Genomic DNA, 54492 nt, shown 5'->3' on the forward strand with positions numbered 1-54492 from the left:
CACTGGTCCTTTACTTTGAAAACCTTTTCAGTGAAGGTAATTTGCTCAGCAAATATGTCAATGAGCTGAGGGTCAAATGTCTCTAGTACCTGTGACTGTCTAACTAGAGGTTTGGACACTTTTTATGGTCAAAACATTCCCTAATGTGAGTAGTAGAACTTTTTGTTAGTTCTTTTTTGTCTACGTTTTCTTTTTATCTTCGAATTTCTGTGCTCTAAATGTGTTTTGACCATTAAATTACATTAAGTGAACGTTTTTGAAGGCATGATTGTAGGACTTACTCTCTCAAGAGGGTAACAGGTGTCTTGGTTGGATTTACTATTATTTATCTTAAAGGTATTTTTGATCACCATACCTGTTAAATCTTAGATATTTTGATGTTTTAGTTTCAAATTCTGTGTTATTCCATTCCACCAAAACTCCCTATTCACATCATTTTGGATCTACATACTGATGCTCTCATGCCTGTACACGTAAATGAACATATGTATATATGTATATATATATATATATATATATATATATATATATGCATGTGTGTGTGTGTGTGTGTGAGAGAGAGAGAGAGAGAGAGAGCAACATATCTTAAGCTCACCAAGGCTGCATTTTTTATCATAAATACAATAAAAACATTAATATTGTGAACTATTATTACAATTTAAAAATATTATTTTGTATTTTAATATATTTCAAATATAATTTATCTCCTGTGATGGTAAAACTGGATTTTCAGCATTATTCCACACTTCAGTGTCACATGATCCTATTACCTTAATATCTTAAGATATTATCAATATTGAAAAATCATCAGGGTCACATTTGAGCTGTTTAATGCATCTTGCTAAATAAAAATAATAATTTATTTAAAAAATAAATTGTATAAAAGATATTCATATTATTGGTGATATGGGTGAAATTAGAACTAACATGGTTTATGCTATGGGTAATTGTTTTTTATTTAAGAAATTGCATCTTAATGTATAAGTAATTTCCAATGGCCAGAAGAAAGCAGCAAATTAATGTTGACACAGTTAGCAGTGACAGTTCACATAAAATTTTTTTTTAAATATTTTGTATTAACCCACACAAGACATGCTCTTGCATGGCTATTTTCCCTTTTTATTGGTTAATTAATTGTGTCAGCTGTCAACTGTGAAACAAAGAAGCTTTAAAACCACTCCTTATCTCAGTCCCAACACGTTTCCCTTCTTAATCTCTGAAACACGGCCCTTTTATTGGGTCATTTTTGATGTGGAGACATCTGCTCAACTGCATTATTTATTTATTCCAAAAATAAGATTAGGATTGTCCAATCATTTTAATTGTACACATTAAACACTAAATGCAGAAGTATGTATGTCACTATCCATAGTGTTTTGACCTTCAATTTCAAAATACTCTAATTTATTACAAACAAACCAGTGAGGATGCCAAGGAATGCTGCAGAGTGCAAGATTAGGCCTGCCCCCCTCTGACCTCGCCATCTTATCCTCATTGATCTACCCTACCCAACACAGCCGTTGTTTGAAACGCAAGGGACACCGCAAATTCCAGCATTAACAGGGTCCAGCGCTTCCCAAAGCAGCGGCTCCAGTCACAGGACTCCCACACCCATTGTTTCCCAGTTCCGGCAGGAGCAATTCCCAGTGTGTGGGAACAAGCTGTGCACACATGAGCAGACAAGCAAAAGTGCTAGACAGTGCTGGGCCACTGTGCCATGAGGACCCTCATAAATTTCTATGGTGGTGCCTTAATTTTCAGGGCCACAGACTGATTCAAATGCTTATAGTTGGCATACAATGAAGTCAGTGGACCTGTGTTTGGACAAGGTGTAATACAGAGCTGTGCTAGGATGGGGATTTAAAGCACTTCTTCTAAACACCAGCTATATTATCATCAGGGGAAGCAAGAGATGCACAGCCTACCTAAGATTTTGAGGAGAAAAATGTGAGAAGAACCATTTAATGTCAATAAAATTCCTAGTTAGTCATTTCACATCTCAGAATGTGTATTACATTTTTTGAATTTCACCATTGTAAGACCATAAAATATTACTGAAGTCAGAACCACTGCTGCTCTTTCCCATGAACATGTTGATTCTATCAATATGATTACAACCTTTCGGAAAACTATGCTAAAGGAAATCTGAGGGAGAGAAAGAGAGGGGGAGGCAAATCCATACCCAGAGACGTATATATCAGAAAAAATAAATCGCAGAGGAGGCTAGACTCCCTTTGCATATGAACCAATCAACGCAGAGACATAAATTACATGATTATAGTTTTAACTGCTCCCGCTGATAATCTACTACATTAATTATGGAGGGTAGAGATAACATATATTTAATCGCCATTAAATTTACCAAGCTGTCATTCAAGCAGCAGCTACAAATTAAAAATAAAGGAAGATCCTACGCCTAAGCTGGACATTGTAGGCTACATCTTCCCTAATTGGCAGAAAGTTAACACAGACATTTAAATAGACAGCAGGATATTTCTTTCCTTTTCTTTTGTCATTTTCTTATTTTTGTGTCTAAAAGTGACAAAAAAAATCAATGTTGGCTTTAGTTGCATATTATAAAGATACTTTAATGAACATGAAATAAAAGTGCACCTCAAGGGAACCATACATTTATACAGCAATAAATGAAAATTAAGTTAGAGTTATGTGCCTTTTATTTCATCCTTGTCAGTTTGAAGTAATTTATACGTTAGTATTCTTCTAAACATTGACAAAATTCACTATTAGCTGATATACACATGTACAATTTCTCTTCAGGGCAAAGGTATCGATGACCCATCCTGATTTTTTAATTTTTTTTTCAGTCAAATGCTCTCAATAATGAAAATGTCTCTCCCTCAGTTGTACCTGCACATGACAAGCAAGCAAATAATGATTCATGCCTGTGATGTATCTAAAGCCTATTGGCTTGACAAGTGTCAAGTGAGTTCATGTTTCTTTCTCTTTCTTTCTTTCTTTTAATGTGTCATCTTAAATGTGTAGCAAAAAGAAAAATAGAAAAAAGAAACAAATCTTTTGGTAAAGGTAACTGGTAAAGGTCAGTAATTTCTTATAATAAAGGCATTAAACAAATCCTACATAAAGCTGCTTTCATTTGAAAAGAGCTCTGGAGGACAAAGCACAGAGAGTTTAAATAAGGACACAGATTCTTGGTATGTGTGGGCCGAAAGAGGGAAAATGTAAAAAGATGTAAACGGTCATGTAGAACAAAAGCATGAAAGTTACAGTCAGCTTCTGAAACTCTTTGGGACTAATCCTAAGTATGTCAAAAGTCCTACTGAGGAAATCAAATGCCTTCTAAGTAAGATTATATCAGTTGTGGTTGAACTTTTAAAGCAGCTCCAGACGCCTGGCTGATGATGTTAGAACTTCTCCAATTAAGTAATGTGTTTAGTAACGTCAAAGCAACGGTGACCCCTGCTAATCCTTTTAAAACCAGTCTTAACTTTGACCTTTTATTACTAGAGCAATCAAAGCATTCAGGGAAGCAGAATAAGACTGTTCATGAGCAAAGAGAAGTCAAATAAGTAGGCAAAGGAACTGGTCACTGCCAAGTATATGACTGACACACCTTTTGTTGGTAATTTACAATGATTTGGAATTACTATGCCTTCTGCATGTGCAATTGTTTGGCCATTTTCACCATTAATTTGGTATAATTATTTATTATTATTTATGTTTTATTCAGTAGCAAACAAAAGCAAAATTCTTTTTTTCCCCCCTGGAAAACAACCCCAGCAATCAAATGTGCATTGTCAGGTATTTTCACATTGAATTATTCAATAGTGTCATGGCTAATTAGGTTATCATTCACAAACCCTCAGCCCTGAGCCTATTCAAACTAGACCTTTAGTGTTAACACTGAATGCGTTTGACAGTGCATGTTTAGCCTGCTACTTAAAGTAGTATTTGAGAAGATCACAAAATTAAATGCAACCATTTGACAGCGGTGAATGGAACACAATGACTCAAGTGGGACTTGCATTCCACAGCATTAGAAGAGCACTCACTGAACTTGAGGACTAAAACCCCCTATGGAGAAGAACCCTCCAACAGAATTAACATCTCCCAAAAGCAGCTCACTTCGCATAGGGTGAATTCAGGTAAATTGTTCCACTTTGACAGTCATCCCAATTAACCCAATCCCAATCAGAGAGGCCCAAATAACCATAAATCAGCCCGTAGTCTATGTGTTTATTTCTTTTAAAATTTTTATTTATTGTTTTTATTTATATTTATATTTCATTTTATTTATATTTATTATATTTGTAACCGTTTAAATTGAGTTTGCAGCAAAACACTTCATTGTCAACAGGTTGTAGGCTATTAAATTTGTATTTTATTAAACACAGGAATTTAGGTTTGCAATTCTTAATAAAATAATTAGTCACATGAGCTACTTTTATGTTGCTTTTGCATCAATTTTTGAAGCCTGAATGCCCCTGTTCCCGTTCCTTTGTATGAAAAACAAAAAAGCACCAGCATATTCTCCAAAAAAACATGAGGTAAGTAATAATGACACAATTTTCATTTTGGGATGAACTATTCCATTAAGCACTGACCTTTCACCTTACACACACACACACACACACACACACACAAAACTGCAACTGTAGAGCTTCATTCAGTGCGCTCGTGTGTGTTCGCAATGAGTTTGACGTGCTGTAGTCGACACCTGAGAAAGCGCGCGTGCCATGACTCATATTCCTCGCTTGATGTCTCGGAATTTGTCTAACAGCGACCGGAGAGGCAGGCTGGGAAAAAACGGAGAGGGGGAGGAGAATGATCCAAAGTAACATCCTGAAATTGCATAAAACATGCAATTGAGCGCTCCGCGCACTTCCACACTGTTCTCTCTCCGCGCGGAGTGGATGTTCACAGCCGCATGTGAAGGGACGAGCTCACAGTGCATTCCATGGACCAGTATCGAAGTGCCTTCTTAAAATGTTGGATATATACATGGGTGTTATTTTAGTGTAAGGACAGAGTTTTCTCGAAACCTGCTACTGAAAGCTGAAAAAAGGAACTTTCAACAGACTCTGCTCAGAGTGTTTTTTTTTTTTTTTTTACTTCTAAAATGCACTTATTTGGAATTTCTGTCTTCTGTCTTGCATTGTTCTATGCAAACCTTGCTTTGGAGTCAAGCCACGACTATGATAATGATTATGACCAAGATCAAGGGGATGCCATGGTAAGCACCCACAAGCTCATTTCCATGTCATATTAAAAGTAGAGAAATTGGTTTAATGCATCATTTATTGGTAGTGATTTGTTGCCCTGAAGTTAGCATGAAGGAAACTCATAATACATATTTCTAAAGTTATTTTAAAACTTAGTAGTACTGCTTGGAGACAACATAGCAGTCAACATCACTGGCGCTGGTGTTGTAGTACTTTTATTAAGGTACCTGTGCAGAAACATATGAATGGAATTTGTATAATTCAATAAGGTATTTCAAACTCTGAAGCATGGACAGATCTTTAAAAGTCTTTCTTTTAACCATTTAGGTTATGATGTTACATTCAAACAACCATGGTGCTTACCTTTGACCTTACTCATCATTATATATGACTGCTCTCTTTTTTTTGTCTTTGTGTTCAAATTCAACATGGTTGTTGAAAACACCATGTACCTTTGGAATATTCACAATTTTCATATATTTATCATATGGGCATCAATGTGGGAGAAAGGATAGAAAATTCTTCACATTTTGATAATCATATTATCATAATAATTTATAAAAAGGGAAATAATTCGAGAGCATGTTACAATGCCATAAAAAGTGGAAACAGGTGTCACTGGGTCAGCAACTAAAGAAGTAGTCTCTTTCTCTCTGTTTCTTCTGTCTCCCCACTGAGAAAGAAAGAAGAGAGAAAGAGCTATGTAAACATTTTAATTTGATCATGTATATCATGATCAATATACTTATATGGCGCAATAAATTTTTATATCTCTTCTTACCTCAGGAGCTGTGTGACCTGTCTGCACACAGGAGAGGAGATGTCTGTTAGTTTAGTCTCTGTTCTGCTTTTGGCTCACACAGCCATTATACATGATTACTTTGACACAACATTTTATCTTTTCATATACAGCAGCAGTAGATTCTTTGGAATTGTATGTGCAGTGTATAAATGATACCACATGCTACACGCAGCAACGTGGACATCTTGACAAGATCTTAAAATGATTCCCATCGGTAATGTGCGACATGGGTCGTACACTAACCATGATTGCCTAAAATTAGACTTGCTTTGTTTTCACTGCTCTCGCTCTCGAGCTCCTTTGGGTCGCTGTAAAATTCAATTGTTATTAAGATTCATTTAGCTGGAATTCACAGAGAGTAAGGGACAGCAACAACATAAAAAAGCTGCTGAATTTCTAATGGTTTATTTTCAGTCCACTTGGGGGATATTTGTCTTGCGCTTATGCCTTGGAATTGAATAATTGTTCCGTAATTGCACATATGTGGCTGTACGCTATATGAATGTATAGGATGGCTGACTTAATAATTCATTGGGCATCAGTCAGCGCTCGGCTAATATACTGACCTTATTTCTCTTCCTTGGACTTTTCCATCGTGGCCATCTCTCATCTGTTTGGCAAAGCTGTCCTGTAAATCATGAGTAATTGTGATTCTAAATGTAAATCATGAGGGTTGTGCATGTAGAGAGAGTTATTGTCAAGTAAGACTATCTTTCTGAAGGGGTCACCTGGGAAATGTGGGTAATTTGGGAGTACACATGAGGTGCTGGGACTACTGATTTGTAGTCTTAATAGCTCCGCTGCAGTCTTGACCTCATTCATTGGGACTGATGTTCGGTTTTGCCATGTGGCTTTACAGAAACTCCATCATTTTTAACAGGGATGTTGACTGCTTTGGGAATGCCTATTTTATATTATTAGCTGCTATGTTGCAAGTCTCTTGAGACACTCTGGTTTAAATAAGCATTATATTTCAGCCTGTATGAGTGTCTTATGGTTAGTGATGAATGCCTGAGAATAACCACCCATGATAAAGCACCTCCAGCTGGAAGGAAAATAACTTTTCACTCTTCCAAACAATGCTTATTTATTTCTGCCCTTTGGTGATAACTAAGGGATTCCCCAGGGATGTCTTCTGCTGTGTGAGCGTGTGGTCATGTGTACTTCCCAGGTAGGAAAGTTAGCACAGGTGGAACAGATTACTTACATCTGCCTCTCTTATCTTTTCCACTCTAATAGCCGATCCACCTGCCAGATCCACTCATCCTTTAACTTCAGATTTAGCAAAACCACCTTTCAACACTTTCACAACTTTAGAGGAGCTTTCACTTGGAGGGAGGGATAGTCAAATAGTCAAACGTCATGATGACATAAGCAAGAAGACGTCAGGTCCTTGGGGAGGTCAGAAGTTCAACCATTCTTTGAATTAGGCAACTACTGCAACTTGGGGCTGTTACTTCTAAAAACCTATTTTCATTGTGCAATGTACATTAGTAATGCGCAAGTGTTTTTGGGAAGTGCAGCATATGTTCTTGAATAAAAAATGGAGTGGGTGATTTGAAGTGATGTTTAGTTCAGTTCTCTTTAGATGAGGCTGCTCTGGCAAAAGTTACTGTAAATGGGTAGAAAATGGTTAATAGAGTTTTGTGTTTTCAAAGTCAGTTAAGTGTCATATTTGCGTTAGTTTGTTTCATTGTTAGTTAGACTTTTCATCCCTTAAACAGCACCACAAACTGTTCCTGAAAACCTGACCTGTGAACTTTGCTTGGTCAATGTGCCCGTTTGTTGTCTAATTGGTTCATGTAGGCTTACGAGATTTCTTAATGGATCCAATGTTGACTGAAAATATGAAAGTCAGCTTTTGTACCTTTTTTTTCTGAGAGTATAGCTCTTGTGTTTGTACTATTTTGTTAATAATTGGTTAACGCTATCCTTGGTATAGAATCAAATCAAATGTCCTTTCTCATAAAGTCACTCACTCTCATGGGCAGATAAGCGAGCACACAGATGCTTTTTGGTTTGTATATCTGTAAAGTTCTGTAGTGATTGTACATTCAAATTGAGTAGATGCAACTTTGAGGTTACAGTTTTTCTCTTTATTTCTGCGCTGTCTCTACACTGGCTGTAGATCTCAGTCTCTTCAGCAGAGGAATTCAGCTCTGACTGTGGCCCAGCAGTGTGCCTGAAGCAGCTGGGGGACAAAATTATTTTGTGTTTGACACTTTTTTTGCAGATCTGAGACTGCTTTTGCAGTTTCCACTGCAAGGAAAAGCACTGGAATCTGTGATAGAGCAGAATATTCCAGGTCACTAAAAATGAGTAAACCTTCTCTACCTACCTTTTTTCTAAGAAATGTATTATCACTCAAATTATTGTGTGGGCCACTTTTAGTGTGTAAACTGTTAAAGTATGGAGGCTAGGCCCATGGTGGTAAACTGTAAAGTAGTATTTCCCAACTTTTTTTGTCTTGTACCCTCAGAGCACTATACCTAAGTACTCCATTAAATCAGAAACGTGTTTCTTTTTACTCATTATACAGGATATCATTTAGCATTATCATTAGTATTGTAAAAATTGGCCACCATTACAATGACACATTTTTAAGGTACAAACAGTAGATAATGTAGGTCAGGGGTGTCCAGACCTGTTCCTGGAGAGCCACTGTCCTGCAGAGTTGAGCTCCAGCCCTTATTAATCACACACGAACCAGCTAATCAAAGTCTTTAGACTAGAAACTTCCAGGCAAGTGATTTGAAGCTAAACTCTGCAGGACGTTGGCCCTTCAGGAGCAGGATTGGACACCCCTCATGTAGATGAAATAAAAAACCTCACCATGCTTTCTCTCCCTTTAATGAAATAGCTTGTTTGAATGTTCAGTGGGCAATCATGCAGAAACTTTCCTTAAGACCAAATGGCTGATTTATTTATAAATAAAATTTAGATTGGACATTTGGCCAAAAAACTTAAGCCATTAACACTCTTTGAAATACCATAGAAGCAAGAAATATCATTACAAGTGGATATGTAATCATTCGTACTAGTCTTAATGAGAAGTCAAGACATTCAGTGTAGCAAAGTCTTACAGATTAACACAGAATTAGAGAATTACAAAGGAAGTGGTAATCTTTCTAAACCCTTGGGGTCACTGCTCTAAAGGATAAAATAGGTTTTGTGTACTGACCCGTTCAGTCAGAGTGAGACAGAGCTGGAATAGGCCTGAATCATAATTTTAAGAAATGTACAGTATCATTATGGTGACATATGATAGAACTGGCACTAAGTCTGTTCTAAAAGCAAATATGTCAACATAATGAATGAACATGTATTATCACGTATGTAAATGGAGTCAAGAGAGTAGTGCATTAGTTTACAGTACTACATGAACACATTTAGTCCTTATTATTTGGCATTGTTTTGTAAGTCACTCTTAAATAGGTTGTCTTCCCAGGTACCAAAATGTCCTAATATTTGTGTAGTAGTGCCTCGTATTTAATAAAAGAAAATTGTCATCACTTACCCTTATGTCATTCCGAACATGTATGTGGAACACAAAAATAATATTTTAGCTGAATGCCCAAGCTGCTCTTTTCCATTCAGTGAAAGTGTGTTAAGAGCAGAAACCAGTAGTAAGGAAAAGAGCAGCTTGGAATTTCAGCTAATTAATTGCTTTTGCTTTCTACACAGGAAACTCAGTCATACAGGTTTGGAACAAAATGATGGTGAGTAAATGATGACAGAGTATTTGTGTTTAGACAAAGCTTTCTTAAAAGGTTAGTTCACTTCCAGAATATAAATTTCCTGATTATTTACTCACCCCCATGTCATCCAAGCAGTATCATTATGGTGACATATGATAGAACTGGCACTAAGTCTGTATTAAAAGCAAATATGTCAACATAATGAATGTCATCACTTACCCTTATGTCATTCCGAACATGTATGTGGAACACAAAAATAATATTTTAGCTGAATGCCCAAGCTGCTCTTTTCCATTCAGTGAAAGTGTGTTAAGAGCAGAAACCAGTAGTAAGGAAAAGAGCAGCTTGGAATTTCAGCTAATTAATTGCTTTTGCTTTCTACACAGGAAACTCAGTCATACAGGTTTGGAACAAAATGATGGTGAGTAAATGATGACAGAGTATTTGTGTTTAGACAAAGCTTTCTTAAAAGGTTAGTTCACTTCCAGAATATAAATTTCCTGATTATTTACTCACCCCCATGTCATCCAAGATGTTTGTGTCTTTCTTTCTTCAGTCGCAAAGAAATTAAGGTTTTTGAGGAAAACATTCCAGGATTTTTCTACGTATGATGGACTTCAATGGTGGCCAACGGGCTGAAGGTCCAAATTGCAGTTTCAATGCAACTTCAAAGGGGCTCTACACGATCCCAGCCTGAGGAATAAGTCATTTTCTTAAAAAAATAAAAATTTACATAATTTTAACCAAATGCTCGTCTTGCACTAGCTCAACTTTACGCATTACGTAATCACATTGGAAAGGTCACTCATGACATAGGCGGAAGTACCAACCCAGTTGTTACAAAGCGAATGTGCAAAGAAAGTCAAACGCCCTTTACAAAAAAAAAAAAAAAAAGGAAAAACAACGATGTTGGAGGAGAAAATGAAAGAGTTTTTCACCTTTGAAGCGGCATTGAAACTGCAATTTGGACCTTCAACCCGTTGGCCACCATTTAAGTGGAGAAAAATCCTGGATTGTTTTCCTCAAAAACCTTAATTTCTTTGTGACTGGATACAAAAAGACATGAACATCTTGGATGACATGGGGGTGAGTAAATTATCAGGATTTTTTTTATTCTAGAAGTGAACTCTTCCAGTTCACTCCTTTAATACTACGTAAGAGATGTGCAATCCACATGCCAAGATGTATGAATACGCATAGAATGGATGCTGCTTAAACTTTAATAATGTCACTCTTGACAGTTTCTGTACAGGCAGGATATTTGCTTCATATAATTTTTTTAAGTATGCCAAAACAAGAACCCCTTCCTCCCTGCCCTCACTGTGTAGCTTTTTTTTTTGTGCCTACAGGGAGTTTCATTGGGATTTCGTGTAGAGCTCTATTATGTTTTGGAGAGCTTAAGAATTGGGTTACAGAACATTAGACCTAATATCCCTGTGGTCTTATTGAGTAGTGGACAACCCTCCAGGCTAATAACTTTATTGCACCACAGAAACCTTAACCAATACGCGTCAGAAGTGCACAGTAATTGCATCCTGACACATGCCCGCCTCTACACGTGAAACGGATCAGACCAAGAAAGCAACTCTTTCTAAAAAAGGAAGAGAGGTTCTTATGGGACTCAGACCAATTTCTTGATTATTTCTTAAAATCAACATGAAATCAAAATTGACCCTGTTTACTTTCCTAATGCACATTCCTGGTCTTATTGTTTTTGATCCATCAGTGCATGTTGTTCCAAAGTCTCCATAATCTTTTATTGAAATGTAATGGCTTGCTCTGCCTCTGAAATGACTTTCCATTTTGGCTTCATAGTCAAGTGAATGTGAAAACTGATATCATTTCAATCAAAAACAACTCCCTTTTTTCCGTTCTAGTGTTGGCATAGTTAGCAATAGCGCAAAACAAAGTGTAAACAGTGCAATGTTATTCCACTGGAGCTTATTAGCTGTTAATATTGAAAATTGTACTTAGAAAACATTGTTTTTGAATGTATTGATTCAGAAGACATCGATAGAGTCCTGTATTATTAGCCGCTCTGTGTTGTATCCAGTGCTGCTAGGTCATTTTAATGGATGTAGCAGATACTAGGCTTAAGACTGGAAAAATAATTTCCATGTGGATGGTCTGATCTCAAGAGACTATGCAGCGGTCCAGCGGTTAGTTTAAAATCATATGAGAGGTCGTAATATAGCATTCATGAGCTTACAGTGGAGTTCTCTACCTTGGGGAACATCTCAATTGCTTCAGGAAAACGGGACCGATTAGGATTGTTTGTCTGAAATGTGGGAAGCTTGGATGTCGTTGAGGGTCTCGGTTACTCATCAGACTTGTGGCCACAGACTTATTCTCCAAGGAACTGGTTCTCCCCTAGGTCAAAGGCTCAAAGCTCGCAGTCAGTTCTTGGGTTTCTAAGAGATCATTATAGGGTTAATGATATCTCTGATCCTCTTCCTCTCTTTCTGAGTGTCGGCAAATGTAGCCCCAAACATGCCCTCAGCAGACTTCAACAACATCCTTCAAGTTCAGCGAGCAGAGAGTGCCATTCCCAAGCCTGTTCTCTGGAGTCCAATACTGAAGATGAAAGGTATGTCTGGAACAGATGCAACGTGTTCTTGTGCATATGTACCACTGCTGTAGTGTCCACGACGGGGGCCATGTTCCACCTGAGTTCACTGAGCATCTGTGATGCACTGTGTTGATGTCTGTAATGCTCCTCAGTGACAGTATTTTTATTTATTTTTTTCCCCAAAGTAGTTGAAAGTAGAAATTAGTACTATAATGACTTTGACTTTGCCTTGTAGCATCAAAAAGGCTTGTTTTATTTTATTACTGACTGGTTAGGTATGAAATGAATTAATCTGTGTAAGAAATCAGAAATCATGAAATGAAATTGTCAGTTTTGTTGCTGAAACACATGTAACACATCTGATTACATAATGGGCATTGGGCAGCCAGCTATGTCTTTACCTAACGAGTATATGAAAATGTGAACTCATAAAAAAGTGAAATTGTGAAGGCTGACATTGTGATTAGGTTTTAGCGTAGGAGTATGGGGTGACTGTAATGGAAATGAAACTGTATAAACCTGGCCTAAATATGAAGCATTTTGACTCAGACTAAAGGAATTTATTCAGTGAGGGTGCCTTCCAGAAACCTCATCCAAAATAGTTCCGGATGCTGGTATCAGCTAAGGGAATAAACGCTAACCTCATTGCCAAAAAAGGATCTAGTTGTTTTTGTCATTGTGTTAGTTTTGTGGTTTGCTTCAGGAAACACTAGGCTGTCGAGAGATTGCGTGCTGCTTTGGGGTGTCTGAAATGATCCTTCTGTCTAATGATTTTTTTTATAATTGGCAACACACTGTTGACTCACATTTGAACTTTAAAATAATGACAGTCATGATGGGGTCACCGTCATTATTGGGATCCCTTGCGTGCATGGCATCAAATCTTGTTTTTGTTACAGTGGACATGGCATCCTGTGTTAAGTGTTAAACCCAGCTGCTTTCTATTGTGATTCATTCAATGAGACTTTCTAGCATTAGAGGTGAAGGATTTTTATTGGTTAACAGCACAATGTGTCTCATGTCTGACCACTGATGATGACTTGATGATAGGTGCATACAACAATTTATCACTTCCCATGAATCACTGTCCTTCAGAACTAAATGCACTCCCTTATTGTGGCCATTCTCACTTTAACTTGTCCTTAAAATGTCAAGACTTTTTTTCTGTAGTAAAATAGCTGCAAGCTGTTGGATGCAATCTGCGTTTAATCTTTATATGAAATTAATTGTGATTAACATGATTTTTAATGTTTAGACTGGCAGGCAAATGTGGATAACATAATAATAATAATTAAATAATGCATTTTAATAAATTTATAATTTAATAATTTAGTAAATAATAATTTATTCTTATTGTTATTAATTATTATTAATAATAATAATAAATGGATGTTCCTTTTGTAATAATTAAGCAATCCCTAATATTATGAATTAGATCACAATAGTGAAACAATTAATGCATTTCTGGGTCATGTGCCCTCAGACTTCATGGTTCCCATTTGTATCATTCTCCCATCAGTCTCTTTTTTTAGTTGCCACTGAAACATAAAAATAGGGCATTGTATCTGTGTTTTTACAATTACCAAACCTGAAGTTTAGGACTGACTCACGTGTGAATGTGTCTGTATGCTGAACACCACACATCATTTTCTCAGTCTCCATTGTTTCTGGTAGGAAACAGACCAGTTTGTTATCTCAGGAATCACTGTAAACAAAGGCATGGAAGAGGCCACATACAATAGTCTTGTTCATACTCTTTTTGTGGTATTTGCGTTTCCTGAATAAACAGAAGGGAGTCAATGCAGGGAGAAGCAGTCATTTCCTAGAAGGATTATATTTTTCCTCTTACCACGATTAGTGCTATTTTCCTTGGTGTGCGCGAAAGTTGCTCAGTAGAAATGGGAGAAACCAAAATAATCATTACAGGGGGGACCAATAGTATCATTAACAATTTCAAAGTCCCACCTGTAATGAGTGTTTTGGTTTCTCCCATTTCTACTGAGCAACTGATTATATCTACACCTGTGACTAATTTTGTACTTGACACACTCTGAGGAAGGCTGGATGGCCGAAATGCATCAGTGTGCAGTGTTCTAGTCATTTTTAATGTTTCTAGAGTGAGCCATGTTTGAATAAAGGCTTTTTAACATTTTGGAACTGGAAGAAGTGCCTTGGATCTGTAGTTTCTATAGATATAATTTTGAACCCTACCAAAGAGCACCTTCTGGGACTATTAAACGGAGGTCCTTTCAGCAAGTAGCACTCCAAGATGTTTTCTTTGAGCTGTAAAGCTCTTGTTTGTTCTGAGGATCTCCTTTGAAAATGAGATAAGTAGGGAGGCCTAGAAAATCATTGCTTGTACTTATCCAGCCAAAAAATGTTTTATTGTATGTAAATAATGGGTTTTGCAACAAAAAATGTAAGAGTAAGGGAAGCTCATTTCCTACCATTTGAGATAAATTCTCTGCTGTAAACTTGGTGATCTGCCTAATTTCAACAACAAAAGAGATAAAGTGATAGAGACTGGGCCAATACCAAGACCATCCTCCTTAAAGAGGGATGAGGAATTCTGCTGAAGCTCAATTTAAGTTGTGTTTTTTCACTTTTTTAACACCTCCACAACTGGGTGAGGGTACACTTTTTTTTATCGACGCCATGATCAGCCATGTGGGTAAACTGGGCATGTTTCCTGGAATGTCCCAGACAGCAGTATCATTTTCCATCAGGGACTTTGGGCTGTTTTCAGACGCTGTTGGTGTTTTCACACTCCTTACAAACTCATTCTGCTGCGGATTACGGGGAGGTCATGACTTGGGTTTGATTGCATGGGCTGGGGTGTCTCTTGCTGAAGACAGACACAGCTCCATCTTCACCCTGGATCACACCCATCAGCTTACTGAGTAAGCAGTACTGTCAATTGCCTGGGTCGCGAGAGACCACTGAGGACTGACCATTCCATCAATTAAGGCATGATTTGTGTTTCTCAGTTTCACACTTCATTTTCACACATTGTGATATGGAATCCTTTACCTGTATCTGATGCACATGATTATGTAGCTGTTCATTTTAAGACCCCATCTGATGAGGAAATAGTGTTTTGTAGTGTCAGCTTGATTAAACACAACATAAAATGCTACTGGTGGTATATGGTTAAATTAATCTTTTGATAGCTTTTTGTTGTAATTTAGTAAGAAAACATCTGCTGAGAATATGTACAAACAGGTCCAACGGCATAACCTAAGTGGTGCTGTTCTAACTGTCTGATGATAAAACAATGGAAAAGTTAATCATAAAAAGATGTTTATGATCGCTGATTAGATTTTCAAATATTGATTCAGTGAGTAAAGTCCCAAACCATCGTTTCTAAGCCAATGAGAGATTGAAACATGCAATAAAAACAACTGATATTTCTCTTAGTCACTCTGGGATATATCCAATACGGCATGCTTAACTGTTGTAGTGGAAAGGGAATGTTCCATTCCAGCACACCGATGAAGTGTAAATCTAGTGTTGCTGATGAAATGAAAATACTGTCATCATTTACTCACCCTCATGTCATTCCAAAACTGACTTTCTTTCTTCTTTGGAACATAAAAGAAGATATTTTGAGGAATGTCTCAGTTTTTTTTTTTTTTTTTTCAGAATTCTAATTTTTGGCCGAACTATCCCTTTAAGTGTTACTGTGGTTCAGCTCTCTTAAGGAAGAGTGATTTTCTTATTTGTGACACCTGTGACATCATTCCATAGGAAAAAGTTAACAGAACTGTGACAAAGTAAATATGAACATGAATTGCATAACGGAACAGTTCCCTGTAGCATAAGCTGACAGGCTGCTTTTTATCCTGTTTCTCTGTCTTATAAGGAGCATTCAGAGCCAGACCTGGTGGAGCAATTGCGTTCAGCGGGTAGTGTGGATGAGCTTATGAGGATAGTTTACCCCAGCTACTGGAGCATGCTGAAGTGTCGTTCCAAGATGGGATCGCGCTTACCTCACAGAGATCACAGCTCCACAGAAACAAGGTCGGAGGAGGCCTCCTATGCGGCTGCTTTCATCAATCTTGATATTTTTACAAGTGAGTGATTTAATTTAGGATTGGCACAGGCTGTGCTGGCGTTTTTTTTTTTGTCATTATTGTCATTGTCATTATATGACAAACTTTCTTTAGGATGCCAAGAATGTGTCAGACCGTTATCTGCAATAATTGGAGGGTTACACTTTATTTTGATAGTCCACTTTAGACATTCTACTAACTATAAGTAACTTTGTAACTACATGTCAACTACATGTCAACTAATTCTAATTAATTTGCAACTACATGTCTGCTAACTCTCAGAGTAGACTGTTAGGGTAGGTTTAGGGTTAGTAGAATAAGTTGACATATACTTGCAAAGTTTTTGATAGTCAGTATGTTGTATGTTGTTGACCCATCAAAATAAAATGTTAGAAGATATTAAGCAGACAGTCTACTAATACTCTAATGACTGCTAGTTGACATGTAGTTGCAAAGTTACTTACTGTTAGTAGAATGTCTAAAGTGGACTATCGAAATAAAGTGTTACCAATTGGAGTGCATACAAATCCATGCATTTCACTGTTGACCTTTTTTAATGTGTCTGTTCTTCCTGTCTTGCTGCGCTTCCTCCAGGTATTCAGACAGAGTGGAGAAACACCCTGTGCATGCCACGCCAAGTTTGTTTAGATGTGGGGAAAGAGTTTGGGGCAGCTACAAACACCTTCTATAAACCACCCTGCGTGTCTGTCTACAGATGTGGGGGCTGCTGTAACAGTGAGGAGCAAGTGTGCAAGAACATGAGCACTTCATTCGTCAGTAAGACGGTGAGTTTTGGTTTCAGCTTGTGTCTACATCCACAGATCTGTTTGTGTGAAGGAGGGATGGAACCAAGGGTGAGCAGTATTGATATTAATTTTTAAGCTTCATTTTACATCACTCATTTTACATTAATTTTTACATCACTTTCTCCACACTGAGACAGCATTTTGTACTGCAAAAACTGAGCTTATTGAAGATACTCTCCCAAGTGGATACATTTGAAAACATTGTTTTTGCATTCTAGTGTGGACTGTGAAAGCGGAAGTATTCAAATATCATGCACGTTTGAAAATTTATTTGAAAATAAAGCATGTTTATCCATGTGACGCATATTGTACTGGTAGATATCTGTTTATACCGGTATTGTGCCTGTTATGTGCAATTCACTTACATACTGTTGCTAAAGATATGTTACTTTGTACACTCTTCATATCACGGTCCTGCAAAGATGATAAAAAATTTGAAGAATGGCGTGAGAACTTTGAGTCCGTTAGATTTGTATAATCTCAGTGATCTTTTTTTTTCTGATGTTTCAGTGTAGAAGATAAACTTTTAGAAACGCTTGAAATCGCTAATGTGGACAGAGAGCGTTTTGAAACGAAGATGCTGTTTTCAAATGTATCCGGATTAATGTAGATGTAGCCTTAGGTTCAGCACACTTTTGGTTTAAGCCTCGCTCACATCTGGTTCTATCTGAATACAGATGCAGATTATTTTCCATTGCATCAAATACAGATACATATACAGGTCATTTCTTCATTGCATACCCTTAACTAACACCTTATATATACATTCATTCCTCTATGTAATAACATAGTAAACTTGAATAATCTTCAATCAAAATGTTTATTACTGCTTTGAATAAAAGCGTCTGCTTTTGTTTTAAAGCCTACTCCCAGTGTAGACAGAACTCAGATGATCAGTTAAGCTTTGATTTAAAGAGTTGTGGACGAAGCAGGGGTTTGGTTGGGAGGTCATGGCTGTGAATTATTTGCAAGAAGTCCTACTTTAATTGCCTACTTATTTTGCGTGGGCTGACCTTAGCAGGCAATGGGTTCTCCTCATGTGATTTAAACCATGATGCCCTCCCACTAGTTGAGCCGCCTGAGCAGGTCAAGGTCTCCATGTCCACGCTACTGCGCCAGAGACGTAAAACTCCCATTCTGGGCACAAAGCCTGAACAGCAGATGCAATGTGAAGATATTTCAAAATATCTTAGTAAGATTTGGATTATGAAATTATAAGCTCCAGGTTTCATTGACGAAATGACTGGTTCAAGAGTAAAATATGCATTAGATGAACATGGTTGCAATTTAAATGACTGGTATTAGCATTGATAAGCTATTTACATTAAGCACAATGTAATGTAATGACAACATAGCTTTTAAAAATACCTACAAGAGTGAAATATCCAATTGTATATATGTGAAGTAACTGTGACTAGTGTACCTGTTAGCTTGTCATCAGTCTCAGAGAGAGAGAGAAAACATTAAATGGATTTCTGGTTTCGTCTGACCCTTGTTTCACCTGCACCTACGTAATACTCAGTTAATAACTAAATTATAGAGTTCTGCGAACATCAAAGAGAAAGAGTGTGTATTTACCAAAATGTTGACCCTATTACATTTTTACCAATTCAGTCTATGCTGAGAAGAGATGGGTTGTTAATTTTCCATTGTTCTTGATTAATATTATGTGTTAATGGCCCTTTCAAAGATAGTTTTCTTATATTGACACTGTGGATTTGTATTGTCCGTGCAGTCTGGAATTGAGCTCATCCAATACAGTACATTTTCACAGATTTTGAATGCTAAAGCAGTTCTTTAGATGTACAGTACCTATGCAATTAGAAAGTGGCTACATGACTTTGTGTAATTAAAAAGCATAGAAGAAGGGAGCGGTAGAGCGGAAACTCTGCCAAGTGAGCCAACCAGTGGGGTTGGAGAGAGACCATAACATCTCATAATTCTCTTTCTCATCAAACACAATTCATTTATGTCTGTCTTGAGAGTGGTTTGTTAAGCCAACAGGAGCTGACGTGGGAGGTTTAACATTTCAGAGGTTTTGGAAACGTGTTTGTTTGTTTGTCCTGCTAAAATAATTTACTGCCTTGGTTCTGAACATGAAGTATAGACAATAGAGACAAAAAAATGAAATTTATTTCATCTGTGACTCAGCCTCGTGTTGTTCCAGGCCTGTGTGGCTTTCTTTCCATGTTCTTTTCCATGCAATTACAATTACGTCAACTGAAGCCTTCAAACTTAAAAAAAGATACATTATCACCATAAAAGTATTATCATCATGAAAGTGGTGAGTTAACAGTCATAGCACAGAAGGGAAAGTTTAGCAGTGAATGTATGATGCTGTCAGGCATTAAAACACATAGAATATAGAAGACAACTGACCCTTTGCAGGGAGTTTGATTGACAGGGGATCTGACCAATCATAAGAAAGTAAGAAAGTCATATGCATTTGGAGCAACATAAGGGTGAGTAAATGATGACAAAAAATTTGATTTCTGGGTAAACTGTCATTTTAAGGAATTTGTTGAATCATGTAGATTAGTCAGAAGCCATGATGCTTTTAGGCATAGCTGTTCTTAGAAAGCACACCTTCTTGCCTAATGTGCTCTCAATCTAACAGGCAGTTAAAAAAAGTCATACTCATAAAAAAAAAAATCAACATTGTTCCTCATTGTCATTAATGATATATACCTTAAAAAATTGAAATAAAACTATATGTATTAGACCATTTTATAAGCACATTTCCGTTACTACCGCTTATAATTGCACATTCAACATAAATTCCTTGGAATGTTTCCCCATAGCAGGAGGAAGTTTTGATTTATTGGTCTAACAGTATTTGCCTGCCTTGCAAATTGTCTTGCACGAGTTCCCCATTACCCATTTCCCCTTACCAGTTTGTTTGATCAGACTGTAGTTGTGGTTGTATACTGATTTCGCAGAAAGGCTCTGTGCAATCACAGTTGCAAAACTCCTTTAGACATAAATCCATTCATTAATGAAAATAAATTTAATTGACTGCCCACATTTCATTTTGAACATCCAGCATACTCCTAAAAGTTTAAGTAACCCTTCTTGCAGTTTTTCATCTTACCTCAAGCTTGATTTCATTGAAAATATGACCTTTCTTCCATTTTCATTCTGCAGTTGTTTGAAATCACAGTTCCTATGAAGTATGGGGCCAAGCCAGTCACCATAAGCTTCGCCAACCACACTTCCTGCAGCTGTTTGTCAAAACAGGATTTGTACCGACAGCAGCACTCAATAATTCGAAGGGCTTTACCAGAGTAAGTGTTCACACTCCTTCACATCTCCCTAAGTGCTATTTTTGAAGTGTGATGATGATTTCTGATGATTTGATGGAAGGTTTTCATTTCTCTTTTGCTTTGAATATTTGAGAGTTTAGAATTGAATGTCAGTGTAGACTAACACAGTCACATTGCATCATGCTGAAACAGCTAGATGCGGTCTACACTGTTCCAAATCCATTTGTACTGTTGTCGGAAGTAGTGCAAGTGTGTGGAGTACATCACATCTTGCCCCACTTCACATGCCTGGTTTAGACATGGTTAAGAGTGACATTGTGAATATCAATATAAAAACTACATTGATGAAGTTAGCATGTTGCTAAAGATGCGGCCACATTTACCATTGTCAAATTTTCTCAGACAAAATCCCGTCATTTCAATGGAATCCATGAGATAGGGAATTTCAAGTGAGGGCGAAAGATTTTCTCATGCAGATTTCTCATTGTGTTCAAGTTGGTTATGTGGTTGCCAACAGAAAGTATTGACCAACAAAAAGCTGCTTGGTTTGAAAGTGACTTCTGTGTGAGCTGTGCTTCATACATCGCTACACTATTGACAATAGACCTAATTTGCCATTAAAACTGAGGTAATGTGACCGCACCTTAAGCTAATGGCGCAATAATCTAATAAATATAAAGACATATACAAATATTGGGAAAAATAATTAATTCTGAATCCCACTGAACTTTAACACTTACCGATACAGTATTGAATTAAAAACATTACTTGCAATCATCAATTCTCTTGTACACAATCTTGGATTTTTGTTTTCTGCTGAGCCTGTCACAATTCGTTCTGGGATTGCCTTTTCCTCATGGCAAAAACGTGTGAATGTCACTTTGGATAAAAGTGTCTGTCAAATGCATAAATGTAAAGGCAGAGGCAGTTCACTAAGTTGTGGAACAGAGCGACAGTTTTCTAAAAACTATTACTCAGCCTTAATAGAAATCTTGAACAAAGTGCTGAAGTGTAAAAATGTACTCTGATGTAGTGGGAGCAAATGATGATAGGGTAACTTATATAAGAGATAAACTATCACACCAAGACATTTAATATACTGACTTTACTGTATTCCCTGTTTGTTTTGGCCCTGTGTAGCGTCTCATCAGCGGATATGTGGCTACACTGATGTGTGTATTTTGGATGTAGTTGCACACCCAATGACGTACAGTAGCTCATCAAATTGATTTTCATATTGGTGGTGTGGTGTGGCGACCCATTGTTAAGACTGATAGAGAACTTCCTGTTAATCTTTTGTTTTAGGAATTTTGTCAGGCAGGAAAATCCCAGTAGGGAATCTTAATGAATTTACCATGCAGTGTGCAGATTTGATTAACTAATCAGCACCGACAAGTGAGCTACAAAGCACATGTATTTTTTGTGGCCTGATGCAGAAGGCCTATATTTATGTTGTTTGTAATAGATGTTCAAATTATTATTTTTTAAATTAATTTTGGCCTGTGGTATCTAACTGTCAGTGCTGGAAGTATACAATTCATGGGACTGATTCCAGCATATTTTTGGAAAATCCATAGGAACGTGGAATGACAGAGGGTGGGAAGGGAGGGACAGGAGCCTGACTGGAGGTGCCTCTAGATGCAGGAACTGGCCTAACTGGTCTTGGCTTCCAGCTGGGCATAGTGACAGGGGCAGTCTTGGGAGCGTTCCTTTGAACTGTGGAGATGTCCTCCTTAGCTTCACGGACGGACACAGGACTTGACTTTAGAATGCCCTTGGGGGCTGGTACCTGCCCTGGGCTGAACTCAGGGGTGGGATTTGACACTGCGACTGCTCTCTCAGGAGCGGACTCAGGGGGCTCCAGGACTAACACAGGAGCGGGCTCTGGTGCTGGAGCCGACACTGGGGCGGGCTCTGGGGCTGGAGCCGTCACTGGGGCGGGCTCTGGGCTGAACTCGGGGGCTGGAGCCCTCACTGGGCTGAACTCGGGGGCTGGAGCCCACACGGGAGTGGGCTTGAGAACTGCTCTCTCTGGAGCAGTTCTCTCAGCAGCGGGCTCAGTAGGCTCACCTTCAGGAATCTCATACTTGGTGGCCACGGCAAGGGTGGCGAGAATCTCCCTTGTGGACTTGATTAGGTTGGCAAGAGATTCAGAAAAGGCCTCAGCGGCCGTGACAACGGGCTGCTTGGGAACGGCCTCCATGGCTGTGACTGGGAGTGCGGGGTGCTCGGAGATGGCCTCCGTGGCCATAACAGGCTGAATGAGAGCCTCTGGAATGACCTCCATGGCCAAAACACTGGGAACGGCCTCCCTGGCTGTGACTGGGAGAGCGGGGTGCTCGGAGCTGGCCTCCATGGCCATAACGGGCTGAATGAAAGCCTCTGGATTGGCCTCCATGGCCAAAATATTAAGAGCAAGCCGCTCAGGAACAGCCTCTGGGGTCACAACAGGAAGAGCAGGAAACTCAGAGATGGCCTCCTTGAGCATAACGGGCTGAATGTGAGCCGCTGGAATAGCCTTCGTGGCCAACACAGTGATAGTAGGCTGTTCTGAAATGGCCTCTGTGGACATGACGTGACTAGCAGGAACATTCTTAGTCTCGACATGACTGGCGGAAATCTCATCCGTGGATGCAACTGGGAAAGCAGGCGGCTTGGAATTGGCTTTTGTGGCTGGAACAGGCTAAATTAAAGCCTCTTCCTTAGCTTCCGAGGCCACGACAGAAGAAGCGGCTAGCTTAGGAAGCGCCTCGGTGGACATGACAGGCCGGAACACATTCAGTGGACAAGACAGGATTCATAAACGTGGCTTCAGTGGATCTAACAGGAAGGGCATTAGATTGCACAGCACGGGCCGTTTTCTTCCTCTTCCGACGGATAGAAACAGCATAATTGACCACCTCTGTAGTATCTGTAGCCAACTCGGCCATCTCTGGCGGAGAGGTAGTGATCTTGGTCGTCTCAGTTGAGACAGGAATTGGCTCGGCAGAATGAGACAAGTCGGGAACAGACCCTATAGACCAGTGATCCTCAAATCTGGCTCGCGAGATCCACTTTCCTGCAGAGTTTAGCTCCAACCCTATAAATCAAACAAACCTACCTGTGATTTTCTAATGATCCTGAAGACATTGATTCGCAAACTCCGGTGTGTTTGATTAGGGTAGAGCTAAACTCTGCAAGAAAGTGGATCTCGCGAGCCAGATTTGAGGATCACTGCTATAGACTGAGGGGCAACACTAGACTTGACTGATTCTTGAATAACAGGAGTGCACTTGGATGACTCTGGGAAGACAGAAGTTGACTTGATAGACTCAGAGCTGTCTGGTACAAACCTCATTGACTGAGTGATGACTGTGGTAGACACAACTTGTTCCTGGATTACGGTAGTGAAGGTGACTGATTCAGGGATGCCTGAAGTTGACTCTGGCTTAGGATTGACTGGATAGGTGACAACTTGGCCATCTTGGGATGACTCTGGCTTAGAATTGACTGGAACTGACTGGATAGCTGCCAACTTGGCCATCTTGGAAATGACGGGGGCAGGGTTGACTGGCTCAGGAATGACTGGAGTGGGCTTGACTGGATCTGGAGTGGGTTTGACTGGCTCCGGAGTGACTGGAGTGGGTTTAACTGGGTCAAGAACGACTGGATCAGGCTCGACTGGCTCTAGAGTGACTGGAACAGGCTTGACTGGCTCCAGAGTGACTGGATCAGGCTCGACTGGCTCTAGAGTGACTGGAGTAGGCTTGACTGGAATAGAGATGTCAGCAGTGCTCCTGACTGGGAAGGCTGAAGTTGATTCTACAGACTCAGAAACAACTGGGACGGACTTGTGTGTCTGAAAGATGACATCATTTGGCTTCACTGTTTCAGGGGAAACATGAGCAACCTCAGTAGACTCAGGGGTGACCGGGAAGGTGTCAGAGTCATAAATGGATGCAGCAGACTGAAGAGCCCTCTTCCTTCTTGCCCTTCGCTTCTGAGTGGGAGTCAGAAGAGGATCTTGGTCTTGACTTGACAAGGAAAGTGAAGCGGAGTGGTTGCTGCATGCTGACTTAGGTGGAGGAGGCATTCCCCACTGGATGCGATGACCAAGATACCTGGAGAAGTCCCAGAAATTCAAAATATTGAGGCTATCCATCTCCCACCTAGGCACAGGCTCATCCAAGCAGGCATTGAAAATGTCTTTGAGGGTGGTATCATCATAATCAAGCCCCCTTGACATCGTCCAGAAAAACTGGGCAAATGCACCTATATCCCAGCCCTGTTGGCGAAGGTTAGCCAGACCTCGATGGCGAGCCAGTCTCTCCCGGGCATTAGCAGGTGGCAGGATCTTGATGCTCATTCTGCGGAGTCCAATGGTGGTCAGTTTATTCTGTCACGAATCTGAAGGGAGGACTCAAATGCAGAGAGTGTTAACAGATTTACTGAGACAGACTTGCAGGCAAGACGAAAGATGGTGAGGAGAGGGGTGAACACAGTCCAAACACTAGGCAGGGAAAGACTTGGAAGACAGGCAGGCCTGGGTGATCGGCCACAGAGTCCAGTCCAGGATGGCAGACCGCCAGAGAGCAGTGGAGGCAACGAAGTAGGAGGCTGGAGGTAAGCAGTGGTGACCTGACACTCCTCACCACTCCACAGCCACTCCACACTCGTGATGTATCAGGCACTGCACAGGCCTAGCAGCGTGGCAGACCCGGGGAGATGACCAGTAGCTCAGCCTGCAAGTCAGAACAGGGCAGAACAGGACAGGACTAGACTGGGGACTGACAAGAAACGAAATACAAGCACAACGAACAATCTGGCTGGGAGAATACAGGAACACAACGAATAGGAGTGCTAGCAAACACACAAGTTGAAACAATGAACTGACAACACAAGAGAGGAAGGGAGCACAATATAAAGGGGCAAAGAACAGGTGACAACACTCAGACAAATGAGGAGTGAACAAGAGGGGCAGGTGACGACACTCAGACAAACGAGGACTAAACAAGGGGGCGTGGCAACGGGAAACAAGGAGGCAGGACGAAAGAAGCACATGGCAGACAACAACAAAGACAGAGCCATGTGCTCACACACAACTCAAACAAGGAAACATGAAACAGAGACAAGACCAATATGGCAGGATCCTGACAAGTTTTGCAAGAGAGTATTTATTGCTTGCAAAAACTCAAGTCAAAATACTGTTTCCGACTGTGGATCACACTGTATCTTCTTCAGTGTATTGAAATGCTTAATTTGATACATAGAGCAACACTGATGGCCTTGCATTTTAGCCACCCGAGAAATAAAGAGAGACAGAAAGTTATAAGCCAAAACATATTTTTTTTCCTCTAGTCCTAAACCCATTTTCTTTATTTCTGATGCCTCTGCCGCTTACCTTGCTGCCACAGTGAGAGATAGAGGAGTCATTTTAATGAGTGTAGAGCAGAGTGTAGACACATGGCGAGAACTGTGAACTGAGAAAGAAGATGAATCAACAGTAAAACTATCTTCAAATTTCTTGCTGCATCAGCTCGAAAGTTCAGCTGAGCTGAAGTTTTCCAAAATGCAATTTAGCATGCGTAGCATTTCTGTATTATGTAATGTTTAATCATTATCTAATGTACCTTTTATTCAGATTGTCATGAAACTCGTACATTTGCATATATATTCCTAGCTGAATGCACATGAACTGAACACATGAACGTATATGCATATTTGACTGCTGTTTTAATGTGATTACCAGATATCAACAGCTCACTACTAAAATAAAGGTTATTGTAGATTTTAAGATATTTCTGAAAGACTGATTACAACCAGTTCACTGAATACTGAATATTCACAAAGTGAACTGAATATTTTCTTCTTGTATTTTAGCTGCATTATATCTGGTATTTAGCAGATTATATACTTGCAGCATAAATCTTAATTTGTTCCCCAAAAAGCAGGTTAAGAGAACTCCCTAGACATTGGGAATCCCTGTTTTAGACCATGAAATATGAATTCCAATGAAACACTACTAAACCATCACTTAGTTTTGTTTTTGTGATGACTTAACATTGTTGTACAAAAGCAATAAATCACTGGAGGTTGCTATATTGCGGTTATTGGAATGGCTGTGCTTTAGTGTCATGTTTTTGCATGCCAGTAACCACGATGTAGCTCAACCTCCATTGTGCAAAATACTGTCTTGAATAGATTTGGAACCGTGAGTCTGTTTTCTCTCTCTCAGTACTTTTTAGAATGAAGCACAGCCCCTGTTTTCAACCCTGCGTTGTTCCCTCACATACTTTGTGTAAATGTTTACCATTTTATCCTCTCAAAGAACGAAGGATTAGCCCATTCGCCTGTTCGTGACAGAAGTCGACATGCTAAACAGTGACTCATTGGTACACGCAATGAGGAAAGGAGAGAAAAAGAGTGAAAAGACTTGTTAATAATGCACGCTTTGTGTGCGAAAACAGCGCCTGCTCTTTCTGTGTAGAGGAAACCTATCGATCGCACATGTGTGGCAAGGGAAGCCAGTTTGTTGCTCCATTGCTCAGAGATCTGTTTGCAAACAGGAGGGGAAGCATCACAGAGATGTTGGCCATGTTGGGAAAGGCAAAGGGTAACACATTTTGGAAATTGGCCTTTACACATACAGTGCAGTGCTGCCGTTCAACATTTGATTACTTTGTTTACCAAAACACTCCCTGTCAGATGGAACAAGAGAGGTGTTACATTAGTAATGAAATATGAACAAGCTGACAGCGTGAAACACCAAACCGCTTCAATAAATCATAGTTAAAGAGTTAGTTCACCCAAAAATGAAAATCATGTCATCATTTACTCACCCACATGTGGTTCCAAATCTATACGACTTACAAACACAAATGGAGATATGTTTAATGAAATCTGAGAAATGTATTTACATCCATTAAAAGTGTAATCCATCAAAACTATGATGCTTTAAAAAGTTCATAAAGGCAAAAGTAATCCATATGAATCTTTTGAAGTCTTCTTAAGAGACACAATCACATTTATATGATTAATATAAGGCTTTTATTCACATATAATCAATGATTAGTGCACATATACAGAACACATCAAATATGGTACTTGCTTGACTTGCGAGAACAAACCCAATAGGTTCTCGGGCATCAAGCAAGCACGTTTCATCTTCTATTGCCTTGTCAGATATACTCTGATAATGAGAAGAACAAAAGTATCAAGTATTTGGAATGGCATGAGGGAGACTAATTGATGACACAATTTTCATTTTTGGGTGGACTAACCCTTTAATTCTTCATCAAATATGTTCACATGTCAAATCGAAACATGTTAAAATGCTAAACAGCAACCCACGAGTCTCTCAGTGAAGAACTGAAGAAAATAACTGTTTATTGTTATGTGTTTCAGCACTGTTTTTTCTTAAGCCATCCCCTGTCAAAATGATTTGCGGTAGGGAGAGTAAAAAGAAAAGAGGCATCATCCCCCCACTAGGTCCTGCACAGCCAGGCCTTGCTTAAGAAAAAGCAGATGTGTTCCTAGGGCGACCTGCACTGTGGAAGTGTGTTATATGTTGTTTTGGTTTCCTGGACACACTGAGGCTTCATCTCCTCATTCCTCTCGTGCTTTCATGCAAGTGGGGACAGCACAACGTCTTTGCATGTTAGGATGCCACTTTTTAGAGATGGAGAATTCAATGTGGACATGCAGCTTTACCTTTAGCTGACGTCATTTACTGTGTGCTTGTCTCTTTAATTGTTTACAGCTGTCTGTACAGCTGTAAAGGTCAACAACCGGGCTGGGGACTTGCTGTCTTGTGATCTTGTCCATGTTGCACAGTGTGCTTTCTGAATTTGTTCTTGAATAAGAGAAGTTTTTCATTTAATCTGACTCCAAGGCCAGATTAATTCAAGATCACTCCATGTCATCTTTGAATGCTTTCAGCTTGATTCTAATCTTATATTTGGAAAATTCCTGCCCAAACCTGTGCCATCTGATAAAGACAAGGGCAGTCTGTACCACTGGGGGTTTAACGCAGGGTGGTCCACTTAAAGTGTCCAGCTTTGGACCTCAAGGTGTTAACAAAGTCTCGCCGTTTTCGCTGTTTGCAGTGAAGGAGAAAACGTACGTGTTTAACCTCAGATGTGTGGTCTAGAGTGTAACGTAGCATATAAACCCTATTGGTGTTATCAACGCTTGTGCAATGAAATGGCAGAGGGCTGGTAGTGATTATCAGCAGTTGGCTCGTTGATGCGTTTCACTTTCTCTCACTTTGTATTGTTTGGGAGGTGATGATTCACTATGTAGGGAAAATAGAGACTCTTCAGGAGGAGAAACATTCAGACATCACTGGGGCTATCAAAAACAACTCGGACTGTTACCTAATGACTTTTGACCCTCAGCTGCTCTTTATATGCCAATGTGCGTGTGTGTTTTTCATCAACTCATCAGGATTTTACTATTGTTTTCATAGTCAGTTTGGAGGGAGCTGTGAAGCACCATCCCCTTACTCCATTATTCTGTTGATGCAATGTTTGTAGTATGCAAGTTAAATTCTTATAGTCTACAATGTATGCAATGTTTTAGCAGGGCTCTTGCAATGTAGACCACTCAGTTCAGAATTAGAATCAAAACGAGAAAATAATAGACAAGTTTAAATAAAAATTAAAAAAAAAATAATAATAAATAAAAAGTTATAAAAATATACATATAAATATTTATATAATATACAGTATATATATATATATATATTATAATAAACATCAGACAGAATTGTGAATGTACAGAATTATCCAGATATCTATTTACAGAATTAGATATTACTTTGATTATGAAGAAAGTTATTTATTTTTGATGCAGTGTAACCTGGTTCAAAATGCGATGCAAAAACTGTTGTGTAATTTTGTTGTGAATAATCTGATTCTGTAGTTTGTGTCCAAGTGCATCAAAATATGTATATAATGAGAATATTATAATGTAGAATATTTTTACAATATTTAATTCAATTAAATATCAAAAAAGTAATTAGACCATTGTTATGTAATGCTTTTACTATGGGGGATGTTGAAAGCTTGCATCTGATTTGTTGATGAACCTTCTAAAGTGTGCAATTCGTTTTTAGGAAACACAGCTAAAGTGGTTCCAGTCAGGTCTTGGCCGCATTATAGTTCTATATGTTCCAGTTCTAAATTTGACAAAAACCAAAAGCATTGCGTTTGGATGAAATTCTAAATTTTAATTCAAACCACAGTTAAATCTGTCTGTAAAGAGTGTGCCTATTGAGCAGGTAGAGGAAACCAGACGTCTTGGAGTTATACTAGACAGCAGGCTGAAGTGGTCAAAACAGAAAATATGGAAACAGTTATGGGAAGAGGTCTATCAGTCATTAAGAGATGTGCAAAATTTTTACCACAATATTGCATTTCTCAAATTGTGTGAACAATGGTTCTTACTTATTCAGATTACTGTCCAGTGGTTTGGTCGAGTGCATCAAGTAAAGTTTTGGAAAAATTACAGTTAGTCCAGAACAGAGCTGCAAGACTCACTCTAAACTGTAATAGAAGGGCTAATATTATAAGAATGCACAAAACTTTAGGTTGGCAACTGGTGAAGGATAGCACAATTATTTCCCTGCTTTGTTTTGTAAGAAATATTTCAGTATCTAGAGTTCCCAATGTCCTGTACTGTCGACTTTTGTATAGTAGTGCTAGTCATAATTTTAACACCAGGCGTGCATCAAAAGGATGTTTTTTACTTCCTGTTTCAAAAACCAATGAAAACATTTGCCATTGGATATTACATATTTTTAATTAAAATGAGGTTTAAAAAATATTTATAGGAATATTTAATGACACAATATATAGTAAATTGTTGGTTTTGAATGATTGTTGTGTTTGTATGTTTTATTGACTTTTATTGTTGTGGATTAATGTAATTTTGTATTTTTTTACTGGTTGGACCCCAGAAAGAACAGCCATTACTACCTTGGTAGTGGCTAATGGGGATCCAAATAAACAAAAAAAATAAAATATCAATTTCAAATGTCCTTATTACCTACAACAGCAAAATAACCTCTTTACTTCACTTCGTGTCATAGCTGCATTACCACCTCAGGTGTGCATTATTTTTCATTGGCCTGTCATCAATTATTCCTTATGTAAAACATCATTAGAATGATTTTCCAGCAAAAATAACAATATTGTGATAATGCGTACTCATATCTTGATATAAAATTACCTACACACCACTGATACTGCTTTATTCTGTTGATCTGAAGATCTCTTGGTTACAGCAACTGATTTCAATCTCTGTAATCTCTGTATTCCTGGAATGTTTCGCAGTCCATTATTGTAGGTATGATAAGTCGTGTTTTCAGCATTGAGAAATACAGAGTGAAGAGGTTGATGTGAAATATGTGATTGTTTGAACAGCCGACCTTTATTTTGGCATTTTAATGTGATTTAAAGTGCAGGTTGACTATCCCTTGTAGTGTAGTTTACATTAACATATGGAAAATGGATATTTATATCCTCTTTAGACTTTTAAATGTAAATCAGTTGAGCTGCAGACCTCTTCAGACAGCCCCCAGCAAAGAACGAATCAGCTCTGTGTAACAAACAACATATGGGCTTGTTGAATTACTGTAGAGGTGGGACTGCGGATTTGTCTCTATGTGGCCTATAGATGTGAATGGCGGCATAGTCGTATTAGAAGCATGTTCTCCTAGCTTATACATTATCTTCCTGACACCTTGCTAGACTAAATGGAGTCTTCTGTTTTGCGTTACGCAAGGAGCAAGTGCACATGTTAGTCATCCAGAATGTGTTCTTCCACCTCGCGTGGACCATATCATAAGTTCTTTTTAACTCCCCCTCTGTTCTCTGGAATGTGTTGTCTTATGCCACTGAGCATATGGTAATTGAAAACACATTGAGAACCTTGTGCATGTGTAGTTTACCACTGAACAGTTTCAGGCCTATTCGGCAATTTGCTTTATTTCACGGTTCTGATATTCAACAACTTGTTTCTCTTTTTCTAAGTAAACACCCGCAACACTAATTATGCCAACATCTGTTTGATTAGCTTGCATGGTATGTTTGAAGATTAGAAGGCAAAGCAGACTGACATGTAATGGTGTTTACAGTGCATTGTGTCAGAAAACTTGTTGTTCTGTCATCAAATACATAACACATACTGTGTTCAGTAGGGTGCAATCTCAACACACTCAACACTTGCGTCAGTTACACCTACTGTTGCTATAAACAAGCTTATTCAGTGGTTGCTCAAGTTTCCATCACATGCCTTCAGACAGGCAGCAATATTCTGACTTTTAAGAGTATTTGACTCAATTTAGCTGTTTGCAGTCTGAACTGCAAAGAAGCGTTGATTTTTACAAACCCTTTTTTTGTAATGCATCTTCTGATGCATCAAATGGTTTAATCAGAGATATTTATTTTTTTCATCCTGCATTTAACTCATCTGTGACATGCAAATTACACAGTATTGTCTCATTATCAACATATGGAGTGTTTATGGAACATTCACAATATGGATGAATGGAAGAATAAGCCTTTTTTTTTTTTACATATATTGGCCATTGTTGTCTCATACATCTTGTAAGATGCTCACAAGAGCCTAATTTTCAGTTCCTCTTCAGGAACTCGAGCTGCGTCGGAAAACGCTAGGGGAACGCCTTCTGTGACCACGCTCTGAATAACATGTGAAATCAGTCCAATAGCTGAGCGGGACGTCACGGGTGGGTTACTTCATGACCAGGAAGCTATAAAAGCACGTGCGGCGGAGCCAGCGTCAGCTTTTCTGTCATTAAGCGCTCTGTGTGTGTCAGTCATATTTGTTGTTGTCTGTCAATTGTGAAGGTCTATAAGCTCCAGCTATGTCTAAGCTCATGCAAAGACAAAGCATTTCAAGGGCGAGAGCAAGCCACGTTGTAGGTTGTGTGTTCCTCCCTGCCCAAAGAAAACGTTATATAACGAGTGGGGATACACACAGCCTGTGCGTGGTTTGCTTGGGAGCGAAGCACAGTTGTTACTGCCTTGCTTCGCTCTCAGAGGACTCTCTTTGAGGAGGGAGCCTTCACTAGCTTTCCTCGCGGTGCCGGCCCCGCTTTCGCTGAGGCGGAGCAGCGGCTGTGCTCGTGGGTTTCGCGTATGGATCTGCCTCCTAATCACCAGATCCGGCAACCGCTCTCGGGGTGTCGGAAGCCCGCGCTGCGGTCCTTCCCACCGGGGAGAGGGTGCGACGCTCCGCCTGTCTTTCTCCAAGGAGATTGATATGGAGGGCGTCAATGAGCTCGCCAGTTGCACAAACCTCAGTTACACAAGCATATTATGCCTGATATTATAATGAGCAGCATTAATAGGGAGCGGAGCTCGCACAGTCGGCTCCCGCTCAGCTATTGGACTGATTTCACATGTTATTCAGAGCATGGTCACAGAAGGCGTTCCCTTAGCGTTTTCTGACGCAGCGTCTCGTTCCCTCGAGGAACCAGGGTTACATACGTAACCTGAGACGTTTTCTGTCCTCTGTTTTCTTTCCATACTTAACGGCTATAGGCGTGCATAATATATTAGTACTTATTTTTTAATTAGTTTATATTTATTATATTAGTATGCATGTATGTATTTGTTTGTTTGTAATGGAATGTTGGATATTTAGTAGCAAATGCCAATTTTTCTTATTTTTACATTTTAGATCACATTTTCAATCCTCTAATCTTCATTTAATTAAATAATTAAATGTAATAGCACTGTCAAATATTTAGCAAATCTCAAAATTAATATTTTTTCATACTGTACATTTTAGTGTTGTGAATTAATTTATAGTATTTAAGATTATTAATATTATTATGTTAGTGTTTTGTTAAAATAATAATATTATTATTATCTTTCAGCCATAACATTAAAATAATTATTGGCTTCGGAATCAGCCAGAAATTGAATATCGGTGCATCCTCAATAATGGCTGTTTTCTGTCATTACTGTAACAAGTGAGTTACAGATACACTGCATATTGACTACAAAGAAACAGATCAGATTTTATTATTTGCAAAATGACATTGTGGACAGTTGATCCTAAAGATCAGATGTAAAACCCAATTCAGATTTGTGTGCACAGTGTGAACAAACCCTTAATGACGAACAGTTCTACATGGGTAATATATCACCCATGCTGTCTAGGTGGAAAAGCAGTGATTTCATGGACAGCCAGACAGGAGGGTTGATCTATGCATGAGAATGGTCCTTGGTTGGACCTGATCCAGCCTTGGGTCATGCTAACTGGTTCTGACCTCTCACCTTTTAGCCAAGGGAGGTTAATGATAGTGGACTGTAACTGGAGCTGTTACATCCGAGTCAGTTCTCAGCAGGGTGTAAGACTGAACAAACAAACACGCACACACTTGCACACAGACACACATATCTTCCAGTGCAAAGGTTGAGTGCAGACCGTGAAGTCTCGTGTCTCTCTGATCTAGAGGGGAAACCCACATCTGAGCCTGGTTTTTCGCTGGATAACTCTGAAGCCAAATCTGCCTGGGGACCTGACATTATGCCCGAGCCACTTAAACTCACAAAAACAAAGAGAAGGAGAGAGTGGAGGGTGGTAAAGAGAAAGAGAGAGAGCGAGAGAGAGAGAGAGAGAGAGAGGGAGGTGACAAAGTAATAAATAGCTTGGGTCTGAATGGCCCCAACCCTTATCGTTCGCTTCCACCTCTTTTTTTTTCTTCAAAAAAAAAAACACACAAAAAAACAGTTTGCTCTCTGAGGACTTGTTCATGAGTGGTATTTCCTTTAGGATAGGCTTGGAGAGAGAGGGGTCTGTAGGTCTAAATTTGACTTTGTGATTGGCTAAGTTCAAAGTTAACCCACAGTTAAAATGTACCGTCTTCACTTTTCTTGTATGCAAATCACACAGCAATTACTGTTTTTATATGTCAGTATTTCACTGTATACTGTGTCAAAGTAATGTCCATATGACAGAAATTAACCATTCGAAAATTATACAAATCATGCAGTTAGTTAACGTCACATTTATTTAAGCAGAAACAGTGAACACATTAAAGTAGAGGTTACATTATGTGATCATAATGATTACAATTTAAGGAAAATGTAGAAGTTTCATTGATGTTGACGTCATCTGAAGTCCTTGCAGGGGTTGGCGTCATCTCTTCACAGGTGTTGGGGTCATCTAAATCTTTGTGAGAGGCTGGATCCAAACTGGAGCTGGCATAATCTTTAGTTGCATCCTGAGGTAGAAACAGAATAAATAGTGTAGCTACTGCTCATTATATTTTAAGCTAAAGATAATCATGCACATTTGATCCGATATAACTATAGTACAAGGTTATGAGATGCATTATGTAAATGCTTGGCTAAAGAAATGTGTCTGAGCCCTGAACATGATCAGAAAGGCTATTTCAGAGTTTTAGGGCCTTATAAGTAAACAATACTTTGTAAACAATACAGAACTTGCAGTATACAATGCAGTATATAGCATGCTACCATGAATGATTCAGATTGCAGTATGTTGCAATATGCAATGATGTCTGCAAGTGTTTAAAAAATATGCTTTTAATAGCTTCTGATTGCACCAACACTTTTTTTGGTCATTGCGTAGTCATTTTTTGGTCATTCTGGTTTTGTAGGGATAGCAGAAATAATGAAACATTGGTAATAATAAACTTAAATTAAACACACTGACTGTGGTCATATCATATTAGCACACACAATTCAATTCTTTACCTGTTCCGAAAATATGTCTAGATTCAGTAATGTTGAAGTGTTGAATGATAAATTAAATGTACTGTATCACTGTTATATTTATCACATATTCTACTGAATGCAACTTCAACGTTTGCATTCTATTTGAATTGTATCCAACTCTGTAAATTAATAATTTTATTGACATTAGTAATGACGTGTCAAAGATATCTAAGGCAAAATTTTATAAATGTTTTGGCTAATAATTTTCTTAATAAATGAGCACAAACCAAAAGTGTTAGTTATCAATTATGTCCCCTATACTGAAAATGTGCACAGGCTGTTTGTTTAAATATGAGGGAAAGCCATTTTAAACACATCATTCTTTGTTTGTATTTTTCCCAGAATTCTCGCCAGCTACTCTTCATAGTGAGCCACTACATGACATTATTAGTGGATGGAGTCTTTCTAGGGGTCAGGAAAAGCATTGCTCTTGGCCTTTCAGTTTCATTGGACAGTATGGATTGTGGCAGTTTAACTACAGAATATTACTGTTACATCAGTTTCAGAGATTTGTTTATGTGCTAATAATAATTTATTGTAAAAATATTGCATGTTAGAATCTATGTTTTATGGCTTTACTCCCAAATAATCTATGAAGTCGTAATTAAAACTAGATCTCCTTAGGCCGCACATTGTTGACGTTTATAGATGCCTTACAGCTGTGGATATATGTAAATGCATTGCAGATGTTTAAAACCATATGCATATACACTGATTACACTCAATGCAAATGGAAAAGATGCCTTGAAATTCAAAGAGGTTTTAGAAATGACCTCCTCACACAGTTTAATAGAACAGGACTCTCCTCGATGGGTTGCTCCGTATCATTTTTCGTGCCTGCAGGCAATATCAAATCCCATACGATTTGCAGTCTACACTTAATGGAAAAGCAAAGCAACGCTTTCACACCAGTGTCGATCCACTCTTAGCGTAACACTCACTTTCCAATTTTTTGAGATTCATATCACTTCACCAAAGACAACGCAGAGTAAAGTTTATCTTGGGTGAAGCCTGTGATTTCACTGCCCAGTACCTGCAGCCTGGACTTAAAATATGAGGCCGTGAGAAGATAGATGGATAATGGAGCAGACAAGAAGATGAGTTTGAGCTTGTCTGTGACTTCAGTTTGGATCCTCCTAGTAGACAGTGTTGGAGTTGGAAAAATAAATGGAATGGAAAAAAATAGATGTGCCAGTTGGTTGTATCATAATTTTGAATTGAGCAATGTCAAATGAAAGTCACATATTCCATATATCTTTTGTGGTTAATAGTTTAAGAAATCTAATTCAGTTGCAGAAATTAATTGCAATACTTAGTGTATTGCACAAGATTGAAAGAATTACAATAGCTATATTTGGACCTGAGTATCAGTAATTATTGAAACATGCAATGTATTTAGATTTCTTAAAATATATTGCAGTATTTGTGGCATCTGCATAAACTATTTGTAAGAATCAGCCCCATACTGCTTCTACTTCATTCAGTAAGACCTCCATGCCAACTACACCATGTGCTACTGGGTAGCAGGACAGCAAGGGACTCTGATAGCATCACTCCCTCCTTCCTTCTGTCTGAAACAACTCTGATTCTTCCATCCTGTTGATAGACTGCCAGAGTCATGCCAGACCAAGAATACAGTATAAAATATTGTGCTTCTTCAGGACAGTTCCTTTGAGGTGTGTTTACTTAAGAAATGAAGTCAGTGATCAGAATGAAATATATGTGTAGCCAGTCAAGTCATCTTCCATGTCCTCTTTGAAAGTAGGGCTTTTTATTATTGAATCAAAGAGCACATACAGGCTAATTTGTGTGTCTATGAAATATAAGTTTCTGGGTTATAATAGTTACGTCAACATTTTTGTTTATATGAGTCAGTGCTTGTTGAATTGAAACTGTTATTTTGCCTTTTATTGTGGATTTTTTTTTTTTTTTAAACCGACGCTACTGTCTGTCTCCTTGCTAATCACTTATTTCCTCCACAGATGTCATGTGGCAAATAAAACATGCCCAAAGAATCACAGCTGGAGTAATCGCTTGTGCAGATGTGTGCCACTACCCGACACCCTTTTTTCAAAGACACATTATGGTAAGTGCTAATGCACATGTTTACAGCCTTACAGTGCTGTGTTTTGCATGTGTGTCTGAGCGTGACTGTATGAAAGAGAAACAAACCTACTGAAAGAGGGACCCAACTGATGAGAGAACTTCTATTAATTGAATTCTTTCAGCACTATTGGACTTTATGCAACATCATTTGGCACACAGTCACCAGTACAGAAATATATCCATTTACAAGAGAAAAAAAGTTTGTAAAATTATTATATTAACCATTTTGGCCAGCTGATATACAGTATGTTTGTCTTCTTGGAAGTCATGAAAATATTTGAAGCATTTTAGTATGTATGACAAAATTAATTAATTAATTTGCTTAAGTTACTGCATTTAGAACAGCTTATTTATTTATTAAATGTTTATTTGTTATTTATTTATATTAATAAATAAATAATTGGTATTAATATGCTGTTCTAAATGCAGTAACTAAAGCATTAGAATAAATGTATTTATTCATGCACTCATTTATTAAATATGAATTATTTATATTATTTATATTAAAAAATATATAAATGTGCTGTACTTGGAATGGGTGGTGACCGTGCAAACGTTGGTGTCCACTCTGGAATTTAGGAAATAGTTTATCATGAAAGCAGAGCGCAATCACGGAGCGAAACTCAGCAATCAACACCCTGACTACGTGTCAACAAAACAAAGCCTACAAATACATGGTTGCATTTCTGTAGAGAGGAAAGCTGCCATAATAGCTGCTTTCAGCTTTGTGGCAATTGTTCAAGCCAAACAAAAACATCCCCAGCAAAGTGTGCTCATTTAAAATGGAATAATTACTCATTCTAACCCTTCTAACTGATCTCAGGTTCAGTGCGATGGTAGTGACATACTTGTCTTCCTTACGCTTAGTAAATATGACAGGTCAAACCTGTTGTGGATATAGCAGTCTGTTGGTTTATGCACACAGCATAAGAATCCATAGAAGACCCTAAGGCTAAAATAGGCATACAAATGTGTGAGTGCAGTTAAAAACAGTTGCACACATATTGGGGCATTATATTAAATTTGAAAAGACAGGTTGATTTGGTGTGGATGGTTATGTTCCTATAGCATACTCGCCAATTTTGTTGACTGTCATGCTGAAATGGAATAATATAGATTTGCGTTCAGCTCCACTGTAGGGGTTTGGGGAGTGAAACAGGTAAAATGAATCTTTGCTAAAGCAGACACACTAGGAGGAATGTTTCGGGACTGTTATTCTTTTTGCTTGCTTCATGGAAAAGTCCCACATCACCTTTTACTTGGCTCAGTCTGTGACAGATAAGCTTTATACTGCATACAGTAATAACACATTACCTTGTGGGTCAGCTTATTTTGACCACTAATAGTATTACAGATTCACCTCTTTCCAGTTGTGTAATTTCATATGTTCCCTCTCAAACATATAAATGCTCAAATGTAGCAAGATCTTCCTCTGCTGCAGTGGCAGGTTACATAAGACGAACTGATGCTATACTGATATAAATGGTCATCTTGTTTCCTCTAGTACTCTCTCTCTCTTCCACCTCCTCTCCATGTCTGTTCTGTATGTCCTTTGAGGCACATAAACATAGCTGAAATGCTTTGAGAGCAGTTATGTGGCTTGACCATGACAGAGAACCATTGCATAAACACTGATTGCTGTCAGAGCGTGCAACTTTGGCTGGATTTTGTTTGGTGCTTGTGAAGCAGCATTTTGCAGTATGGGGTATATTTTCTTTTGTTTCCGTGTGGTGTGAATGGATTCATTTTTTAAATCTGTGGCTTGATTGTTGGAGTGTTAATGATAAGAGTAAGATAAGAGTGTCTAAGATAAAGTCCAAGATAATTTTAAAGCATGTTTTGAGAGATGCACTTTGTTTTTGTTTTTTTAACTTTCATACGTTGTTCACATGTTGTTTACATTTATTGAATTTAAAAATGTCAAGTAAAAATTGATGACATTACCTAAACGGTGATTGTATATCTTAATAATTATTTTCAACACATTTTGTAACCTGAACTAACTTTGCCATGTTCAGTTCTTTTCTTTCTTTTTTTATTCATTATGATATCAGAACAGTTGTATCACCCAGACACTTTTGACTTCTAAAATCTAAAAAAAACAAAAAAACAACTACAAATATGTTTATTACAGAATATGTGTATTCATTGCAAATCATTGCAAGTATGAAATTTAGTTTTGAATGTATTTTTGAATACATTAATAGGTCCGGACAAAGTGAGTGTCTTGTCATTGGCCATAAAGAAGTTGGTGCCCAAAAATGATTTTGCACAGACTGCATCTGATCTGCTCAATTCCAGTGACCCAAATTATATATCTACCCTCATTTAGCCAAACTTAAAATAAATAAAAATAAAAACCATTTATCCAAACTTTGAATACCCTAAAAGTGTTTCAGAAACAACAATCTAAATCCAACACCTGCAGAAATGTGCGCCCCATGTTATTCTAACCAATATAAATGCTGACTTGAATCTCAATTATGGTAAATGAGGTAAACCCCATATCTCTCAGAGGGAATACATTCTGTGAAATCATATATGTGAGTTGAATCCACAGTGACATATTTAAAAAAATCCCTCTGTGTTGTGAAAGAAGTTTTTTAAATGTGGTTATTCCAACAAAACCAGACCAGTATGGTACCTTTCCACTGAAAACCAAATATAGTTTTTTATTTACGGTAACTGAGCAGTTTCCCAAGAGAAATGTCTTGAAATGTCAACGGCAAACCACACTACAAAAATACCATTGACATGCCATGAATGTGACAACAACTTAAAGTTAAAATCATAATGGTTTAAATGACATAACAGTTTGTCTATTTTGCAAGGTTCTCTGCACATATGTAGAGCAACAACATGCTAACAAAAAGTTAATGTGACTGTTTATAAACTCCTTCTACATGACTCTAATTCTTCGTAATGTGGCCGTGATTTATTTAATCATCAGAAAACACAAACACTCGTGACAGGAATTCACTTTCTCTCTTCAGCCAAGTTCTTAGGCCATTTTGTACACTCCAAAACAAAGGAAGGAATATACTGTAGTAGAGTTGAATTAGCCACCGAATGTAATGTTTTCATCAAGATGTAAAGTAAAACATCTGTTTAGACCTTTTGGGGGTAGCATAAGAAATGCTGAGAAAGGCTGTATTGCTAAACAGTTTATCATGTCTGATTGCTAAACAGTTTATCATGTCTGACAAATGTGCATGCTGGACATTGTTCTTTACTTGTGTAACGCTCTGGGAATTGGCCAGGCATTCCATAGCATTGACAAAAGATTTCCTCACAAATGTAAAAATAAGTTGTAACATAAAATAAGGGCTTCTTTATTTCTCTTCTCTCCATCTGTAGACTTTGAGCAGGACTTCTGCGGTCCCGACAAAGAGCTGGATGAGGAGACTTGTCAGTGTGTATGCCGAAAAGAGCTGCGAACGGCAGGCTGTGGACCGCACCGCTACCTGGACAAGAACACCTGTCAGTGTGTGTGTAAAGCGAAGCACTCTTCCTGCAAGCCTCATCAGAGCTTCAACAAGGACACCTGCCAGTGCACCTGCACCAAGGTGTGTCCTAGTAGTCAGCCTCTCAACCGCACCAAATGTGTGTGTGAATGCACAGAGTCCCCTAACAAGTGCTTCTTAAAAGGAAGGCGGTTCCACCCGGGTACATGCAGGTGAGAAAAGAGTTTGCTGCTATTTATCAAATGTAAAACGATTGCCTTTTCAAATACTGAAGGAGGGTCATAACAGTCTGCCATTGGAGGGACAGAATGTCCCGCCCCAAACTCACGTCGTTGAGTTCATGTTGCTGGTTCTGCCTCACTTTGCTGTATGAATTATGCTGACAGGGCATGCAGCCATTACAATTCCTTTTAGTTTTAGTCATCAGTTTGATATTTTTAATTTAATTTCAATGTAATTTAATCAAATAATTTCCCATAATTATTTGATTTTATCTGCAAAAATTCACACAGCGTTATATATAGAATATAGCCTATAGAAAGCAAGGAGGGAAAATAAAGGCTTGGTTTCATAAACAGTATGAGTTAAACCAGCTCCAAGATGATTAACTAAATGTTTAGTGTGATGTGACTTTTCATGCTCTTTCTCTCTCTGACCTGTGCAACTGAAAAACCTGCATTTCTATTAGTTTCAGTTCTCATTTTAAGTTGATTTACACTGTTTATGTGAGAGCAGGAATCAAATGTCTTTGGTGGGGCCTAAAGTCTGTGGGGTAACAAATGAGGTCTTATTTATTAACATTGTTTAATGCATTTGTTAACATGAACTAACAATAAGCAATGTATTTTTTTAAAGCGTTTATTAATCTTTGCTAATGTTAGACAATATACAGTTGTTAATTGTTCATATAAGTTCAGTGCATTAAGTAATGTTACGGATGCAAAATTTGATTTTAAATATGTATTATTAAATGTTGAAATTAACATTAAGATTGCTGTAGAAATATTTTTCATTGTTGGATAATGTTAACTAATATATTATTGTAAAGTGTTACAATAGCACAGCCTCTTTTGTCAAAGATTTACAGTATATTTGTATCCGTTTCATCATTTATTTTTTACATTTTATTATTAGCTTTTTTTGCACATTGATCAACTTTCTACAAGTAATACTGTGAATGGTGTTTTTTAAATAGCTCTTGACAAAATGTTACTGCTGCACTTAAATGCTACAGTGATGATGTTTGATAGTAATACCATTTTTTTTCATCTCTTTTTCTTAGTTGTGTCAGGCCACCATGTAACGTGGACCCCAAGAAAAGAGGATGTAACGATAATGAGTATTTCAGTGAGGAACTGTGTCGCTGTATACCCACATACTGGGGGAGACTGAACTAAACACAACTAACAGCTCAGGTGGCGCTGAATACTAACGGACACGCTGGCATTTGGAGCAGTGCTATGTTCGGCTGCTGCTTATCTGACTCACATGTGCTAGTCATGTGGACTAGCGTGGAGTAATGGGAGACAAGAAATGTCCACATTCAACCCCACATATCAAGCATGGGGTGAGCTATCAAGGACCGAGAGAGATATTTCTGAAGGCTGGAGCCATGTTTTTTCATTGTTTTAATTGAATTGTCTATTCGTATTTGTCAGATAATGATTATATAATTTATTGCCATGAAATGTTTTGAAACTCCCTTGTTCATAGCATTCATTTCGAATCTCTGCGAAGAAAAAACACTGTGATCAATATTTTTGTATCATGTTAAGTCCCGTAAAATAAAGTATAAAGTTGTATTATATATTGTTAACTTATTTATAAGCTAGACTATCTTATTGAAATAATACTGCACATGATTAAAATGTATTCAGTTTTGACTATCAAATATATGCGCCAATCATTCCAAATTAAATTCTATCAAACTGACAGTGCAAGCCAGCAAAGAGATGTTTTTTTTTGTTTTGTTTTTTTGCTGGAAGCATTGCTTGTTGACAGTCTAAGACCATTACGCAAGTCAACCAACAATATTGAAGACTCTGAACGGAAATACAGCACATAAACCTGGATATTGACCATTAATAGCTGAAAACCGGTGCTACTGAACATATATGCAGTTCCATAAGAGTTACATGAGTGACAATATACGCTGGGATGAATGGAATCCACATCACGTCCAACCTGCCTCCTTAAGAAAAAGCAGTATTAAGTGGAGAAAGTCCTTTTAAAACTTTTGACCTCAGTAAATAAATACATGGGAGGAATGTGATTGGCCCAACTCCACTTGGTATCCGCTACAGTTTCAGCTTGACCCTGTAAATATAATAAATCACCTCTGCTTCCATCCCAGTCCTTGTGTTTGAGTCTGCCAAAAGTGTGCGTGTGATTTTTCACTGTTTCTCATTCAATAGAAAGTAGCTCCATAATGGAACCATAATCTTCATCCATCGGATGAGAAGGATCAAAAACAAGCTCTGGAGCTAAATCCAGCACGTCTTTTGTCTTCAAGCATATTCATACAGCAAGTGGCCTCTTTCCCTTGTGTTTTAACCTAAGCCAACACACACACACACACACACATACAATGGAAAGTTTGGGAACCCCTTGCAGAATCTGTTTAATTTTCAAAAGAAAAAACAAAATAAGAGAGATCATACAAAATGCATGTTATTTTTTATTTTGTACTGTCCTGAGTAAGATATTTTACATAAAAGATGTTTACGTTTAGTCCACAAGAAAAAAAATGGCTGCAATTATTAAAATAACCCCATTCCCAAGTTTGGGAACCCTTGGTTCTTAATACTGTGTGTGGTTACCTGGATGATCCACGACTGTTTTTTTTTGTTTTGTGATGGTTGTTCATGAGTCCCTTGTTTGTTCTGAACAGTTAAACTGAGAAAAAGGTGTGAACCTTAAAAAAGGTTCAAACATTCACTGATGTGCCAGAAGGAGAAACTATGCATTAAGAGAATAAAAGTAAATTTTACTTAATTTGTCTTCCGGGAAACATGCAAGTATCTTTTGCTTCTGAAGGGCAGTACTAAATGGGAAAAAAAATGATATTTCAACAAAATAAGAAAAATTTGGACATCTTCATCCTGTTCAAAAGTTTTACCCCCGGCTCTTAATGCATCGTTTCTCCTTCTGGAGCATCAGTGAATGTTTGAACCTGTTTTAATAGTTGTGTTTGAGTCCCTCAATTGTCCTCAGTGTGAAAAGATGGATCTCAAAATCATACAGTCACTGCTGGAAAGGGTTCAAATATGCTAACGATGCTGGAAAACTGAAGAATCTGCAGGAGCTGGAGGATTTTTCTGAAGAACAGTGCTCAGTTTAACTGTTCAGAACAAATAATGGACTCACACAGTACTAAGAACCAAGGGTTCCCAAACTTTGAATGGGGTTATTTTAATAATTTCAGCTATTTTCTTTCTTGTGAACTAAATGTAAACATATTTTATGTAAAATATCTTACTCAGGACAGTACTAAATAAAAAATAACATGCATTTTGTATGATCTCTCTTATTTTGTTAAAATTATTCACATTTTCACAGATTCTGCTAGGGGTTCCCAAACTTTCGCATGCCACTGTGTATATATATGCTCACACATCACCTCCTCTCCTCTTTAGTTCTAAGGTCGCATCACTTTTACATCTGGACTGTATTTCCTCTTCCTTCTCTAACATTGCATACTCTGACATGCTACCATGGACTTTATGCTGTAAAATTTTGCACAATTTATCTATTTCCAGCTGAAACGAAGTTTCCCTGTAACCTGGATTGCAACAGATTGTACCTTAGCCATCTGCATCCGCTGCACAATCCCAAGAGAGACCTGATAAAAATAACATGTGTGCGCTCACAGTGAATCACCGTGAAATAACTAGAAACAGCCGCCCAGTCAGTGGATATGAGTATTTGAGAATGGGGGGGAAGCCATGTCTGGCCTGATTTTCCCCTTTGCTTTGGCTTACTTGTTCATAGTGAATGAATACGAGGTTTACATTTCAACATGTACCCGACATTGGGTTTTCGTCTGGTGCTTGTATTCCAATAACCTAGAAACGAAAACAAGTACGGACATGTAAATAAATGAGTGGTTTGTTCTGTTAATTTAAAGAAGTTTCAGACGTCCCAGATAGAATGTTTATACAATGTAAACAAAAATAAGTGACGACCGAAACACAGCACAACAACGAATTTACGAATATATGCGGAGTAACGTAAATTTGATTATGCGTAACTTGTGGTAGCCAGAACATGTCAATAAGCAGAAATATGTTACACTGCTGAAGAAATATCTCTCCCTGTGTGTGGTCCTGGGAACCTCAGCTAGAGGTCATCAAATAAATCCTTAAGTCCATAAAAGCTATCATTTCTGCCTGTATTTTACACCTGAATGGGCTCCAGTATCATGCACCTGGCATCATTTAGGTGTCTGCCGCACTGCCAGGTTTTGCATTGCAGTTGAGATCACTGCTGTATATGCTGTCTTGTCACACACTGGATGCTATGTAACTTAACTCACCTGCGCATGATTTTAATATTGATTCAGATGTAAAAAAATTAAGTTGCAGTTGGTTAGTGATATTATTGCCTTCATGTACATTATCCACACATGACACCAACAGGTCTGCATTGTTTGCACGTCCCTTTAGGGGAAATGCATAATTTATTTTCGGAGCTGATTGAGGAATCTGTTTGTATCATTACTAAGGGTCCTGCAATCAGCTGAGTCCCGTCCTCATTTGTCTGAACGTCCAGCATGCAAATGTATGCTTCCAATCACTCACACAACTCCCATTGTCAAGTTTCTGTTCAGGACATTTAATTAAAAAAATTCTTCATTGGAACAGATTTGGAGAAATTTAGCATTACATCACTTGCTCACCAATGGATCCTCTGCAGTGAATGGGTGCCGTCAGAATGAGAGTTCAAACAACTGATAAAAACATCACAATAATCCACAAGTAATCCATGCCATCAATTAATGTTTTGTGAAGTGAAAAGCTGCGTGTTTGTAAGAAACAAATCCATCATGGCATTTAAATGTTAAAAAATTGCATCTGGTAAAAATGTTAAGCTGTGGATGGTATATGAGTGAAAGTTTTGTTTTACTTTGCATTTTTTTAGAATATTTTTCACATATTGTGGGCTACATTTTTTAATTTATGCATGCATATATTCTGTTTATTAATTTCAGATAACTTGCACTTCTAAACTACTTTTCTAATAATACTGCTGCTACTACTACTACTACTAACAACAATAAGAACACTAATAATTAAGAGAGATCCTTATAGAATGCATGTGTAGTTATCAAAAACCTCTCTGCAGCATTTAGGAATGTTACTGTTTGGGTATTAAAAGTGAAAGTTAACCTTTAGTGAACATTCTTTATATGTTCTTTACACAAAAACCTCCATGCAACATTAGTTGGTTATAAACAGTAAAACAAATAACTTTCCTGTAACAGTAGAAGTTGTGTTCCAAGGACGTAATGAAAAGGGAACCATATAGTAACATTAGAGGAACGTCTGTGTTTGCTGGGTATGCTCTTCAAATGATTGAGACATGGAATGACTCCCTCTCAGTGTCCCTGACAGACCCAAGAGAGAGAACATGGAATGACTGACTGATTGGCCCGGAAAACAGACCCCATTTCTTTCTCTTCTCTCAGAGGCCATAAATCATGGATATTTCAGACTGAGTTCCTGAGGGGTCACAGTATTTGGCCTCTTTGCTGCTTTTATGGATCCGGCAGCATTGGGAATCATGGTTGTCCTGCTGTCACTCAAAGTTGCGTGTTAGTAAGTATAGTCATATGAAACGGTCCATATTATAGTACAATAAGGCTGGTCAACCTGACCTACAGGATGCAAATCCTTCCATAGCACCTCACCCTCTTCCTGCCCAGTCAGTCGAGCCAGAGCGCCCCCTCCTACATTTTCCTCCTTGCCTGAAACCACCAAACCACCACAATAAACACACAAGTTTAAGAAGGTAAACACCTCCCAACCACTCCTCCGCTAAAAGATTAAGACTTCCTCTAAATTAGACGTCGCCTTATTTCCCACGTCTCTGCCTTTCAACATGGCTGGGGTCTAAATGTTCATCTCTTGAAAATGACAGCAGCTTCTGGGAGCAGAAAAATTAGCTGTCTGCACTAAACAGCATCCAGCTTCATCTCCTCAGCGAGTCGGTCCAGCATGAATTCCGCTGAGGCCTTGCTGACAAGAGAGGCCAGAAAAAGCATCTGTGTGCCCTGATGGGCCTGCTTTTTTTAGCGTGTGGGAAAAGGAAACCATTAAGTGATTATGAAAAATTAATCGAAAGGGCAAGAAAGAGAGGATGTGGATATTGGCAAGTTGGGAGGGTGTTTTTCCTTTCAGCAATTAAAGCCACCCCATGTACGTCTGTGAAGAAACAGCCAGGGGTCAACAGCCCTGCTATAGACACAGACTTCTCAGAATCCATCTATCTGTCTTGGTACTTTTTCTATAGCATGTCATTTAAACTTAAACATGGCATTCCTTCTTTTTGGAGAGCCTAAAATAGTTATAATCTATCAAGATAAGCTTTCGAAGCAGATGCCATTTCAAGCCATTAGGTCTGTGATACTTTGGAAAAATGGCCCAGAATAAACACGTGTATATTAAGATCCAGTAGATATATTAAGCTTCTAGCAGATAGAGAATTTTTAGCACATCTTCGTTCATTTCAAAGAGAGTAAGGATGGAACAAAACTAGAAATAAAAGCACATTTCACACTGGTGGTCTAAACCAATCCAATCCAATCATCAGATTACAGTCAAAATAAAAACAATGGTCACATTTGGACAGAAATATCAATGACCAGTTCAACCTGCAACAAGATCTACAATGTGATATTTTGACAATCGGTAGGAAAGTAAACTTCAAATTGCTCTAATTTCACACTATGATAGCTGAAGCGTCAATTGAGGGTTGTCTTATTTTTTACAGCCATGCCAATTATTTCCTTTGGCTGCATTAGGATGTTTTGGTTTGATCAATTTTTAATTTTACAATTTGTGCTCTCCCATGGATAAAGACTGTGAGTAACATTTGAGAAAACAAATGATCTTGTTTTTTCATTCTCTGAGAATAGTTCACTTATTAATGGTTATTATTATTTCATATTATCCTATAATTAGTTCAAGCAATGTAGTCCTCATTCACAGATATGCTATCCATTTGATCCTTTTCTGGACATTTAATCTCTAAAATGGTGTTTGTAAAAAGTCCCTTAAAGCATTTAAAACTAATAAGAAATGCAAATGGAATGCATCATTTCAGTATATAGTAAAAGAGTGCTTTCTGCTGGTTCAGGCTGGCTCAAAATTGGTTGAAATAACATGTTTAGTCAATAAAAACCACAGTTAAGCAAGTCCAGCTTGTCACAGCTTCAGTGTGTTCTTTTAAAACCACGACAAAGATGATGTTGAGCATATTTATTGCAGTAAGGCAGGTCAGCGTTCAGAACTTATTTTAATATTCACTAAAAACAACCTTTTAATAAAAATTTCAGAGAATCATTTCAGAAGGTCCAATTTGAGATGTTATGTTATGATGTTAATACTTAGTTTGTCTTTTGTCCTATTCAGCATGGAAATTACCAGACGTCACATCATTGTGCAATAAAATCATAATCAGATTCATTTTGATTGTGATCAGCTCCAAATAAACATGTGAATAAACTAAAAAGTAAATAGATCTCAGTTTGTACAATGAGTATTTTATGCCGTTTTAAAGGTCAAAACCAAAGTAGGTGTGTTTACATGATAATCCACAATGCAGAATCTATTATACAGTCACACATTCTGCATCATCTTACCCCTTTAAAAAACTTGTGGACAGTAGAATTATCAGGAGCCTTTATGAATATGATCCATTGTTTCTAAATCCATCTGATAATTTCCATCTGTTCTCAGCCACCAACATATTTGGGAAATTCCTCCATTGTCTATAGAGGACTATGTGTGCTGTTTGGAACAATTTTCAAATAGGACCAGTTGTATGTGCAGATTTTACAAGTAAGCATTCTTCAAGCCATAAACACAAAGGCCTACTTAAAAGAGAAAGCTTCACCCTTACTTCTGGAATTGCTTTGTGTCATCTGGGAACTGTTAGATTAGGCTTATTCTGTAAATATGGTCGGATACTGATGTTTTGAAGCCATCTCACAGGTCGCTTGCACAAACAAGAGGAGATTTACCATTGCTCTCCACTATGGTCCACAGCTATATTGGAGTCTACAATGGTTGTTAAAACTTTGAGAATGAGCTAAATCACAGGCAGGATCTATAAATGCATGGCTTTAGGCTGTTTTTGGGCTACTATAGCCTGTAAATGTAATTCGCACACTCCAGATGTAGTCTGAATCCATCTGAAACAGCCGGTGGTGCCCAGCAACACAAACACAAATTCAGTCTTGCTTTTCACACTTTTAACTTTACTACTCTTGGAGAAAGCCATTTTGCAACACATTTTCACAACTGAGCTCCATACAGAAGACAAGCCCCTGTGTGGCTTAATGAAACAAAACTAGCCAAGAGGAGAGGTTCGTTGAAAGCCATTTCTTTGCGTTAACAACTGAGTTGACCCAGACACCCTCAGCCCACCTGCTTTGCCTTCAGTTGGTTCACATTTTGTGAATATATATAAAGAAATATGCAATTATAGTGCATATAATTACTTGAATGCACCTATTTTATGACGAATTCGATTTTGGGGGGAAGAAGGGGCAACAAAAAATGTCAGGGGGATAAAACTTTATATTATAATGAAGAAAAAAGTCAAAAAAATTAATTTCATTAAAAAAAAAAATTCTTGAAAATAAAAACCGTATTAAGTAAATTGGCATAATTTTATTATTAAAGAAATGTTTAATCTTAAACCTCAGAGGACACAGAACACTGCTATTGCAAATCAGAGAAACTTTTATTGTCAAAGCACATAAGTAATGTTGTCTAAGTATTATTTCAGCTTTAACCAAAAGCAGGGTTATGTTTTCTCATCGAATTCTAGAGGGGATAATGATTTTGAAACCACATATTCATCAAGCAGTTCAGGGGATTTTAGATTTATAGTGAACATCACCTTCTTATGTGAAGATATTATGACGCAACTCTTTGAATGTTTTAAATATAGTCCAAACCACACCAGCCATAATAATCTTAAGTGTCAACATCAGTTTATGTTTTCGTTCAATCAAAGTCTACTAGTATGTCACTGAAAGTACATACTAAAATTAAATCCAGCTTCTAAGGTGAAATGAAAATTCCTCTCTCATATTTCGTCCTTTACCCGGCAATCATTTTTTATCGTACACATTTATCATTACATTGAAATTCTTCCAAACACTGTTGCTCAAAGTTCAATTTCATTAATTTCAGGATTTAATTTTAACGTAACACTTTTTTTTTTCTTTTTTTTTTTGCACAAAAGCAGTTTGTTGTCAGTTTGTCTCCTAGATACTCTAAGACAATAACAAGAGTCTTGACTGGGTCCAAGAAACTCTTTCAAGGATGGCCAATATCCTCAGAGGCGGGAAGGAAACGGTGTCAATTGCCCTGCTCTCCAGATTGTCAGATAGTCTTCAAGCCACTGCGAACCGTTCACACCATATATTACATCATAGAACCCATTATTTACTATCATGCACTCTTCCTGCTATAGAAATTGAACACGACTTATGACCTTTTTAAGGGGCGAAGCAGGAGCCACTGAGAATCCCATTATATGTGTTAGCTTGTGTTTCAGGAGATGGGTGTGTGCTGGATTGGACATACAACAATGAAAGAAGGTGGACTGTGTGAATTCGCAGTCCTCTCACAGTGTAAGAATTGTGTAGATACTTCATGCCACATCATATTATCTTTGTGTGTGGCTACAGTTTTGGAGGTGGAACCTACAGTTCCTACTATAATCCATCTGCCCAAGTGGTATTTAGGAATTATTATGTTTTGAATAAACCGGTTCAACTGATTCAACGACTGATTCATAAAGACAGTCACTTGTTCCTGAATGAATCAGCATTTTTGAAAAAACTGTTTGAATAAATGATTCACTGACTCATCCATAAAAAATGGCTGCATCTAGATATGTATACTTCCCTACTATATAATAACCAAATGTGAAAAGAGTATTATGTCCAAATTCACCGTTTTCCTACTACTTTCCTACTACCTACTACTTTCAGCGAAATTCTGAAGTGCACGTCCAATGAATACTTAACTATCCCAAGAGGCCATGAGAGTGTGTGAAATGATGAAACTGACGCAGGTGAATTACTTTCATGCTACACACATTCGTATTACATAGAACATACTTTCTAATGGTCAAAGTAAGAGCTAATTCAAATGAAGTACCCACTCATCATGGAATCATGGCATTTGAGCAAATCAGTTAAATTAATGATTCAATGGCTTACTCATAAAGATGGTTCTAGGTTGAATCAGGATTTTTGAACAAATCGGTTGAGCGAATGACCTTATTAACTCACTCATAAAGCCACTCATAGCCCTAATAGTGACCTAATAGTTTAGTCACCAAAAATTTCCACCAATAATGGATGGAATGACTGTAACGGAAAGTGACTTGACTTGGAATGCTGTTCAAGTAATCAAATTCAAGTATTATATATATATATATATATATATATTCAGCTTGCATTCAGGTTTGGCCTGACACTGCAGCCAGCAACATACGTTTGGCATTATCATGTAGGAAACTAAAGGTTTGAGTGTAGCAAATAGCATCGGTCTCCTGAGATGCAGCTGAAGCACAATACGTGCACTTCATACATAAAGTTTTCTGAAGCTTGTTGGAGTCTTAGCAAGGAAAACAGACACCTTTGAACTCCAGTGATTCAGATAGCCCTGCTCCTCAAATCTGTTTTACTGATGATCCTTTGCACTCCGTACTCTCCCCTCAAGACAAACAAGCCGAACAACTGAACACTGAATTTGACATGGGCTGGAAAGGAAATATCGAGTGATTGTTGTTGAGACTGGCCATTTTCGTTTTGGAGAGACAAAAGACGAACAGCCAAAGCGTCGCACAGAGAAAACAAACACTATAATCTGAAACACTGGCACATACAACAGTGGAATCTCAAGCAAGAACGTACAATAATCTATTCCAAGCAAGGACTTTGTTATTTAATTTACAATGGCTATACCTGAATACTTGTGTTTCAATGTGAAATGAATCAGACAAGTGGAATGTGTAGCACAGAGGCTAGAAAAACATGAGTCGTTTAAAATAAGCACAACAGCACATCACAGAGTGGCATGAATCTCTATTCTATCTATCTAGGAAATGGCACGAAGCAGAATTCCTTAAATGCCACAGATGGACATCAGCCCAAAATAATGGCAAATATTACAATGAATTGCATTGGGAATTAGAGGAAGAGCATATGGAGACAAGGCAAGATTCACACAAACAGCATCTGTGGCATTCTGTTTGAAGGACTTCAACACAATGTGGCCCTGCTTACTCAAGTCCCTATGCCCCGGTGGTGCTGCCCGCCACCTGACTCCAGAACAGGAATTATCTGCCATGGAATATCTTATTCATTCCTGTTTACACAGTCCACTTCCACAAATACATGAATTGTGTGTTTTTTTTTTTTTTGATGGTCAATGCATTTAAGCAAACTTAACCCCAGACTAAGGATTTTTTATTTATTTATTTATTATATGTTAATGTAAAACAACATAAACATACATCTTAAAGGAAAAGTTATGTAAATTCTCTCAACATCAATGAAGTAAAGGCTGATAATGAAGGAGCTTTTGTGGTTCAGAATGACGAAAAGCATCAAAGAAGCAGTTCATAGTATTTGTGTGCTATATTTCATACCTTCTGAAGAAATTTGTTAGTTTTCTTGTATATACTGAATCACAGATTTTTCAATTTACAAGACCTGTGATCTTCTATGTTAGCCCCCCTCTCTGATCTATTGGTTACATGCTTAGTTTTTCAAGAGACAGCGAGAAGTTCCAGCTATGTGATCATTTGGTTTTGTTATAGTATAAAATCCCTCTTATTCACCAGTCACCTCATTTTAAACCTTGGTTTGTATCTTATTTTAGTGAAAATGTCCAGAACATTCTCTTTTGGGCCAAATGGCTCACACAAATGAGGGTGAATTTCCTCTTATTATTCACTCCATGTGTACTACAGCAAAACAGCTTGAATTGCTAAAATTATTTCTATTACGTATGTTGAAAAATTGATTTTTGGGTACAAATATTTGGCCTATTTCCTTTCACCGGCTCTCACTGAATAAGAAACCTTGATCTTTTGTTCCTTTTGTGTGATACCGTGTTGCCCTCACAGGAATGAGATGTGCAATTGTGCAGTGGGTTACTTCCCTCTGTTCTTTCTTTCTCATTGAGTGCCCTTGTTCCAAACCTCATGCATTGTTAAATGAATTGCATATTTCACCCACCTGAAAGCAGAATATCTGGATAGTTTCAGGACATCTGGACACTCCACTCAACACAAAAATAAAAACATGATTATATTACCAAACACTGAAAATGCTGTCAGGTCACTGATTAGAAAAACAAGTGTTATCCCATTTGGATGTGGCCACATGATGACTTTTGGTTCTGGTTTCTCAGCCAAATAGTAAATGACCTTATCAGTCTGTGCGGAGTTAATAATGGGTTTCAATCATAATCAATATTTTTTGCATTGTGAAATGCAAAAAAAAAAAAAACTATTGTGTGACAGATAGATTTGAGACAATTAAGAAAGCAGAGTATAGCATTTTTGTTCATTGTATTTGGACTGATGAGAGATGTTTTTCCACATTAGTTCACTGAGTTTTGTCCAAGAGACTCTTGTGATTTTAGAATGCGTTCGCACATAATAACGCTATCAGAGTAATGCACGGAGACCTGGAATTTGTGTGGAAACAAGAAGAATGTGTTAACAGTTCCAACGAAACTGTATATATTTTCTGGCACATTATCACAAGCAATTTATGCTTTGGTGTATTAATTCAGTCACAGTGTGTATCCAATTAAAATACTGTAACAGGCAAAGTGAAGTGTTCAGGTGCTGCCATCTGGTGACTGAATCTGGAAACTGTTAATTAAAAACTATTCATTTTTCTCCCAAAACTATTTGATTTGAGTGTTATTACACTATGTAACTTTCTTTCTTTCTTAACCCAAGTAGCCTTGCTACATTACACACAGAATTTCAAATAACAAGTTAAAAAAAAACATTGGAGAGACACATTTGATGCAGTTTAGTACCAAACACACTCCAAAACACCTGGTTGTAATTTTCAAATAAACCCAAAGCGCCTGATTCTGGTTCAGGTATGTTTGATTAGAGGTGGAATCAAATTCTGACTGTATGTGGCTCTCAAATTAGCAGAAATGAATAACCCTGACCTGAATGATTGTGCTTCCTTTAACCCTCTGGTATTGTTCGGTCATTTTAGACCGGAAAAAAAAAGTTTTGAAATTTAAAAAAATCGCTACTTCGTCGTAATGATACAAAACTCGCTGACTTTTATGGCAGTCACTATGTGATCACAAGAAAGAAAGAAAAAAGAAAAAAAAAAACGTGGACTTGATTCGAAAAAGCTAAATGGTTGTTAAAAAAAAGTCACACTTGTGTTGTTCGCGGTCAAAAATTACCGCCATTCGAAATGAATGGGAAATACGCAAAAATACAGGGATTTTTTTTCTTTGCATTCACGATGCAGAAAAATGTGCAGAGCA

At 38.0% G+C, this 54492-nt stretch overlaps 1 protein-coding gene across 3 annotated transcripts; it reads left to right on the forward strand.

Moving 5' to 3' along the window:
- The first annotated feature begins 4668 nt into the window (after positions 1-4668).
- Positions 4669-43061, forward strand: LOC107737103 (vascular endothelial growth factor C-like). 3 transcript variants are annotated; one of them, XM_016548530.1, is made up of 7 exons: positions 4669-5212; positions 16133-16343; positions 16917-17107; positions 20273-20412; positions 37127-37230; positions 40608-40926; positions 41997-43061. In XM_016548530.1, exons 1-7 carry the CDS (start codon positions 5099-5101, stop codon positions 42109-42111), a joined length of 1194 nt encoding a protein of 397 aa, XP_016404016.1. In that variant the 5' UTR covers positions 4669-5098; the 3' UTR covers positions 42112-43061. The 3 variants fall into 3 exon arrangements, with proteins under 3 accessions (XP_016404016.1, XP_016404019.1, XP_016404018.1); XM_016548533.1 differs by lacking the exon at positions 4669-5212 and adding an exon at positions 15056-15170; XM_016548532.1 differs by lacking the exon at positions 4669-5212 and adding an exon at positions 15985-16043.
- Positions 43062-54492: the final 11431 nt, after the last annotated feature.

This window comes from Sinocyclocheilus rhinocerous, unplaced genomic scaffold (assembly GCF_001515625.1).
Source record: "Sinocyclocheilus rhinocerous isolate Xijiao unplaced genomic scaffold, SAMN03320098_v1.1 scaffold344, whole genome shotgun sequence".
Lineage (NCBI taxonomy): Eukaryota > Metazoa > Chordata > Actinopteri > Cypriniformes > Cyprinidae > Sinocyclocheilus > Sinocyclocheilus rhinocerous.

Coding starts and splice junctions, on each gene's coding strand:
- LOC107737103 (XM_016548530.1), top strand. CDS start 5,099: ATGCACTTATTTGGAATTTCTGTCTTCTGTCTTGCATTGTTCTATGCA. Junction 16,344..16,916: donor CAATCTTGATATTTTTACAA/GTGAGTGATTTA, acceptor CGCTTCCTCCAG/GTATTCAGACAGAGTGGAGA. Junction 37,231..40,607: donor TTTTTCAAAGACACATTATG/GTAAGTGCTAAT, acceptor CTCCATCTGTAG/ACTTTGAGCAGGACTTCTGC.